General features: G+C 30.8%; 4 protein-coding genes across 5 annotated transcripts; all 4 read right to left on the minus strand.

The window, feature by feature from the left end:
• Positions 1-24,284: 24,284 nt before the first annotated feature.
• Positions 24,285-26,774, minus strand: LOC116021075 (toll/interleukin-1 receptor-like protein). 2 transcript variants are annotated; one of them, XM_031261685.1, is made up of 2 exons: positions 26,194-26,774; positions 24,285-24,662 (listed from the first exon to the last, which is right to left on the minus strand). In XM_031261685.1, the coding sequence occupies exons 1-2, from the start codon at positions 26,679-26,681 to the stop codon at positions 24,437-24,439; spliced, it is 714 nt and encodes a 237-aa protein (XP_031117545.1). In that variant the 5' UTR covers positions 26,682-26,774; the 3' UTR covers positions 24,285-24,436. The 2 variants fall into 2 exon arrangements, with proteins under 2 accessions (XP_031117545.1, XP_031117544.1); XM_031261684.1 differs by lacking the exon at positions 24,285-24,662 and adding an exon at positions 24,770-25,597.
• A 12,979-nt stretch (positions 26,775-39,753) lies between these two features.
• LOC116020366 (TMV resistance protein N-like) lies at positions 39,754-40,809 on the minus strand. Its single transcript, XM_031260844.1, has one exon. The coding sequence runs from the start codon at positions 40,807-40,809 to the stop codon at positions 39,754-39,756; it is 1,056 nt and encodes a 351-aa protein (XP_031116704.1).
• A 748-nt stretch (positions 40,810-41,557) lies between these two features.
• Positions 41,558-42,037, minus strand: LOC116020367 (disease resistance protein RML1A-like). Its single transcript, XM_031260845.1, has one exon. It carries the CDS (start codon positions 42,035-42,037, stop codon positions 41,558-41,560), a length of 480 nt encoding a protein of 159 aa, XP_031116705.1.
• A 2,326-nt stretch (positions 42,038-44,363) lies between these two features.
• Positions 44,364-46,878, minus strand: LOC116020368 (TMV resistance protein N-like). Its single transcript, XM_031260846.1, has 3 exons — positions 46,394-46,878; positions 44,735-44,822; positions 44,364-44,504 (listed from the first exon to the last, which is right to left on the minus strand). The coding sequence occupies exons 1-3, from the start codon at positions 46,876-46,878 to the stop codon at positions 44,364-44,366; spliced, it is 714 nt and encodes a 237-aa protein (XP_031116706.1).
• Between the last annotated feature and the right edge of the window lie 25,211 nt (positions 46,879-72,089).

Below are 72,089 nucleotides of genomic sequence, written 5' to 3' on the forward strand. Positions count from 1 at the left end.
CCATATGAGTGTTTGATTAATTAGCTGTTTGTAACAGCTTATTGCTCTAAAATGCTAAAATTTTAAAAATTGCTCAAATTAGCAGTTTTTTTGATTAGCTTTTTGATAGTCATTTGGAAGTAATCAGCTATCAACTAACATCAGTTAATTTACCAAACACTTTTCTACAATCAGCTAATATTATCAAGTAGTCAAATCCACGAACATAATTAGCCAATAGCTATTTACTAAACACCGTCATATTTTACACAATGAAAAATTCATATACTTCCTCCGTCCCATTTTATGTGTCTGGTTCGGTTAACGAGACTTGACTGAAGTTATTTTTAATTCAATTTTTCATAATATTAAGTTTAGTATTAATATACAAAATTTATATAGTTAGAAACTACAATAAAAGTATTATTAAACACAAAAAATCAAATTTAAAAATAAGTAAAAAAATAATAAAAAAAAATAAACAAAGAAGAAAAAATTGATTTGACCAATAAATAGTAAGTATGACAGATAACATGGGAGACAGCGAGTATTATTTTTCCCAGCCATATAAGTGCTCATGCTTTGGTACTTTGGTTCACGCCTCATTAAATTTTACACCTGAAACCTCGCCATTAACATTCAAAATAATAGTTATTTGCTATTGTATACACTTCCAAATTTATAAATTAGATAATTGATAAAATATATTATTGACTAATAAAATTGTGATACATTCATGAATCCGAACCCGAATAACTTAACTTGTCTCTAAACACTTTGGCATGTTTGGTAAAATGGTTGTTAGCTAATTATGTTAAAGAATATGATTACTTGATAACATTAGTTGATTGTAAAAAAGTGTTTGATAAATTAGTTGTTAGCTGATATTTGATATAATTTCTTTTTGCAAAAAGCTAATTGAAAAAGTTGTTTTGAGCAATTTTTTGAATTTTAACATTTTGAAGTTATAAAAAGTTGATTAATCAAATATTTATATTAATTGTTTTAACTAAGTCAAACAACTAATAGTGGTCAAATAAGCCAAAATTGGTTGATAGGCTAAGTATTTTAATTTTTACCAAACAGGGCTTTGCCTTTGTGAATGTTTGGATTAAGCATGATGATTTACAAATGTTGTCTACTCTTTTTTACATTTATTATGATTCTCAAATATAATTATATAACCAATAATTTGTTAAAGAAAAAAATAAATGAAATACTTATTTTTAAGAGTAAAAATGTCTATTTTTAACAAAAAAATGTGAAAAATAATCACTTTTAAAATAATTGAGAGGCTAATGTAGATACTTGATAATTTAGAGGGAAAAAAAATACTATATATATATAATTCAAGAAAAAAAAGAAGGACAGGGGTCAAATAAGCCCTCAAACATACCCAAAAGTGCAATTAGGCCGTCGAAGATTCAAAAAAGTTCAACTAAACACACGAACTTATCATTTTGAGTCATTTAAACCCATACGACCGGTTGTTCACCTGGAACAACCGGTCATATGTGTTTAAATGACTCAAAATGATAAGTTTGTGTGTTTAATTGAATTTTTTGAATATTCGAGGGCCTGATTGCACTTTGGGATAATGTTTGAGGGCTTATTTGACCCTTTTCCCAAAAAAAAAAATATCAATTTCCCTTCCATCTATCTCATTAGTTTAAAACTAAATTTCTAATAAATAATAATAAAAAAATATTCCAAAGACCTTGTGGTCTGGTGGTATCCGGTGTCTCGATTAACACTCCCACATGGATTATGGGAGTGGGTTCGAGCCTCAGTGGAGGTAATTGTTAATTCTTTGTGCTTTAGTAGGTACAGTGGGGGTGTTAAGTTGTCAAGTGTACTAAAAGTCAAGCATTTTGCCAGTTTACAGTGGGGCTGGTGTTTTCTTAATAATTTCCCACGTATGACCAAGTTTCCGGTCCGATTTGGAACTGGCTATTTCCGTTCTGAAAATGGTTGAACTAGAGCTTATGGTTTAAATTGTCGGTTCAAATCGGGATTTAAAAAAAAAGCTATGTTTTATTTTAAAATTGTCTATATTCAAAAATTAATTTTTCATCTATAATTTTTGAAAAATAATTATATCAAATATTTAAAGTTTAGTGTAAATCTAAAAATAAATAAAAATAATTTTAGATTTGCACTTAATTTTATCAAGATCGAGTTGGCTATGTATCTTATTGAAATTTCAATAAGAATCAAAGCTCACATAGTTCTTTTATCATTTTTTTGTTGTCTTTTTTAAAGAGTTTGCATCATCGAAAAAGAAATCGTTGATGATCCCCAATCGGCTGTGCAAACTTTGTTACGAAATATTACTACAAAAATATATTTTGTTATGTGTAAACCTACTGCTCTCGCATGAGAGAAAACCTTTATGCTATACAATTCAATAAGTCTTAGAAAGACTCTTGTATAAATAGTGGTGCAAACTCACTTCCCAAACCAATGTGGGACAAAAGCTACTTTAAAGCTTTTCCCTTCATTTTTTTTAACTCAAATGGATCAACTTTGAGAACCAATTCCTCATTCACCCTTTATCCGTTTTGAGCGTACAATATATCAATATCTTCCTCTAACTACAAAAAACCCGAATCCACTTTGACCCGAACCAAATCGGAAGTGTACCCCACATATATTTGTACCACAAATTAACTACTTAAAATACCATTTTATGCTATTTTCCAACACCACATGCACTAATTTCCTGTTATATTGCCACTGTAAAAGCAGGAGTTCTAAAAATTAGTTTTGCAATAATAGATAATATAAGAACATTTTTTCATGGTCTTTCCACCACTGCAAAACGTCAAGATCACCATCATTACCAAAAATACAAAATCAGTATTTAAATAAATTTTTGTCTCAGATAATGCTAGAGACGACGATGAACCTGTCCTGCTTGTCCAATGACTTTTACCCGCTCTAGCTAATAGGTTAAAGCCTCGACTTCGTTTAGATTATTACAAGCTTTGCAAACTACTATGAGAAAACATACTAATATTCATGGAAGAAGCATAATAAGCCTGTAAATACTTTTCACACAAACTATGAAATAAATTTGTTATTTCATTATGTAACAGAATTACTATTAACATAATCCGAGTCCATAGGATCAACTAATTTTAAACATTCATAATAATTTTGTAAAAGTATATTTAAATCTACTAATTTGCATCGAGGATCAAAACACATTACAATTAAATAAATTAAAGGAATAGTTTTACAATATTCTATGAATTTTTTATTTAATATATCAAATAGCATTAGGCAATATCGAATCATCATGAAATTCATGAAGTTTACCAACAATATTTACAACATAAATTAAAAATAAATTTGTTGTTGGATAGTATACACCACACAAAGTCAAAGTAGCATTATTAAATTTTTTAATAATTCACAAATTTTGGTACATGCTTCCCAATGTGCGGAAATAAATGAATTTCTTTATTATTCGAAAAAAGAACATAACAACTCTTTGTATTGAATAGTACTACATAGCAAATTAAGTGTAGACTTCTAACAGGGCCGGTCCAAAGAGTTTTGAGGCCCTGGGCGAAATTAAAAAAAATGGGCCCCTATATAACAAACTAAAATTTAAACTTAATAATACTAAAAAATAATAATATCAAAAAACATGAAATACAATTAGAAAATTTTCAACATTTTTAAATACAAAGTAATTATGACAAAAATTTTCTACGTGCTTTACTCGATGCAAAATCATCGATAATTGCATCAAGATTAACATTCTCTAGCATATCCTTCTCAATACACAAAATCGCCAAACCGTTCAATCTTTCTTGTGACATTGAAGATCTCAAGTAGGTTTTCAATAACTTCAATTTTGGAAAACTTCTCTCTGTTGATGCTACAGTCACAGGTATCGTCAATAATATTCGATAAGCAATAGAAACCATTGGGTAGCAATTTGCAACTTTGACAAACTCAAGAATCTCAATCGCTGACATTAATGTGTCTGGCAAAGTCATCTGTAACACTTTTAATTCAGAGAAAAGATCATCAGAATCAACATCAGACATATCATTATGAGAAAAAGTAATTGCAAAATTATTGCAACATTCCCTTAGTTTATTATTATCCAATGACTTCAATATTTTTGAATTATATAAAAATCCAAAAATATTTTCAAATATCTTTAGTTGCTCAAATCTATTATTCAATGATGTAATTGCCATATCAACAACAATTAAAAAATAATTGACTCTAAAGGACTCCTCAGGTGATTGAATTTCCTCTTCATTATCATTTTCATCAAATTGCTTTTTCTTAATAATACGCCTTCTAGTTGGAACTGTATAATCTATCTTTATAGCGCATGCAATGCTTTTGGCAATATTCATACTAGATGCAAACCCTTCATTTCTATATTACTCAAAATATTTCATTACACCTTCTAATTGGTTCATGGTAGTTTCAATGCACATAGATTTTGATTGCAACTTTTTAATTACCATATTAATAGCAAATAAAATATCATACCAAATAACAATTCCAAGTAAAAATTCAAAACTCTGAATGGGAATTAACCAAGCTATCCGCTTCACTTTTTGATTTGGCATCATCACAAGATTTAGATAATTCTAACAAAGCCAACCTTATTTGAGAAGCTCGAAATCTAATAGCTTTGACACTTTTTATTCTACTCTCCCAACGAGTATTTGATAAATATTTCACAGTCAAGTTTGGAACATTATCAAGTAAAACTTTCCACCTTTTAGTAGAACTTGAAAATAAAGCATATATACGTTGCATAACTCCAAAAAATGAAACTGCTTTAACACAAGAATGTGCCATATCATTCTTGTGTTAAAGCAGTTTGTTTTATAAAATGTTGCCTAAACAAGTTTTCTTAATCTTACTATTAGTGATATGGCACATTCTTGTTTCAACCAGTACTCTAATTGGTTTAAGACTTTACTAAAAACCAGTTGAAAAATATGGTTACTAAAAATTTAAGGCTACCTAATGTCCTAAACCAATTAAACTAGTTGAAACTGGAAAAATAACAAAAGAACAATAATGAAGAGACAAAATGCCCTTACTAAAAATAGGAAAAGTCATTAGAAGGACTAAAAGTGTCCAAAAAAAACAGTCTGGAATGTTAAATGACAAAACAATAGTGTGAGACTAAATTTAGAATTACTACCAAAGACAAGGGACCTCTGGTAGAATTAACTCTTTTTTGTTAGAAGTAACAACTAAACAATTTATTCATGATTTGTATTACATCTTTTCTTTTGTTATTTTTTCTGCTTTCAACATTTTTAATTGATTTATTTCAACATTTTTAATTGATTTATTTCAACATTTTTAATTGATTTAGGACTTTACTAAAAACCGGTTGAAAAATATGGTTACTAAAAATCAGAGGTTACATAAAATCCTAAACCAATTATATTGGTTGAAACCGAAAAAATAACAAAAGAAAAATATTAAAAGACAAAAGTACCCTTACTAAAAATAGGAAAAGTCATGAGATGGACTAAAAGTGTCCAAAAACTAATAATCTAGGATGTTAAATGGCAAAAACGATAGTTTGAGACTAAATTTAGAATTATCACCAAAGACAATGGATCTTTGGTAGAATTAACTCTTTAAAAATATATATTTTTCAAAAATATTACACTTTTCTTTATAATTAACAAACAAATTATTTATGATTAATATTACATTTTTAGCATAAATATTACATTTTTATCATGATTCTCACAAATAACGATCTGTGAGACGGTAGACATACTCACCCCATTAACTTAGTCTTTTTTTAGTTCCCCGTAGACTCATCCCATTAACTTAAGTCTTTTCTTACTTTCCCGTAGGAGTAAATGCAAGGATTCACGTCATATGTTATGATGTTGCGTCCTTTCATACATTATTCCGTGTATCATTAAGTTTATCATGCAACTCCAACCGAGTTAATCAGATGACTAGTTGAGTAACTAAGTATAAATTTCAAGTTTTACTCTTAGGGCATGTTTGGTTGGCTGGAACTTTTTTTCCAAGGAAAACATTTTCCTAGAAACCATGGGAAGTGAAGTTTTCTTAGGTTTGGTTCATTGGAAGTTATTTTCCAAAGGAAGTGCAATTCCTCATTTTCATGGAAAACAAAATCTTAGGTGAGGGGTGGGATTTCTTTTTCCATTGCAATTGGGAAGAAAAAGCCAAATGGTATGACAAATTTACCCCTTTACTTCTCTCTTAATACATACATATAAATAATAATAATAAGGGCATATATGTCTTTTTGCATATTATTCCTTACCATTCTAAACCCAACCAAACAGTGGAACCAATATTCCCAGTAACTTCTTTTCCACAAACCAAACAATAGAATTTATCTTCCTAGTAACTACTTTTCCATGGAATTCCACTTCCACTTCCCTTTAAATATTTTCCGCGAACCAAACGGGCCCTTAGTGAATGCGGTCTATTATATTGACTCTATTGATTTAAATTGATCAATAATTATAGACAATCTAAATTAATATCTAAAAAAGTATACAATCTTAATTTATTTACTTCATTGTAATCCTTTACTCCTTAACTTGTTAAACCACAATACAAACTTGTTAAACCGCAATAAAAACTTCATCCAGAACTCACATTGTAGACCTTTCAATAAATCAAAGCTTTATCGTACCATATATGCATCTTCATTACGAGTCTTCTTTGTCAAACATCATTGGCCGCGGTGCAAATAACTCGGAAAGTTTTCAACATTATTATATGCCAAAATGAAACAAAATTTCTTACACTTTCTAACGTAACATAGTCGAAAACTACTTGTTTATAAATACAGGGTTCAGCCCAAATTAAAAAGCGTGACACGAAGTTAGATGAAATATGGTTCTTGATCAAGCTTCTCACACAGACTTTTAAGTTATGGATTTAAGATTTAGTGATTAAAAAATTCAAAATAAATTTTAACTTTATAAGTACAGTTGCTTTCAAAAAAAAAACTTTATAAGAACAGTTAATTAAAATTGTTCCAAAGCAAGATCTTAACATTCAAACTCTTAACTTTAATAGGTCACTATAATAAGTTAATTTTTTTTTAAAAATAATTCTTTTATATAACATAATTTATCTCTATTTGTAAAAATAAATTACTTTTGAAAAGAAAAACCTCACTACAAATCTATAATAAATGATATAGTTGGCACTGTCACCCCAACAAAACCCATTGTGAAGTTAATTTCGTAAACAAAAATTGTCAATCACAAATTAATTAAATATTTTTTAACAAGACAACTAGTGCAACACATAAATAGACATACATAATGTATTATTTTTCTCAATTAAGTTTTCTATTGAGATTTTTAACAAGACGTCTGTATGATATAATAATGTCTAATGAGAAGTGTTGTAAATAAATAAATGTATATAGATATTACTAGAGAATTTTATTATGTTTATATCTCTTCATCATTTATAGATTTATAAATTTATGAGATTTTGTATGTCATGTATATATTGAGTTGAATGATGAATAATAAAGATTAGTGATTCTCTTTCTATCACTTGTTTACTCGGTTGAAAAAATAGCATAAAATGACAATTTAAGTGGCTATTTTGTGGTACAAATATTAGTGGGTCGGCTTCCGATTTGGGCCGGATCAAAGTGGATTGTTGTTATTCATAGTTAGACGAAGATATTGATATATTGTACGCTCAAAATGGATAAAGGGTGAATGAGAAATTGATTATGAAAGTAGACCCATTTGAGTTCGAAAAATGAAGGAAAAAGCTTTAAAGTAGCTTTTGTCCCACATTGGTTTAGAAAGTAGGTTTGCACCACTATTTATACAAGAGCCTTTCTAAGGCTTATTGAATTGTATAGCATAAATATTCTCTCCCCCAGGTTTGATGCTTAACTTGTGTACGTCGGCGCCCTACCAGTTTCACCCTTGTGCTTGTTATTTTTTATTTTTCCAGAAATATTATTTTTGTTGAAATAATTCCTAACATCAAGCTTAAAACTTTATTCATATATTTTTTTTCCCCTTTGTTGTTCTAACTTCCTTGAAGAAATGGATAACCCCGCACTTCCAGTGGGAACAACAATGGTGGGAACGACAACAATGGTGCTCATTCCCAGGCACCACCGATTAATGTTGGTTTACAAGACGGTGGAAGCACCGAGCGGTACATCCCCACAATGCGGGTACCTATGGTACCGAGTGATTCGGCTGAAAGGTAGAAGTTCACGGAGCTGGTTCGAACTTCAAGAGGTGGCAACAAAAGATGTTGTTCTACCTAGCAACTCTCGCTTGGCACGGTTCTTGACCGAGAGCGTTCCTGAGTTGAAGGAACATGATCCACAATCCGTGATGGCAGTTTTGGAAGGATACAGACTTTCTTTGCCGAAATATATCCTGAACAGATTGTGTGACGCGCTATATGATGTATATCGTAAAATTGGCACAGTGAGAGCTCTGTTGAAGCCTTGGATCATAAGTATAAAAGCGAGGATGCCAGCGCAAAGAAATTTATTGTTGGTCGATTTTTTGACTTTAAAATGGTTGATTCCAAGATCGTGCAAATTCAGGTTGAAGATTTGTAGTTAATCTTTGACGAGATCTATGACGTGGGCATGGTAGTAAGTGAAGCCTTCCAAGCGGCATCTATGATCCACTTGTTGCCTCTAGGATTGAAAGACTTCAAGAACAAGGTTGACCCGCAAAGGTACGGTGACCCTGTATGGTGACTCTCGACCAAAATGGCACACACATGAGAATAAAACAAGGTTGGGAAGTTACTGTGTGGGACATACTATCGTTTACACAAACGGCAGTTGGTTCAAAGAAATCGCGTTCTACGATACAACCAATAGAGTATGTAAATATATCTTCACGAGGAAAGGTTCAAAGGGTAACACCTAGCCATCCTTTGTAGGGATCGACCGTTGAACACATTGTTTTCGATTTCAAAACAACCTCGAAAATCAATTTACATTCATGTGGGGGTTTGTTAGAAAAATAGCACAAAATGACATTTTAAATGGTTATTTTGTGATATTAATATTAGTGGGATCCACTTCTGATTTAAGTCGGGTCAAAGTGGATTTGGGTTTTTCGTAGTTAAACGAAGAGATTTATATATGTACGCTCAAAACGGATAATGGGTGAATGAGAAATTGATGCTCAAAGTAGACCCATTTGAGTTGGAAAAATGATGGGAAAAGAGCTTTTGTCCTACATTGATTTGGGAAGTGGGTTTGCACCACTATTTATACAAGAGCCTTTCTAAGGCTTATTAAATTGTATAGCATAGAGGCTCTCTCTTGTGTGCTTGACTTGTCATGTGTATGCCAGCGCTTGCGGGCTAAGTTATGCCAAATTTTTGTATCTTTTTCAAACATAGAGCCACTTGGCTCGACTCTTGGTAGTGGGCTGCTACCATTCGGTCAACTCGGGTTTGGTTGAATTGTTATCCACTCGCACCATTCAACAACTCGGGTAACCAGTCTAGTAAGTTAATGACTCGGGGCTGATGATTCGTTTGCTCGGCTTGCCATTAAGTCAACTCGGGTTTGGTAGAGTGTTTAACCTCTCAGGCACCTCGTCTCGTCTCGTTGTACGACTCGGGGAGCGATCGTTTTGAGTTTTAATTTATTAGTTAATTACAGAACTAATTTTGAATTAATTCCAATTTTGAATTACAAAATTAATTCTCAGGTAATGGTCAGCTATTACAGGGTTATATGACTGATTTTATTATCACATTAATGCCATGATTTAAATGTTATTTAATCGTTCAACTCCTATATAAGTTGATGGTTGAGCAGCAGATTGTATAACAACAAAAATCTTATTTTCCTCTCGAAACTCTGCTCCGGCCTCCACCTTTCCTTACCTATTGTGTTCATATCCTCGTTCTAGTTCACCAAGTTTCATAGTTTGAGTGCTCAAACTTGAAACCGTAGCTTGTTTTATCTTGAGAAATGTAGGCTACAACGCTACTAGCACCAAAGGGAGGTAGCAAATAAGGTTTTAAGGACATTGTAGTGATTGCACAACTCAAGCTAATTACCACCAACCAGATTCATCTTTCACCCTTTTGCTTGTTATTTTTCCAGAAATATTATTTTTGCAGTAATATTTCCTAACATACTCTTCTAATATCTACATACTATACAATTATGTTGATTGTATTCCTAGAACGAGAACAATACAACTATGGTTCATGCAAGGAAACACTTTAATTTACAACAGTTTGAAAGTTTGAAACTATTTGGTTGCTGCTCAAATTAAGAGTCAAGTTTAACATCTTGCCATCGAACTATTGCACTGATTGCTTCGCAAATATAAGAAAATAAAATTGTGTATTCACTACTAACTAACTATAACTTTTGGTTTAGCGGTAAGTACTTAATCCTATAATTGGTATTATAATCGGGGCTACAACTTTTGGCGTAGCGAATGGAATATGGCATAGTGCCGTGGGCTAGATCTTTCAGCACAAGAATCAATTAATTTGCTTGTTTTTTTTAAAAATATTTTTTAATTAATTTTACACTTAATAGTAAATATAGTTAAACTTCTACAAGTTAGAGTTTTTTGAAAAAAAAAATGCAGCGTGAATTTTTACACCATACCATCCATATTTTATTTAATACTATTAATATAAAAAATTGTCTAAAAGTATATATCTTTCTAAAGTTAAAATTTTTACATTCTAAAAATTCTGTAAATTTTCAAAGTATTTGTTATTAATCGTCACCTCCAACAGAAATTATGTTGGGGTGGTGTGAGTTTCTTTCAACCATTCAACTTAAAGTTAATCGCCACTAAAGAGTTGTATTTAAAAAGGGACAGGAAAGAAAAAGGGTCATAATGGATTGGTTCAACATAATAATTAAAGCTAAAAAGAAAGCATATCATGAACTGCTTTTAGTCATAAAGATCATACTCTAGTTCTTACGCCTCAATTTCCTCTATTTGAATGGCTACCATTCTTTGATGAACTCTTTTTCGGTCAATATTATATTATTACCCCATCAAATGCATTTGAAGTTTGAACCAGGACAACATCAAAATCATTTGAAGTTTGAACCAGGACAACATTAGCGAGTTGATCGGGCAAAGTAATTTGATAACTACAATATTGAATTTTTTCCAACGAGTATGGTGTCACTTGCAGAATTAGTCCATTGTAAGTGTACAAATGATACACATTTGGACCACCTTTAATTGGCTTAATTATTAGTCAAAAACATAGGTTATTTTATTAGGTGGTTTTGTCCGTTCGCTGGAACAGTTCTTCCGCCAGCGAGCAGTCCAGTGGATGGGATTTATTCAAATCAGAATTCAGTCATCATGATCCTCATTTTACTCAGATCTAATCTTATGGCTGATCCTTATTTTGAGTGGTTTTCAGCTGCAAATCTTGAGGAAAGTTTGGTTATTATTTTGGCTATAAATATAGCTCAATCACATGGGATTCTTGACAAGCTTAATTACTATTCTAAATCCCACTTCCATTACTCTTTCGAATCAGACTTTATAAGAGGATTTCATACTAGTTTCTCACAAGTTCTTCACGTGTTCTTATTCTGGTTGCTTGAAGACAGCCGTGTTGATGAACCTTGGTGATTTGCACAGTGTCAGCTCAAGATGAGGAAGGCTTAGCTAGGAGTATTTTTTGTAACCATTAGTGTAGGATGGTTGTTGTGAGACTCCTTGTAACCCTTGTGATCATCTAGTGAATTGGGCTGACGTGAAGTGCCCCGCAGACGTAGGAGTGGAGCTCCGAACTGTGTGATCAATTCTGGTGTCTGGTTCCGTTTTTATTGCTTTATTGTTTTATGTTTTTATTTATCTGTTGTTTTTATAGTTTAATTCTTTCAGATAAATAATTCTTTTATAATAATGTTGGAATCTTATTAGTAAATTGTACATTCAAGACTCACAATACAATTTCATCCATGATTTTCAAATTTTGTAATTTTGGCACACGACTATTATTTTTGTTGTAAAAATGGTCCTTTTTCAGTCAACTAGTAGCCGGGAAAAACTCCTGCGAATTTTCCGACACTTTTTCGCCGGAAAAAAAACTAGCATATTTTCCGTCAATTTTTCACCGAAAAAAAAATCTTTTTCAAGTAGAATTAAAATGGACAATTCTAATAAACTAATTAAAGTTAAAACTAATTCATTTCTAAAAACATATGTAGCCAATTTAATTATTTTAATTTTGGTAAACTAGTTAAACTTAAAACTAATTCATTTCTAAAAACATATGTAGCCAATTTAATCTTAGTAAAATTAAGTACAAATTCAAAATTCTACTTAAAGTAAAAATAATTTAAATTTAAACTATTTGCGGTTCAATACGATCGAATTCCGTCTTGTGTACCGAGAGCAGAACTGGATTGCTGATACACTTGCTAAACAAGCACTCTCCCAACCTTTGGGTTTTCTCATTCTTGAAGAAGCTCCGCATGAGCTGCAGGACATAGTTCGGGAAGATCAATTGGGAGCCAAATTTAATCGGCGGATCCCTATTAGGGTCAACGACCAAGCTACTTCTTAGTTTTCCGGGTGTTCTCCTCTCTTTTCATCCAAAAAAAAATAACATTTGAAATATTAAACAAAATAAAAGGCTTAGAATTTTTTTTCCCTCATACCAAGTTAAGATTAGGGACATATTGCTAAATGATTTATGGCAACAAGACTACACTACATAAGCATCATACCGTAACCCAATTCTAATTTTTCAAACAACATGGTAGAAGCATCATCATAGCCAACTTAAATTCTTAAGTTAATAGATACTTAAGAATTTAAGAAACACGAAAATAGACAGAAAGAAAAGTAAGATAAGGTCAGCGACATACCTGTTATTACCATTCAAAGATAAAGGGCCAAAGCTATATTGAATGGGTCACAGTTGTGCGAGACTGTCTCACTAATATTTATTCGTGACACAGGTTGGGTCGGGTTGAAACAACATGTAAATGTAAAATGTCATATTTATATGGTCAAATATAATCCTAATTAGAAATACTATATATTTTTGTTACTTATAAGAGAAAAAGTATTACATTTTTCATAATAAGTAAGGTTGACAAGTGCTCCTTACTTATAAGCAAGCCCGTTCCTATCATTTTATAGGCCCGGGGCATAGCATAAAAAATGGGCCCTACATGAGATTAATATATATATATACACACACACACACACACATAGGGTCATACTTGTATAAGACCGTGTCACGGATCCTTATTCGTGAGACGGGTCGGTCGGGTCGAAGCAACATATAAATGTCATACTTATATGCTAAAATATAATACTAATCAGGAATACAATTTTTGTTACTTATATGAGAAAAAGTATTACATTTTTCAGAATAAGTAATGTTGACAAGTGTCCCTTACTTATAAGGAAAAATATAATACTTTTAAGGAAAAATATAATACTTTTAAATCGAAATGTAAAAGAATTGTATTTTCCCTTAAAAATATTACATTTACCCTTATTAAGTAACAAAAAATTTATTCCTGATTAGTATTACATTTGAGCATATAAGTATAACATTTGTGCGTATAAGTATTACATTTTCATTTTGACCCGACTCGTCTCACACAAGTTTTTGCCATATGTGTGTGTGTGTGTGTGTGTGACTACAGGGAATAAAACTAATGTTTGAAATAAGATTTATAAGTTTTTAACAATTTTGCATACACAATAATAATTATGAAAACAACTTTAGATGCTTTCATTAGTTACGAATGAATTTTTCTTTGTTGGCTTAAAAATACAAAATATTCAATAATTGCATATATATGTGTCTTAGTAAATAAAGAATTATAGTTTATAAAAACGAATAGACAATTTAAAACGAAATAAACTTATAAACAATCACATTGTTCTTATAATAAATAATAAAGTAGTTATTAATAAAAAAATATAATACACAACTTACAAATAAGAGTAGATCGAGCATGGAATCTTAATTTCCGGAAGAAATAAATTAAAATATTTTAAAACGTGATAAATGATATACATAACAAAATATGAAACATGATTAATTGGATAAAATAGTTCGAATAGAAAACACATTATAAATCATGCATATTCTCTATTGATATCATATACATAAATCATTATAAAGTTCACAAAATAACACATGTTCTAACTTCTAAATATTAGTAAATTTCTCAAACTTTTTAAAGTATAAAAGGTATAAAAATTGAAATTTATGCTACAATGGGAGTTCGACCCCTTGACCTCTAATCTTAGAACTATAAGTACAATCAACTAAGCTAAATCAAATTTGTTTGATTTAAATGTACATTAAATACTTATACTAAATTCTACAGTATATATATAAAAGTGGTGTACTTGGGTGGTGGGCCCTGGGCGTATAAAAATTGAAATTTATGCTACTATAGGAGTTTGACCCCTTGTCCTCTAATCTTAGAATTATAAGTCAAACCAATTAAGGTAAATCAAATTTGTTTTATTTAAAAATTTGATTTAAATGTACATTAAATACTTATACAAATTCTACAGTATATATATAAAGGGTAGTGTACTAAGGTGGTGGGCCCCTTTCAAGTGTGGGCCCTGGTTGAGGGCCCAGCTCGCCCTTGCCCAGGGTCGGGCCTGCTTATAAGGTTAAATATAATACTTTTGAGGAAAAATGTAATACTTTTAAATTGAAATGTAAAAGTATTGTATTTTTCCTTAAAAGTATTGCATTTATCCTTTTAGGTAACAAAAATTTTATTCCTGCTGATTAGTATTATATTTGAGCATATAAGTATGACATTTGTGCGTATAAGTATTACATTTTCATCTTGACCCAACCCGACCCGTCTCACGATGAGATGGTCTCACACAAATTTTTGCCATACTGAATTACTTATTACTGATACATGTGTAGTACATCAGATTTGAGTTCTTGACTCAAATGCAACAACATTTAAAATGTTGTCAAACCATTGAACCACTTTCTAGCCAAGCGCTGATGGACATAACTCATAATAAGTATACAATCACACATATTAACACAACACAATATTATCCTCAAATATCAAAATCAAATACTTAAAAATAACTAAATAATAAAATGGAAGAAATAAATATATAGGTATTGGAGGTAGGGAAGAACCAACTCCACCCGTTTAAATTCCAGTGCTTAACTTGACCAAAAAAAAAAAAAAACAAAACATAAAATAAGTTAGAAATTGAAATTAAGAAAGAAATACAATTAAGATTTAAGAAGATTATAAATTTTACATTTTTCAAATCTCTCAATTTTATCTATATTTTCTTCAATTGAGATGGGTTGATTGGCCAACCCCATTCAATTTTGTGCACACACAAGAACCTTAATAATTATTGGAGTTAGAGAACTCCTAAAGGCATATAGTAGTACCCTCCTACTGGTATTGAATACTAATTCAGATGCAACTATAGAGATGGGAACAAGAAGAGCCATCCCTTGCCATTTTAATTAGACAATATAGGAAACCATAAAGCATTTAGCTTCCACCACCTCAAAATGTCAAACTTATTTTCCTCCTCTACAATAATCTCAAACTTATTTTCCTCCTCTACAATAATCTCAGTCAAATAGATTTTCAGCTCAGTTTTTTTTTTTCTTTCATTTTTTGCCCAAGTCAACACTCTCTAATCTTTACTTCTTTAATTGAGTTTTTAACAAAGGTTGAGTACAGTATCCCAATTGAAACAGAATCAAACAGTAGAATAGAGGGAATAAATTGGCCAAACTATATATGCAACTGGATCAGACAATGTTGTTTCTCCTTTTATTGAATTACAATAGAATTGAATTTCAATTCATGCCAACAAAACACCAAATGCTTGTATTTTATTGGAAATTTATTTAGAGAATGATGATTGATTTGATGTACTTAAATGTGGCTATTAGATATTTAAATTGTATTTTAGTATTATAAAGTCGTAGGCAAAGTATTATGTGGACCATGATCCATACCGTGTTGTGTGGATCATAAAAAAGTACATTTTTATATACTTAATGTGGCAAATTCCGTAAGTCCCATAAATACGTAGAGTACGAGGTCAAATCGTAGACCGGTCAGATAGTGGTATGTTTGTTGGTTTAAGAGTTTAGACTCGGTGGATGACGTGAGGTTGGAGGTTTATAGGGCTAATTAGAAATCTCCAATGGTCCCCTCTGCTACATTTAGTGCGCTATTTATAGGGGAGTTGAATGGAACATATACCAGAAGCTCAACATGTGTGACGCATGCTCTTCATGCAGAAGGGCAGGTCGAAGGCCTTGTAGATTTCGCCATGTGCCCGAAGATTCTTGAAGCTCTAATACTTTTACTACTGTCGGGTCGGGGAGGTCGGGTTATTTGCCTCCTTCCTGACCTAATTTAGGTCAGAAAAGGATATGAGTTTAAGGAATTAAGGCAGCTATCTTATCCCTAGTCAGCACTTTATTGGAGGTCGGTCCAAGTTGTTCCAGGTCGGCTGGTGGTCGGGAATGATTGCCAGTGACCAGCCCGTATGCCAAGCAGGCATATGATACGATCAGGTACGGCTATGGGCGTATTATATATTCCCTATCAATACTAAAAGTACATTATTTGTGTACTAAATCTATATTATACCAAACTAGTATTTTCGCACGTGCGTTGCACAGAATGAATTTTTTTAATACTTTAAGAATATTTGGATCGATATACAATTATATAAATTATAACATCGAATATTATATAGTGCAATTGATGAAATTGGTTGGATTGATTATGTTTTTTGATGTTTTCTTTGCTTGAATTAAATTTTTTTAATATTTATTTATATAATAAAATTAAAGATAAAATTATTTTTAAAAATCTAATATTGAACATGTACATTTATTTGATTATAAGATTAGTGCAAAAGTATCACTCAATTAATTGAATAATATATGACTTGTTTGTTTACAATTATATTAAAAGATCAATATTTAATACTCTGTATAACTTAAGTAATTATATTATTACAAAAATAAATATAGAAAAATGAGAAATAATTTAACTTTAATTATTACAGTATAAAAATAAATTGAACGACCAATATTTAGCTTAATTACCATAATAATTATTAGGCAATTATTATTAGTCAATTACACTAAATTAATTATTTTTCGTTAACATGAATATCAATTCGAATATACAAAAAATATTATTATTATATATTAAATATGTTCGACATTTTGCAGTGTTCATGTAACTTATGTATTTATGTATTTTATACATATAGATTAGAATATATTTTTCCTAATTTTTAAATGTCATCTCAAAATATATTCTAATCTATACGTATAAAATATATGAAAATATATCATAATATTATAATATAATGGAGGTTACAAAATAATAATATGGATGTTACAAAATAATATTATAATATTATAATTATAATATAGCAATATAAAATAATATATTTTACACATAGAGATTAGAATATATTTTTTCTAATTTTTAAACGATAATTAATAGGTATGAATTGTAGATAATGCAATATCTTAAACATAACAAAATATGATCTGATTTGATTAAGAATAATATATATGTTTACGAATATATAGTATAAATTATGAATATATCACCAATCACAATTAATATTAACAATATTACCATATTACCATATTACGATAAATATATATCGATAATTAATCAATTATAGGTGAATTAAATTGGGGTATGAAATATTGAAATTGGTATGTTCTTAGCAATTGACTGATTTTATGAATAAATATATATGGATAATTAATAAAATAATAAATGCATAAAATAAATGATTTTATTAATGGGTGGGAAAATTTGGGAGGAGGATATTATTTTTATATACACACTTTTAACTCTATATTTATTAGTATAATTTGTGTATATACTTTAGGAAAATATTCATAATTAAAAAGATGATATAATTTAAAAAGTAAATTATTAATTGGATTGCCTAATATAATTTCCTTACTAATTGATTACCATGCTACTATAATTCATATATTTTAAGTCTTTTTATTACTAAACTAAATACATATCCTTAATAATTAAGATAATCCTTAGTCACATTCGTAGTACTAAAAGTATTGCTTTAATTTTTTATGAATAAGAAATAATATTATCAAACCAAAATAATTAAAAAATAATGTGTCTATTGTACAAAAATTTTTATAATTGACTTAATAATTAAGTATTAGTTTTTATTGCCTAATACATATTGACAATTATTAACATTATTTACGATATTTATCGTGTCCCTTGTAATATGAAAATTATTAGGTAGAATTTTTATAATTAAGATATTACACATAAATTATATTTTCTTTAATAATTAATACAATTATCTAATGTAAATATACATTTATTAATAAGTATTTGTAGTAATTGTTATTAGGTATTAATAAAAATGATAAAAAAGTTAAGAAGAAGAAGAAAATGAGGAGGAAAGCATATATATATATATATATATAGAAATGTATTCAGGTGGAACTAATATATTATAGAGAATTATGAGGATAATTTTGGTTCATTGAATCTTAATAATGAATGGTTTAGATTGATGGTAATTAATAGATTAGCCATTGGTTTTTTTTACCGCGTGGGTATAGATTATTAGGGGCTGGGGGTATATGTGTAACTTTAGGTATATTTGTATTTTTGGTGTGTTTTGAAGCCCGACTATTACTCTTCCCTTCCGTAATCGCCGGCTTCACATCCCCACTGTCTCTCTATCCTTTTTCAGTTAAACCCTTGGAGCTTTAGGTTTCATCTGTTTTCTTCCCTTGGAGCTTGTACTTACCATTCATGGCAGACCGCGGCATCCCCTGCAAAGTAAACATACTGGAGGCATGCTAGACGCTCCGAAACCAGATCAGTCACTTTTTTTTTCCTTTGTTCTTCCTCTTTTTTTCATCTGTTTTCTTCACTTGGAGCTCGTCCTTACCGTTCATGGCAGACCGCGACATCCCCCTTGTGAAGTAAACGTACCGGGGGCACGTCCGAGGCTCCGAGACCAGGCCAGTCGCGTTTTTTCCTTTGTTCTTTCTATTTTTTTTTTTTTGTGTTTTTGTTTAATGTTTAGATTTTTTTCCTTATGTTAACTGTGTTGTTTGCTATTGTGAAACTTTGGTTGTGGTTACATGTTGGTTCTTGATATCTGCTTCGCCGAATTGTTCAATTTTAGTCTATAATTTTGTTAGAGTTTACCGTTTTCGCAGTCAATGTGTTCGTTGCTAAACTGTTACTACAGCAATGTACTTCTTCATCTTCTTTGCAACATCTCTTTTTAGGTCTTCAACATTGAATTAAACCTTGAAAACTTAAACATTGGAAACATTGAAATACTTCAAAAAAACAATCTTAAAAAAGAAAAGCAGTGTTTGAAGCTAAAAATGAGAGGTGTCTGTTTACATTTGGCTGTGATACGATCCCACATCGGCTCCACAAGAGATTGTGGAGTGGTACTTAAGTTGGGGCCAAACCTCCACTCATGAGCTAGCTTTTGTGGTGGAGTTAGGGTCTTGGCTTGAGTACCGTATCAAGCTGATATCACCTTTATGTACCCCGTTGTTATTCATTGTGTGCCCTAGTATATTTTTGTGTGTGTCCATTTTATGTCTTGTTACATGTAGTTAATATGAGTCAATTTTTTCTTTCTTTGTTGATTAGGGGGTTAGGTGTTCTGTTTTCGTAGCTTATTCCGCTAAGAATTAATAAAAAATCTAGGGTATGATAATGAATAGATTCATATATAAATTTTAACCATTTATGAAAAATAAAAGATTATTTTCTGTTCTCTTTTTTAGACAAATTTTTTTTTATCAATGTAAAGTTTTGTTTCATTTATTTCAGAAGGTGTTGCAAATTGGGATTGCGGTTTAACGAAGGGCGACAGTTCGTAGCTTAATCGGTTAAGGTTACGTTATATCAAGGAGATTTTCACCGTTGACATTAATGGACACTGTACCAGTAATGTGGCTCGTGCGTTGCGGTTTCTTTCCGGCAACTAGTTTAATCGTTGTTGTTATTTAGTTCTTCAGTTATGGTGTCGTTGTTGGATTTTTCAATTATTAATGTCTGGCCACACTGTTCTTCCTTATCTAACTACTTTATTCTTAGTGTAACAGTTTTATTCATAGACCATTAATATGTTTTAGGAATTTTTGGATCATATTCCCGTACGGTTTGATACAGTTGTGTGTTTATACGGTTTGTTTGTGTGCCCATATGGTTTGTTTGTGTGCCCAACTCTATATTGTGCGTGTCTTTTACATAGGCCATGTTCTCTAATTTTTTTAATTGTGGCAGTCCAAAACTAAAAATTCTCGCAAATGCATAAATATACCAACATTAATTCAGCTTATTACCATTACAATTGTGTCCTACGAAAGGTTGGATCATATCACTATACGAGTTGTTGCAGTTATGTGCCCATACGTATTGGTTGTGTGCCCAATATCGTCAGCTGTGAGCATTTTATCGTACGCCATGTACTTTAATTTTACTTAAAATTAATCTGACATTTTACCATTGATTCAGTTATTACCATTGTTAATATGTGTTAGCATATCCTAAGACACACTCTCCTATACTTTAATCATTGGGCACACGTTTTAATTAAATGTGGCACACATTATATCAGTAAATTGCACACAACATTCTTAATCTGCATTACATGTTCCAAACATTCATAGTTTCGGGAATTAATGTATATTTATTTATGACTAACGTATTATTTTTCCATGTACATACGAAATATTATTAATTTTTTAATCCTTCTTATAAAAAATGATATTAATTCTTGCCATTAGAAACAAAAAAAAAAAAAACATATAATTAAGCATTTTTTCATACACGTTATAGTCTATTATCATATATGTATGGACCACTAACAGTACACCCGTGTTCGTATGCATGAAATTATATATAATCTAACCTTTTAAATTTTTACAGTAGTCATTGTCTATTTATATAATAATAAACGCCAGGCACACACCTTGAAAATTCTAGGCACACAACCTAAAACGCATAGGCTCACAACGGTCTACATAAACTGTTCTAAACCATCACCACTATTCATTCTATCAATGCATATGTTTTAACATCCACCATTGTTTTTCTCCTACCTCATTCGCAAACTTATTCATTTATCAAACATATATTGAGGATTGAAGTTCCGTAAACGTAGTTTGTTTTCGTCTCTATGTTTTCTTCGAACATCATTTGCCCATCTTCATCCATTGCACTATGTTCTTCTTCATCTTCAATGCCTCCATTTTTAAAGATTCTTGCCGTCCCAAACAGTCTGCTTAATGATGTCTATCTACCTTATTTATTCATGATGTACAACTCCTTGTTTGTTAACTATAATCATACCTTAATTACGGAGTACATTTTATAGCATTTGACTTATTTGCCCTTAATATCCAAAAGTAACGTGACTTCATTGTCTACTCCTAATTAATCTCAACCTTTTAATATAATACTATGGATGGTTATGATGACTCCTCATAGTCCTCTATTTATTAGTGTCCTCATGTGAATAAGCCTATGTATATATATATATATGTATATATATATATATAGAAATGGTGAGAATTATAAATTTGTTAATTTTTCAAAAGGAATGTATAATTAATTACTTAACATTTTTAATTAGTAATTCTAAATGAAATTTGTAATCCTACGTATAAATTATAATTTGTTCCGATTATTATTATTAATATTATTAATATTATTATTATTATTATTATAAAGATAAACATGTATAACTTTCATAGTAACACGTGCTTCATGCCTTTTTTCACCCATCTGGAGACCTTTTTTTACATTTTTTTTCGTTCTTTTAATATAAAATAATATATTTTATACATATAGATTAGAATATATTTTTCCTAATTTTTAAATGTCATTTCAAAATATATTCTAATCTATACGTATAAAATATATGAAAATATATTACAATATTATAATATAATGGAGGTTTCAAAATAATAGTATGGATGTTACAAAATAATATTATAATATTATAATTATAATTATAATATAGTAATTATAATATAGTAATATAAAATAATATATTTTTTACATATAGTATATATTATAATACATGCATGATTTGATTTGATTAAGAATAATATATATGTTTACGAATATATAGTATAGATTATGAATATATCACCAATCACCAATTAATATTAACAATATTACCATATTACCATAAATATATATGGATAATTAATCAATTATAGGTGAATGAAATTGGGGTATGAAATTGGTATGTTCTTAAGAATTGATTGATTTTATGAATAAATATATATGGATAATTAATAAAATAATAAATGAATAAAATAAATGATTTTACTAAAATGCCACTAAGTTTGGGCGGGAAAATTTGGGAGGAGGATATTGTTTTTATATATAGTATAGATTTTTTTTTTTTTTGAAAATATATAGTATAGATAATGTACTTTAAGTACTCAAATAATATAATTTCCCTAAATATAAGGTATATTTTAAATATATACATACTAAAAGTATATTATTTGTGTAATGAATGTATATTATTTAATATATATATATATATGTGTGCATGCCAAGCCTGTAGGCCAGAAAGCCTAGCTTAGTACAAAAATAATGTATTTTTTATTTTTGGTCCACACAGCTGTGTGGACCATGGTCCATGCAATAATGATTGCATCCGGCAAATTATACTGTGCACCACGGTGCACATAGCAATGTGCACCACGTACCTAAACGACGTCGTTTTGAGCATTGTAAACTAATCGTCCGTTTTTTTTTTGGAAATCACGTTTCTCGTTTCGGTCGGTTTCTGTATTTATGTTAATATTATGTGTATTCCAGGCAATCATTCTGTGTATTCTAGGCAACCGTTCTGTGTATTATAGGCAACCGTTATGTGTATTAATGTTAGTAACACATGTCGTGATGTATTTGTGCATTCGAATGTTTAGGAGGATGAGTTCTGTGTATTTTGTGTAAATATTATGTGTATTCATGTTATTAACACAAGTTGTGATGTTTTTGTGCATTCAAATGTTAGGAGGATGAGTTCTGTGTATTTTGCGTCAGTATTCTGTGTATTATGGGCAAACATTCTGTGTATTCTAGGCAAACGTTCTGTGTATTCTAAATAATGATTATGTGTATTATAGATAATGAATTCTCTGGAGTCATTCGCGTCCACTAACATCTGTGTATTTTGTGTCAATATTCTGTGTATTCTGGGCAAACATTCTGTGTATTCTAGGCAAACGTTCTGTGTATTATAGATAATGATTATGTGTATTATAGATAATGAATTCCCTGAGTCATACGCGTCCGCGTCTACCAACACCGAAACGACGTCGTTTTACGTACGTGGTGCACATTGCTATGTGCACCGTGGTGCAGGGTATAACGATTGATTCTCATCCAATCATTATTGCATGGACCATGGTCCACACAGTGGTCCACATAGCTGTGTGGACCATAAATAAAAAGTATATTTTTAATATATTAAAAGTACATTATTTTTGTACATAAAGTATATTATTTTAGAGTACATTATTTAAGTACAGAAGGTACATTATTTTATATATACTATCAAATAATCTACCTTCAGCATAAAAATAATGTACTTTTAGTATAATAAAAATGTACTTTATATTTTTGGTCCACACAGCTGTTCCATGCAATAATTTGCCATTCCCCTCCTTATAAACCATTCACCTAATTGGATTTATTTGGTTTTAATTTGTAAATACAATTGATTTATTAGTAAATAATAAATATTAAAATATGGATGAAATCTCATTAAATAAACAAATTAGATAAATTTTGATGAGGCTCCGATGTAAAATTCTTTTGGTATAAAATTTGGTGTAATAAATGGATTAGAGATGAAAAAAAAATTTGATGTAAGAATATACTAGGGATATTATTTTTGGTGTAAAATTTAGTGTTTTGAATTGGAGATAATCTTATTTGCACCAAAAGTTTAAGATAAGTCATTTGTATCTCTAAAATACACTCTTATTTTAAAAGTGAGTCATATGGTCAGTCAGTCAGATCATCATATCATCATTTCACTAATAATTTCTCTTCATCACTATAATTCTAATTCACTCTCAAAATATAATATAATATAATACTAAATTAACATTTAACTTTATTTTAAAAAATAATGGACTCCACAAGGTTGATAATGTCAAATTTGTCATCCTTGCAATACACATGTATTAAAAAGAAAAAAAATTCTCAAAAGATAGTTGAGTGGGATGAAGTATGATTCTTAGCTTGTATGAAAAGACCACTAGTTTGATTATTGCAAATACCATTTTAATTGAACACACCATTACATAGTATCTACGAGTTTTCCTCATCATCCTAGTGTTGTTGCTAAGCCCAAACATGATGCTACTCTAGCTACCAGTTGTAGTTGAGGTTGATCAAATTGCAGGAAACGCCTTGTGGATGGAAAGAAGCACAGTTGTCCATCACTGTTCCTGTGCATTTCAAATAAAAGAAGTGTATGCAAAGGATGGAATCTACTGCGTTTGCCAGGCTCTCTTGGGGATTCCATTCGAACAATTTCTCTACCCATATCATGTTTTTCGTTAATAAGCATCCATCTGACAAAGTTTCAATTCCACTTCCAGGAAAAAAAAATTACAAGATTTCAATATCTTAACAATATTGTTTTCGTCATCTCAATAAAAAAAAAAACAAAAAAAAAAACAAGCAATATCAAGAAAGATGTACAGAATATCATCGTCTAGTGCATCATAACTTATTTTTAAGAATTTATTGAACTTCAACAAGAGGTATTTTTTTTAATTTCTCAGCATCGTCCCTCCATTCTTGCACTGATTTTCCCTGCAAATGAGATCCTGTGACTTCAAGGGCTAATGGAAGCCCTTTAGTATAACTTGCTATCATTTTGGATAGTTCACTATACTCCTCTAATGGTACAGGGACACCAAAAGCATGCCAACTCAAGAGTTGTAAAGATTCGTCAAAGCTTAACATGTTGACCTCGTACTTTTCGTGTGCTTTAAGGTTACTCAACAAATGAACATCTCTAGTTGTTATGATAATTATGCTGCCTGAACCAAACCAATCTCGTTGTCATGCTAATGAGTTTAGTTGATTTCTGTGGTCTATGTCATCAAGAACAATAAGAACCTTTTTTGATGGCAGTATTCTTTTAATTAAAGGTATTCCTTTATCAGCATGGTCTATTTCATGTATTTTTCTCTTGAGCAAACAAGTTTCTCTTGTAAACGAGCTAAATCATCATGTCGTTCCCCAGAAACTTCCGATCTAATGTTTGCAATAAAACAACTACTTTCAAACCTTAGAAAATTCCTGTTGTATATAGCTTTAGCAAGGGTTGTTTTCCCAACACCACCCATGCCAAAAATTCCAATCATCTTCACACCATCATTTATTTGACTTTGCAATAAATTCTCTATATCTTTTACACGAGAATCAATTCCGACCGGATACTTTGCAACATTCATGGATGTATGGTTCAATTCCCTTAGTACAAATTCAGTAATTCTTTTGATGAACCCTGACTCATACCTGATTACATTTAAATTTATTAAATAAATATCAATCACTCAATCTAAAATCGAAAAGTTAAGGAAAAAAAAACAAGATTAAGAAACCAAATTGAAAACATGAGGTAGATTCTTCCTGGTTTAACCATCTACAAGACTACAAATATGAATTCATGAGGTATATATAGATAGATGCTAGCTAGAAGGCAAAAGTCATGTTTGGTAACATAGTTAGTTGTTTGACTTGGTTAAACAATCAATACGATGAGTGTTTAATTAATTAGCTTTTTGTGATAGCTTATTTTTTTCAAAATACTTCATTTTTTTGAGAAAGTTATTTTGCATATAATCAGTTATCAGTTATCAGCTAATTTACCAAACACTTTTCTACAATAAGTTAATGTTATCGACTAATCAAACCTACCAACTCAATCAGCTAACAATTATTTACCAAACCGTCCAAATTTTAATTAGCAAAAGTACTATATATATATATTTATATATAATAGTATTGCCTATATAATTAACATTGCAGATTGTGACAAATATATATAACATACTATATATCACATAAAAAATTAAATTAAATTAAATTCAATTAAAACAATCTAAAATTACCCGTCTTTCGTGATTTCTAAATCCCATTCAGACAAATCAGCAACGGTAGTTAGTGCAGCTTTCCACCCATTAACTGTTTCTTCTCCAAATTGCTCTATATGTTGATTCAGTGCGATACCAAATTCGCCTGTCTGTTTGCGAACCTCTGAAGGAGTAACATGATAGAATATGGGAAGAATCTTTTGTCCCAATTTCTGTTTACACTCCACCATTTTCACCAGTTCGTCAAGGCACCCTCTGGATTGGGCATAATTTTTGGAGAATACAACAATGGATATCTCAGACCCCTCAATAATGGCCTGCTTCAACTCATCAGAAATTTCGTTGCCTTTCCGGATCTCTTCTTCATCTCGAAAGGTTGCAACCCCAGCTTCCCATAAGCTTGTGTAGAGATGATCGCTGAATGATCTCCGCGTCTCGCCCATAAAGCTCAAGAAGACAGCATACTTCGAATGAGAACGCGATGATGATGATGAAGAAGAAGCCATAGTAGCTTGAATTGAAATTGAGATCACAACACTATCGTTGCTTCTGTTAGTTTTTAATTTGCTTATGCTAGCAGCCTTGCCTAGCTAGATACTTTCAACTTTCAATAGATTAAAAGAGCTTGGAAAATGCCTATAGTACTATAGTAGACGACTAAAAGGCTAAAAGTAAAGATTCGTTGAGCGTACTAAAAGTCTTTTTTTTTTTTGAACAAAAGTGTACTAAAAGACTAAAAAGTAAAGATTTGTGAATCTTAATAATTTCCCACTAGTTGTACCTAGATAATAATTTCACCGTTCTTATACAATGGACCATGATCCACACATCGCTATGTAAATCATGATCGTCGAATGAATCTGTAGTATAATTAAAATAATATTATAGTGTTACTACAATAAAATTAGTGTATGTGAAAAATGAAACTAAAAACCAGAGCATATTATTGTCAAATGAAACTGTAGTATAATTAAAATTATACTTTAGTATGTCCTTGGTGTGTGAGATTTTTTCCCTCCTGATTGTATTTCGTCTTTTTTCAGTGATTTAATATAAGTTGGTTCGTTTGATTTTCAAAAAAAAAAAAAAGTATACTTTAGTATTGATATAATTAAACTAGTGTGCATGTAAAATTGAATTAAAATCCATAGCTATACGATAACATATATTGTCAAATGACGTGAAGTGCAATTAAAATAATACTTTAACATTACTATAATTAAACTAGTCTGTGTAAAAAGTGAAATAAAAAAAATAGAGCTCAAGCAATACGGTATATTATCAAATGAATCTATAGTAAAATTAAAATGATACTTTAGTATTGTTATAATGAAATTAGGGTGGACTCTACAAGGTTGATGATTTCAAATTCTGTCATCCTTGCAATACACATGGATTAAAAAAAAAAAAAAAAAGTCCCAAAATATAGTTGAGTGGAATGAAGGAGCATGATTCTTGTACGAGATGATCACTAGTTTGATTATTATAAACACCAATATTGTTGAACTCGTCCTACAAAATTCAATACACCATTAAATAGTATCTGCGAGTTTTTTTCGTCGCCCTAAAATTGATGGTCGTTGCTAAGCCCAAACATGATGCTACTCTACCGGTTGTAGTTGAGGTAAAGAGGTTGATGAAATTGCAGGGAAGGCCTTGTAGATGGAAAGAAGCGCAGTTGTCCATCACTTTTCCTGTGCATTTCAAATACAAAAAGTGTATGCAAGGACAGAATTCTGCAAACACTTCCACTACTTCCCCCCACCATTACTGCCATCCACCTCAAAATCAACTCTTCCATACTTTTTTGTAAAAAACTCTTCCATACTTCTTCTCCACACTACATTCATCCAAGTCTCCAACCCAAGCTGAGGCACCACTGGTTTCTATTTTTCTAGTCAAAGTTCTTAAAATGCTATGTGTACACTACCATATATTTGATTGACTTGGTCTTCTTAATAATTTCTCACTACACCAATAATTCTACGTAATTGGACCATCCGTATAAGGCCTTCACCAATAGTTAGAATTTTGATGTAGTTTTTGAGGAGATTTTGTAAGTGTGATTAGGAAAGAGAAAATGAGGTAAAAGAAAAAAAAAATAATAAATAAATGAAATACAAAACAAAAGCTAAGCAAAAAAAATTATTACGCGCCTAGCCGGGCGAGGGAGTTGCGCCTCACGCATGTGAGGCGCAATTTCCATTAATGCTGGTGGGGTTCACAATATCTGCAAAGTCTCCATACTTGCGTGAGGAAAATTTTCCTTCTCTTTCATCTTAATCCCTCTTCCACCTCATCCTCTTCTCCTTAAATTTTGTGTAAAATCCCCTTAATGGGGATAGCCTTAAAAGTATAAAACGTTCTGATATTTTCCATCAATCATGATACAGGATCATTCACGTGACATGTTATAACTTTTGTCTTTTTCCTAGATCCCACCTGCATCACTATTCTCTAACATCAACCATATTAAGTGTTCATGATTTATCCTTAAGCAAAAATGTCTTTATATCCTCATCCCAGCTAATAGATATAAATATCACAATAATTTAATTTTAAAAATGATTATCGTTCGTGTTGTTTATTGATGAATGTCTTAAACCAATGCACATTTTAGAACCTTTTGCTTGTTACTCATTATATTATGGAGTCATTTTGGTTTATTGCTTGTGTTAGATGATTTGATATAGAAATAATGTTTTGAAGCATTCTATGAAGTATTTGATCAAGTTTTTGGTGTCGCCTTAACACGAGAGCATTGTTGAAAGATCAAAGTAATGATGTTGAGAGCATTGAATATTTTGGGATGGATCATGGCGTGACCTGCAGCCGAGGAGAGCACCAAAGTGACTACCGAAGTGATCGAAGACCTAGTTGTACCTAGACAATAATTTAACCATTTTGTTATATACTGGACCATGGTCTACATATCGCTATGTAGATAATGATCGTCGAATGAATATATAAAATTAGTGTATGTGAAAAATGAAACTAAAAAATAGAGAACATTATTATTGTCAAATGAAACTGTAGTATAATTAAAATGATATTTTAGTATTGCTATAATGAAATTAGTGTGCGTGAAAAATATTACTATAATGAAACTAGTGTGCGTGAAAATATTGCTATATATATATAACAACAACGACAACAATAATAATTAGGGCTGTCAATTGTACCCGTACACGACGGGGAATCCGATTCCCCGACCCTACAGGGACGGAGATGGGGACAAAAATAGGGGATCGGGGATGGGGCAATTTTGAATTCCCCTCCAGGGACGGGGAGTAGTCTCCCCGCCCCGCCCCTGAAATATAATTGTAAAATATTGAATACTACTTTAAGGGAGCACAAAGAACCAGTATCGCATCCACTAAGGCTCAGACCCACTCCCATTCTATATGAGAGTGCAACTGGGTGCCACTTGACCATAAGATCTTTGTCATGTGTTATATATTTAAATGTCCTTTATTGTTTAATTTTTAATTTTTTTTTAACTTATAAACGGGGTGAGAATTCCCTATCTCGAATAATTCCCGTGGGGATGGGGGTGGGGACGGGGACGGGGAATGGGAAAGAAAGTAGGGGGCGGGAATGGGGGTATGTCCCTCGCCCCCACCCCGCCCCGTTGACATCCCTAATAATAATAAATGGCATTTCTCAATTTTTCACTTTCAAAATTATGATCTACAATAAATGGTGGACCATGATGGATGATATAGGGGGTGTTTGGCAAACGGCTAATAGCTGGTTGGTTTAGTTAGTAGTTGATGGCTGATTGCGTTAACTGGTTGTATTAGCTGGTTATAAAAAACTGTTTGGTAAATTAGTTGTTTACTAGTAAGTAGCCGATTGAATGTAAAATGATATTTAATGGTATGACTGTATGAGTGTATTGTATTATTTCAACCTTTAAATATAACAAGAAGATAAAATCTTATTAATAAATAATTATAAAATTTGGATATTATCTATATTTTTTAAGGACATAAGTTAATTATTTTTGTTTATTTAACTCTTATTAAATTATATTCTAAAACAATTTTTATTACGTATTTATTTTCTACTATTATTATTATTATTAAAAATGACAAACTCATCACCTGTTTATTATTATAATTATTATTATTATTATTATTATTATTATTATTATTATTATATTATTATTATTATTATTATTATTATAAAATAACAAACACCACCCATTTAAAAGTAAATCTCATTGATTTCAAAAGATAAAATAGTCAATATACGCATCGATCCCAACCAGCTGATACAAAAAGCTACATTCATTAGCTTTTCAATTTTCAACTTATTGGCCCAATCAGCCAAGACTAATAAGCCATTTGCCAAACATTTCAAAATAGCTTATTGATTGATCGAACAGCTAAACTTGATTAAATAAGCTAAAATTTGACTTATAAGTCAATAACCAAACACCCCATAATAGATACATAATTTATTAATTGAATTATGTTTGGAATTTTACACCATGAAAAATTCATGTATTATTTTCCCTAACCATATTAAGTGCTCATGTTTTGGTACTTTGATTCATGCCTCATTAAATTTTACACTTGAAACCTCGCCATCAACATACAAAATAGGGTCACACTTGTGTGAGACCGTCTCACGGATCCTTATTCGTGAGACGGGTCGGGTCGGGTCTGCACCATGTAAATGTCATACTTATATGTACAAATCTCACACTTATATGCTCAAATATAACACTAATCAAAAATACAATTTTTGTTACTTATAAGAGAAAAAGTAATACATTTTTCATAATAAGTAATGTTGACAAGTACTTATCACTTATAAGGGCAAATATAATACTTTTGAGGAAAAATGTAATACTTTTAAATCGAAATGTAAAAGTATTGTATTTCCCTTAAAAGTATTACATTACTCTAATAAGTAACAAAAATTTTATTCCTGATTAGTATTACATTTGAGCATATAAGTATGACATTTATGCATATAAGTGTTACATTTGCATCTTGACCCGACCCGTCTCATAGTGAGACAGTCTCACACAAGTTTTTGCCTACAAAAGGAATAATAGTTAATTGCTATTGTATACACTGTATTTTCAAATTTATACCTTAGATAATTGATAAAATATATTATTGACTAATAAAATTGTGATACATAAACTTCTTCAATTCATTAATCCGAACCTGAATACTTTAACTTATCCCTAAACACTTTGCCTTTTCGGATGTTTGGATTAAACATGATTATTTACAAATGGTGTCTACTCTTCTTTTTTTTTTTTTTCACTTTTATTATGATTCTCAAATACAAGCAATAATTTGTTTTTTTTTTAATACAAGCAATAATTTGTTAAAAAAGAAAAATAAATGAAATGCAAAAACTTGTGTGAGACCGTCTCACCATGAGACGGGTCGAGTCAATATGCAAATATAACACTTATATGCACAAATTTCATACTTATATGCTCAAATGTAATACTAATCAGGAATAAAATTTTTGTTACTTATAAGGGTAAATGTAATACTTTTAAGCAAAAATACAATACATTTACATTTCGATTTAAAAGTATTACATTTTTCCTCAATAGTATTATATTTGCCCTTATAAGTAAGGGACACTTGTCAACATTACTTATTATGAAAAATGTATTATTTTTTCTCTTATAAGTAACAAAAATTGTATTCTTGAATAGTGTTATATTTGAGCATATAAGTATGACATTTGCACATATAAGTATGACATTTGCATGATGCTTAGACCCGACCCGACCCGTCTCACGAATAAGGATCTATTTTAAGAGTAAAAATGTCTATTTAACAGAAAATATGATAAATTGTCACTTTTAAAATAATTGAACGAACTATTATGGGTATTGAATAATTTAGAGAAAAAAAAAGTATTATATGCATATAATTCCAAGAAGAAAAAAATATCAATTTCCCTTCCATCTATCTCATTAGTTTAAAACTAAATTTCTAATAAATAATAATAATAAAATATATAACTGGAATTGTTACCAACGGACAAAATTCACTATTCTCAGCATTTTGCCAGTTTACGGTGGGGCTGGTGTTAAGTTGTCAAGTGTACTAAAAGCCTAAAAGTAAAGATTTGTGAATCTTTCTCCATTGACTTGGTCTTTCTTAATAATTTCCCTCTACATTGTACGACTCTTTGAGATTTTTTACGAGATATCTGTGTAATATAATAATGTCTAATGAGAAGTGTTGTAAATAAATAAATGTAAGGTCACACTTGTGTGAGATCGTCTCACGGATCTTTATTCGTGAGACAGGTCGGGTCGGGTCTAAGCATCATGCAAATGTCATACTTATATGTGCAAATGTCATACTTATATGCTCAAATATAACACTATTCAAGAATACAATTTTTGTTACTTATAAGAGAAAAAGTAATACATTTTTCATAATAAGTAATATTGACAAGTATCCCTTACTTATAAGGGCAAATATAATACTTTTGAGGAAAAATATAATACTTTTAAATCGAAATGTAAAAGTATTGTATTTTCTCTTAAAAGTACTACATTTACCCTTATAAGTAACAAAAATTGTATTCCTAATTAGTATTACATTTGAGTATATAAGTATGACATTTGTGCATATAAGTGTTACATTTGCATCTTGATCCGACCCGACCCAACCCGTCTCATGGTGAGACGGTCTCACACAAGTTTTTGCCATAAATGTAAGCATTACTAGAGAATTTTTATTATGTTTATATCTCTTCATCATTTGTAGACTTATAAATTTATGAGATTTTGTATATTATGTATATATTGAGTTGAAGGATGAATAATAAAGATTAGTGGTTCTCTTTTTTATCACTTGTCTACTCTTCTAATATATATCTACATACAATTATATTGCTTGTAGGTATTCCCTGAACAAGAACAATACAACGATTAATGCGAGGAAACACTTCAATTTATAACAGTTGAAAGTTTGAAATGATTAGGTTGTCACTCGTAGAGTCGAGTTCAGCATTTTGGCATTGGTCTATGGCACTGATTGTTACGCAAATACAAGGAAATAAAGTTGTGTATTTATTACTAGCTAACAATAACTTTTGACTTAGTGGTAAACACTTGATCCTATAATTAATATTAGAGGTCAATAGTGAAACAAGACACATAGTGCCCTGGGCTAGATCTTTCAGCACAAGAATCAATTAATTTGCTTGTTTCTTTAATATTTTTATTTATTAATTTTACGTACACATAATAGTAAATATAGTTTTTTTTTTTTTGAAGGTATAGTAAATATAGTTAAACTTCTACAAGTTTGAGATTTTGAAAAAAAAAAAAATGCAGCGTGAATTTTTACCCCATACCATGCATATTTTATTTATTTATTATTTTATTAATACTAACATTAATATAAAAATAAAAACCTAAAGTATACATCTTTCTAAAGTTAAAATTTTTATTACTAAAAATTCTGTAAATTTTCGAATTAAAGTGTTTGTTACTAATCGTCAGTCGTCACCTCCAACAGAAACCTCTACGATGTGGGGTTACGTTGGTACGCGAAACTACTAAAGCTAAAGGTGTAGACATTTTAAAGTCAAGGTAGGACCGTAGGAAAGTTGCTCTCAAAGATTGCCAAATTCCAAAGAAATTTCTTAGTTAATAATAACCTCAACATTAAAATTGTTAAGTATTTGTAGGGTAAGATCATAAACTGTTGAGCATTGGCTTATAAGATCGAGTTTAATATCTTCTATCGAAAACTTAAGTACAAGAATTTAAAGTTGTATTTTTTGCTTTTGACTATAGTTTTTGCTATAGTAGCAAACATAAATTTTAAATTTTAGTTTAGAAATATAAGATGAATATAAAATGTATTTTAGAAAAACTTAATTACAATATGAAATTTAGTGAAATTTCTTAATAATTTAACTAAAACTTTTTAAATTTTGACTTAACTTCAATCTAATAAGTTAATGTAAATCTTTTCACAATTAAAAATTTTCAACACCAACTCAATTAATCAAATGCAATAATGAGAAAGTATTCGGAGCATCCAACCCCTACGTCTGAGGGGCATTCCATGTAATGAATGTCTGATTCTTCATTGGTCTCAAGGAAGCGTTATACCGAATCACATTGAAGAACATGAAGGACTCGAGTGTATTGCTAAGATTTAGCTAATCTTGAAGAGCTCCTCCTTTGAAGAACCGGCTCCTGATCTCTTGATCATTAGAATTGAGCCCCCCTCCCCCCCTCAATTGCAGCAGACTTGCGTCAATTCCATGAGAATATTCAGCCCATGATCAACAACAAGTGTTAATTTTTTTTAATTTTTTTTTTGGTAAATTTACAGGGTTTTTCTCTCCATCCGTTTAACGGTCCGGAGTCCACCCATGTTCGCTCCGGGAGGCACGGGAGCTGGCCCAGGGGGAATCGTCGCTTGTGGGAATTGAACTCGGGTTCTCCCGAAATTCCTCCCCACAAAGTGTTAATGATTGACTTGATGTAGAAATTTTATCAGCTCAAAAAGAATTATCAAGTCATCCATTTAGCTTCTAAAATCTCTCTCAAACTATATTTGATTTTCTCTGTAAATTCTTGATTTAACCTCATAGAGTGAGAAGGTGATGCTTAAATAGTCGATCACCGTAAATATCTCAGTTGAATAATTGTCCTAAACTTCTACTCAAACAATCTTTTAAATGGTTTAATCTTCAACCTTTATGTCTGACATATGAACTAAATATATAATAAAAAAATTTATCCGTGCAAACATGAGAAATTTACTACTTTAAGCTAAAAAGAAAACACGAACTTTTTTTTTAGTCCAAAATCCAAAATCCAAAATCCAAAATCTTAACGGTTTGAGCCTCCAACCATCCAAACTAATCCAATCCGTCCATTGCACTTCCCTAATTGGGATGGCGTGAGTGTCTTTCAACCATTCAACTTAAAAGTTAATCGCCATTAAAGAGTTATTTAAAAAGGGACAGGAAAGAAAGAGGGCCATAATGGATTGGTTCAACATAATAATTAAAGCTAAAAAGAAAACATATCATGAACTGTTTTTAGTCCTAAAGATCATACTCCGGTTCTTACGCTTTAGTTTCCGGCAAATTATGCTGTGGACTCGGGTCTATGTTAACAAATTTATAATTCTATATTCACAAATTTAGAACTCTATGCTCACAATTTTAGAACTCTATATTCACAATTTTAGATCTCAATATACAAAATTACATTACTTAATATTCACAATTTTTGAACCTTATATTCACAATTTTGTTATATAGATTCAAAATTATGTTATAATGTTGAACATAGAGTTTTGATACTGTTAAACATAAAGTTATGAAATTATGAACATAAAGTTATAAAATTGTGAACATCAAGTTATAAAACTGTGAATGTAAAGCTATGAAATTGTGAACATGAAGTTATGAAACTGTGAACATTAAATTATAAAATTGTGAATTTAGAGTTATGAAATTATGAACACGGAATTATAAAATTGTGAACATGGATGACTCCACTTGCCATGAGATAACAACTCTCAATTTCCTCTATTTGAATGGCTACCATTCTTTGATGAACTCTTTTTCGGTGAATATTATATTATTACCCCATCAAAAGCATTTGAAGTTTGAAGCAGGACAACATTAGGCGAGTTGATCGGGCAAAGTAATTTAATTACTACAATGTTTTAGGTTTCACTCTTTAAGAAGGTTAGGGGTTCGAGGGAACCTCAATCGGGGTCTAGTTTATATTTTTTTAATTCAATCTTAATTAAATTTATGTTAAACCCGACAAATGAATTGAATTAAAAACCCCATCGTATAATGATTACCCATAATTGGATATGTTGGATTTGTGAAAAATAAATTAGAAATTATAGGCTAAAGTGTCATCCCGCACCATGAACTATATTGGATTATTCATGCCGCACCTTGAACTTTCATAACGTCCATTTCGATATACAAACCATTAATTTTTTTTCATCTAGCATTTTTTAAAGGTTACCTACAAGTTATAGGTAATCTATGCTGACTTGGACCTTTTCTTTTTGTTTTCTTCTTCTTCTTTTTTTTTTTTTTAACTTTTTTTTATTTTTTCGACTAAACCTTTTCCAGCCCAACAACCGGTACCGGAACCGTAAAATTAAAAAAAAAATCTTATATTTAGGCATTTAACTACTGACAATAGCTATATATATATATATATATATATATATATAAATTATATTTAGCTACTACCAATAGGCAGTAGCCAAAATAATAATAATAAATTTATAATATGGTTTTTATAATAACAAAACATATTATATATAATTATATATACTAAAAAAAATCCGGTTGAATCAGAACCGGAACCATAAAGAACGAAGCGTAGTCACCCCTAGGTAGGTCGTCGGTGGGCTCGCCGCACGCTGCCGCGAGGGAAGGGAGGAGCAGTGGATTGTGGAGGGACAGTGGTGATTTGGTCTAGTGAGCACTGGTCCGGCTGAAGGCACGGGGGAGGGGCAGCGTGAGGCGTTGATTTTTGGGGTTTACTTAAAAATTTTGAGTTGACTTAAAAAGAAGATCCACATAAGCTAATTACCTGTACCATGTCATCATAGTAACATGGTAACCTGTGAAAAATGCTAGATGAAAAAAAATTAATGATTTGTGTATCGAAATGGACGTTATGAAAGTTCAAGGTGCGGCATGAATAATCCAATATAGTTCACGGTGCGAAATGCCACTTTAGCCGAAATTATAATATTTGAAACTAGATACCAATTACAACTACAAGTCTACAAGCAGTGAAGCACACAAGCATAAATGAGAAATTTAGATGCAACTTACATTCTTACAAGTTACAATTACAAGTCCCCAACTTATAAATTACAAAATGCAATTTACATATATTAAATTGTTATTATTGTGCAATTTATTTTGATAATATGATTTTATGAGTTCGTATACATATTCTATCATATTAGCATAATCTATAGTTTAGATTATACGGATTATAAATTATTCTTTATAAGTGGACCATCGATTTTAGTCAGTCTTAGTATATATAGATTTTTTTTTTTGTTGAAGAATTTGGATCCGGACTACTATCACCAAATATGAATTTACCGAACTTATCTCGAACGGGGGCAGTTATTTAATATGGGTTATTGATGTTGAGATTTATCTCACATCTAAACAACTTGACGAAACGATCGTTAAAAATTCCATGAGCAATGCAGCCTTGAAAGCTAAAAACCCTATTTTTTTTTCTCGTCACCATCTGAACCATGACCTGAAATATGAATACCTTCTTGAAAAGGACCCCTATGCCTTATAAAATTCTATGAAGGGTATTTTTGACTAGTAAATTCACTGGTCCTTTCTAAGGCACGATTTGACTGTCTTAACTTGAGCTTTCAAAATTTTAAATCAGTGACTAATTCTGAATCAGCTATACACAAAATTGTGTCCCAACTTAAGTTGTGCATGAATGATGTTTCTGCCACGGACTTACACTAGTACAAAATGAGTTAGTGGCGTCTTTACTAAATGACAATACCCTTCTTTACTGGCCTGAAAATGGCCTACTTTACGCATCTTGGATCATTATACCGTGGACCAGGGTCCACAATGCATTGTGCACCCTAGTCCACGATATAAATTACCACGCGTCTTCAGTTAGCCGACGCGCAAAGATGGACAGTAGGCGTCTTGACTAATATCGCAACTAATAAAAACCATCAAATTTACTACTAAATACTCATACACAAATAATAAAAAATTTATTATCTACTGATACATACAACCATATAATATAGTATAAATATTTCAGAAATTCAATCTCAACTTCATCATATATGTTATAATCTACAAATTTAATACTTATATATACACAATATGTACTTGACAAAATCAAATATTCAATACTTACACAACTAATATAATATAATTACTAATTCAAAACTTCACAAATAAATTCTTAACCATAATTAATCCACAATCATAATATAATATAGTTAATTCACAACCATATTATAAAATAAATAATTCTTAAATTCAATTCACAATTTAATACATTAATTTATAAATAAAAAGTATATATTATAAATAAAAAGAAGACATACATGTTTGTCAGCGTCGTCCTTCTTAACTTTCTCGGAGATATCCTTCTGCAATAGCCCATCGCAACTTCAAGTGCTTTTAGGAATCAAAGACACTCCTGAGATTCGTTTATAATTCTGAACCCTAGCTAGTTTAGAACTACTTCCTCTTATTTCCATAGCAAATATTAGTCTAAGATAGCTAAGATCTACACTAGAGAACACATTGCAAGTTTTATTTTGTGGATTTGGAGTGTATTCCACCAACTTTGTTCAACATTTAATAGTAAAGTTCTCATTTCCTCTGCTTCATCTCTTCTTTACATTTATTGCACATTTATGATTTCTTTGCTTGATATTGCTATGTTTACCTTTCAAATGAGTAAATAGTCATTTATTTGGGTTATATTAGGTGTTTATTGCTTTTATTGATGCTAGCTATGTAACTATTGCATAAAAGGGGTTCAACACACACCTAGAGTTCTTGAGTTTGAATTAGATTTAATTTCTATCTTTAATTTCAATAGTTATTGCGCAGTGATTATTGTTTACCTTTGGAAAGTCTTTCATCACAATGAGACTTGGATGGAAGACTTGAGCCTTCCCAATCTCAAACTCAATTTCCCTTCTATGGAAATAGGGGTAGATTGAGGCTTATAAAGCTTTTGTTCGTAAATAATTTGGGTTGATACACCATAGATCGAAATGGGGCAACCCTTGTTCTAATCATTGTGGAAACTTGAATTTTTTTGTGCTTGCCTCAAAAACCTAAGTATATTGTTCTTCCCCCAGAGTAATACACATAATTTAACCAATCTTTCCCATTTGATTTACATCCTAGATTTAATCTTGTTTTCTCTTTAATTCAAAATACAAAAAATATTCTTGTTTTAACTCCAAACCAAACTTGATTTACTTAGATCCTTATGAATTCTAATACCTTGGTGCCTAGAGTTAGGTAACCCCTCTTTATGCGCCATAAACTCCAATCTCAATACACACCAATTTTCTTCTCACCCTACACACTACATCACAGCCTATGAGGTGTTGGTTTAACTTGCTGAAATCCCCTTTTGGATGGAAAGAAATGCACTTCCCCATTTTCGTTTCTGTGTACGTCAAATATACTAAGTATCTCTGTAGGATTGAATTGTGCATACACCTCTAATACTTCTCCAATTATTGTTGGCACCTCAAAGTGAATTCTTTTGAACTCATTAAACCTAAACCTAATATATTCACCTCCCTCTTCAATCCAAGCACAAGTGGTTCTGCTTCTGATAGAGACACGAACTCCATAAGCGCGACTGCAAATTCTAGGGGCAGTGGTTCTTAAGGATTTATGCCCCAAAAGTGTTGGAACAATGTACATTAAAAAAAAAGACATTATATAGAAATATTTTAGACATTATAAAATCTTCAAAGTTTAATGAAACTAATTAAATACTAGTACAACCAAATGGATAAACTAGAATATATATTTGAATTAAGCAGAAAGGAAATGTTTTACCTTCTTTCCCTGAAGAACATCAATGACATCCTTTGGATCCACCAATCTTCTACGTTTACCAAGCTCTTTTGGGGATTCCTTTCGAACAATTTCTCTACCCATATCACGAACTAAATCATGCATTTCAAATTTTTCATCTTTATTTATTGTTAACAAACATCTATCTGCCAAAGTTTTGATTCCACTTCCAGGAAAAAAATCACAAGCTTCCAATATTGTAATTTTGTTTTTGTCATCCCCAATGAAAAAACAAGCAATATCAAGAAAGATGTACTGAGTATCATCATCAAGTGCATCATAACTTATTTTAAGAATTTCTTGAACATCGCCATGAGGTATCTTTTTTAATTTCTCAACATCGTCTCTCCATTCTTGCACTGATTTTCCCTGTAAATGAGAACCTATGACTTCAAGGGCTAATGGAAGCCCTTTAGTATAACTTGCTATCGTTTTGGATAGTTCACTATACTCCTCTAATGGTACAGGGACACCAAAAGCATGCCAACTCAAGAGTTGCAAAGATTCATCAAAGCTTAACATGTTGACCTCGTACTTTTCATGTGCTCTAAGGTTACTCAACAAATGAACATCTCTAGTTGTTATGATAATTATGCTGCCTGAACCAAACCAATCTCGTTGCCCTGCTAATGAGTTTAGTTGATTTCTATGGTCTATGTCATCAAGAACAATAAGGACCTTTTTTGATGGCAGTATTCTTTTAATTAAAGTTATTCCTCTATCAACATTATCTATTTCATGTATTTTTCTCTTGAGCGTTTCGCAAACAAGTTTTTCTTGTAAACGAGCTAATCGTCCCCCAGAAGCTTCAGATCTAACGTTTGCGATAAAACTACTACCTTCAAACCTTAGATAATTCATGTTGTATATAGTCTTAGCAAGGTTTGTTTTCCCAACACCACCCGTGCCAAAAATTCCAATCATCTTCACACCATCATTTGTTTGACATTGCAATAAATTCTCTATATCTTTCACACGAGAATCAATTCCAACCGGATACTTTGCAAGATCCATGTACGTATGATTCAATTCCCTTAGTACACATTCAGTAATTCTTTTGATTAACCTTGACTCATACCTGATTACATTTAAATTTATTAAATAAATATCAACCACTCAATCTTAAATCGAAAAGTTAAGAAAAAAAAAAAAAGATTAAGAAACCAAATTGAACACATGAGGTAGATTCTTTCCTGGTTTAACCATCTACAAATATGAATTCATGAGGTATATATAGATAGATGCTAGCTAGAAGGCAAATTTTAATTAGACTTTATTACCGAAATGGTTCCTCGACTATTGTGAAATTATCAATTTTGTCCTCGACAATTTTTCATGTCCAATTAAATCCCTCAACTTTGAGAAATTTAACCAACTTGGTCCTCCGTTTATTTTATCGTTAAACATCTGTTAAATCGGGACCAAATTGATAATTTTGCTATAGTCAAGGGACCATTTCAGTGAAAAATTAATTACCAATTTGGTCTTTTGACTATAACAAAATTACCAATTTGGTCCTGATTTAACGATGTTTAACGACAAAATAAACGGATGACCAAATTGATTAAATTTTTCAAAGTTGAGGGACTTAATTCGGCACAAAAAATTGTCGAGTATCAAATTGGTAATTTCACAATAGTCGAGGGACCATTTTGATAATAAACTCGAGCAAAAGTACTATATATGATTTAACAGTGCAGATTGTGACAAATATATACATCACACAAAAAAAAAAATTAAATTCAATTAAAACAATCTAAAATTACCCGTCTTCCATGATATGCCATCCGTTCAAATCAGCAACGGTAGTGAGTGCAGCTTTCCACACATTAACTGTTTCTTCTCCAAATTGCTCTATATATTGATCCAGTGCGATACCAAACTCGCCTGTGTGTTTGCGAACCTCTGAAGGAGTAACATGATAGAATATGGGAAGAATCTTTTGTCCCAATTTCTGTTTACACTCCACCATTTTCACCAGCTCGTCAAGGCAACATATGGATTGGGCATAATTTTTGGAGAATACAACAATGGATATCTCAGACCCCTCAATGGCCTGCTTCGACTCATCAGAAATGTCGTTGCCTTCCCGGATCCCTTCTTTATCTCGAAAGGTTAGAACCCCAGCTTCCTGCAAGCTTGTGTAGAGATGATCGCTGAATGACGTCCGTGTCTCGCCCGTAAAGCTCAAGAAGACAGAAAACTCCGAATAAGAACGCGATGATGATGAAGAAGAAGCCATAGTAGCTTGAATTGAAATTGAGATCACAACACTATCTTTGCTTCTGTTATTTTTTGCTTATGCTAGCAGCCTTGCCTAGCTAGATACTTTTGTTCAAAGAAAAAAAAAGAAGAAAGAGCTTGGAAAATGCGTATAGTAAAAGTCTAAAAGTAATGATTCGTTGAGTGTACTAAAAGCCTAAAAGGTACAGATTTGCGAATCTTAATAATTTCCCACTAGCTACTTGTACCTAGTGATGGGTAAATATGCACATGTATTAGTCGGTCCGTAAATCACCTGTCCGTCGGTCACCCAACCTGTCCGTCAACGGTCACCCGGTCCGTCGGCCGCATGATCGGAAGCAACACACCTTGTGGATTGGAGGCTCACGAGCGCAACAGTTGCTTGATGTGACGACCGACAACTTTTCGGGAATAAGGGATCCGTGTTTTCATCACCTCGAGTAACTCAACCACTTCGAGCAAACCGATGCGCATTTTGCGGAGTGACAGCCCATATGCCCTCCACTTGTATGAGACACCATGTGCATAGTGAATCCACTTTGTATAAATAGGGGTCATTCCCCTCACTGGGGGGAGGACTCATCAGTACTACACTAATACACTTGCGATTTGCCGATTGTCTTTCTCCTGCTTACTCTTTATCACTGTTCGTCACCCGTAGAGCGATATAGCTTCGAACCGCTCAGTCGTTGACCGGTAGACCGACCGTCTGACCGGCCGAGCGACATTCTTCACTACACGTAACACACGTATCCGTAGCGTAATCGTAGACCCCGTTTACATTTACGCTATCACCTAGATAATAATTTCACCCTACCTGATCCACACATCGCTATGTAAATCATGATTTTTGAATGAATTTGTAATAAAATTGAAATGATCTTTTAGTGTTACTGTAATCAGTTTAGAGCACGAGTAATATTGTATATATTTTATCAAATGAAACTATAGTAGAATATAATTAAACTAAAAAAATGAAACTAAAAAATAGAGCACAAGTAATATTTTATCAAATGAAATTATAGTAGAATATAATTAAAATGATATTTTAGTATTGCTATAATAAAACTAGAGTGGACTCCACAGGGTTGATGATGTCAAATTCTGTCATCCTTGCAATACAGATGGATTAAAAAAGAAAAAAAAAAAAGTCGCAAAGGATAGTTGAGTGGGGTGAAGCATGATTCTTGTAGCAAAAGACTACTAGTTTGATTATTGCAAATTAAACACTCTTTCGATTGAAACCGTCATACAGAATTTAACACACAATCAGATAGTATCTACGAGTTTTTCTTATCACCGATGGTTGTTTCTAAGCAGGGACGGAGCTACATAGTACTTGCAGGGGGCCGTGCCCCCCCCCTCCCTAATTTCTGCATAGTATATAGTATTATAATGCATAATTTCTGCCCCTGCCCTCCTCCCTCTTCAAAATATTTGTTCCTTTCTCGTCTTGAGCCTCCAAATAAATTTGTATTACTCCGTATTATATATATTTTTGGTGTTGGGCTCCTACATTTATTATATTATATGCATTGAAAGAATCTAAAGGCTGGTTTTGGAGGCAACATATGCATGTGGACTACACTTTCCTTTGCAGCTTTCTAGGTCACTTTCTTTGTCATTTCCACTTAACTCTACTATCAGCACATCAACTCTCTATCTTTATTAATTCCATTTGGCAGCAGAGTAGAAGAGGATAAGATAGAATTACTCCGTATTTTTCTTCTTCTTTCTTTCGTTCAGCAGAGAAGCAAAGAAAACTATTCTTTTTCTTCATTCTTGATTTTTGTTTGGAGCTCATTTTTACTTTGTTCTTGCCATGGGTTTGCCTAAATTCTTAGATGTTATCTTTATCAAATATTTTGAAGGTCAGTTTATATTTTTATTCTATGTATCTTTTGAATATTTTCGTACTATTTTTGTAATATATTCGTACTATTTTTGTGATATATTCAATTATAGATGAATAGATGATTTATGTGATATGCAAGATATACATTCAAAATTTTTGTAGATTTATAATGTAATGATGTATTTTGGTATATATTAAATGAATAATAATAATGTATTTAATTGTTCATCCTTAAATTGTGATCGGTCCCCTCAACATATAATCCTGGCTCCGTTCCTGTTTCTAAGCCCAAACATGATGCACTCTACCAGTTGCAGTTGAGGTTGATGAAATTGCAGGGAAGGCCTTGTGGATGGAAAGAAGCGCAGTTGTCCATTTCTGTTTCTGTGCATTTCAAATACAAAAAGTGTATGCAAATTAAAGGATGGAATTCTGCATACACCTCCAACACTTAAGTCCCACCTCAAAATCAACTCTCATCTTCCATATACTTCTTCTTCTCCACATTGCATTCATCTCCAACCCATGCTGAGGCACCACTGCTTTTGCTTCTGGTAGCGATACCAACTCCAAAACAAAAGTCCAACGAAATCATATAAACGAATCCATGCTGGAACAATGCAACTGACAAATGTATCACTCCAAGTGAAATTTTGATATATACTGTCACCTTCACAACATGCGTGCATTGTGGGATTCTATATAACAATTAGCGGATAACTGATACCTTATTGAGTTAGATGATTAAGTTAGCTGGTTTGACATAGTATTAGCTAATTGTAAAATGTATTTGGTAAAATTAGCTGTTAGTTAATTACATATAAAATAAACATAGCAAACAGACATGTTCCTGATATCACTAGCAATCATTCGACATTGCTTAATGATTAAACCAGCATATGAAAGATCCAATGAAAATGAATTATAACTAACACAGAAATTTAAACAATCAGACTTAATGATAAAATTATTGCCTCCACGATAGCTTCCTTGATAGCCGACGTCTTTGCAAAATATAGATCCTGACCACAGTTGAACCTATCAAGCCGGGCGCAGCCACAAATCTGCCACCCCAATTGCGCAAAATCGGCCCGTAACGTTGCACTTGAGAACGCCCACTGGCGGAGGAAACCACACACGTACTGCTAATGGGATGCTATGTGCTTGAATGTCATAATTGAATCGCATCATGCTTTTTTTTTTTGAAGGTCGCATCATGTTGATTTGCCTGAAGTAAACAAGATTAACTTGTGAGTATTTGATGTTGATGACCCTTCATAAATTCATAAAATGATTTTGGAGATCCTGAATGGTCAAACCGACCTTCTTTACATCTATTTAGCATTTAATCTCCCTTAAGATGGTTTAGTACTCTTATGATTTCATTCAATGTGTATGTTTTCCCTATTTGAACATATATGATTGTATATACTTTTTGAGTAATTTATGCTGCGATATCCTTTCAAATTTTAAACACCCAAGTTATTTTAAATTATGGCATGAGTTATTGGGTCATATTAGGCGCATATCATGAGTTTAAAAATACTAGATGTACTCTCAAAATCAGTACTCCCAATTGTGTTTAAATTTGATTGGAGGATGAAAAAAAGGGAATGAATAAACAACATGGCCCCTTATTAAGTTAATCAATCAAAGCATGCCACTCGGAAAAAAATGGTGTGTTTGTTTCAAACAAGGAAATCGGAATGAGAATTGGTTTTGGTGAAAATATTTTGCATATTTGGTATTAAGGTGGAATTGAAATGATTACCATCGACGTTTGGTTATGTACGACCTATAATTGGAATAAATGTTTTTAAAATACAAAAACAAAAATAAAAACAATTGATCATAATATAATGACATCCAAAGCACCAATATGAACAAAAAATCAAAACAAAAATCTGAATGATGTAGCGAGGAAGCAACAGGTCGAGAGGTAACAGATGAGGAGGGATAATATGGAATGATACCCGTTTTTAATTAGGGAATATGATTTTTAATTAAAGGGGTAATAAAATTCCACAATTGTGTTTTAAAAAATTATCAATCAAATAATAACTATGATTTTGATTCTCATCCCTGGTGTGCAATCCCCCAAAAAAAAAAAACACACCCTAAATATGTATATTTAGTCGCTCATGATTCCATTTTTTGAGGCAAAGTACTCTTAACAATATTTTTATCAACCGATATAATAATCAATCCATAATTATTTTTTTGAAAGGAATCAATCCATAATTATAATTTCTAAAAGGACTTAATATTTATGAGAAATAAATTGAAATGCACGGTGCAGATTCTTATTGGTTGTTTTAACAAAAATATTAATCCATCATTCCATCCTTAAGGATGCATGTATAGACGCTAGAACGCAATTTTTAATTAGCAAAACTAACATAATTAATATTATTGACAATATGAGTTAGTGAGCCAAATTGTGACAAATATATCATACTATCACACACACACACACACAAAATTGAAAAGAGGATTTACCGGTTTGTCATGGTTTGCAAATTCCATCCAGACAAATCAGCAACATTAGTGAGTGCAACTTTCCACTCATCAACTTTTTGATCACTAAATCGTTGTAGATGTTGAGCCAATGCCTTACCAAATTCGCCTGTTTGTTTACGAACATCTAAAGGATCAACGTTGTAGAATATAGGCAAAACCATCTGTTGAAAATTTTTCTTACAGTCTAGAATCTTCACCAATTCATCAAGGCACCATCTGGATTGGGCATAAGTTTTGGAAAATACAATGATGGATATCTTGGACCCCTTGATGGCCTTCAATAGCTCATCAGAGATGTTCTCACCTTTTCGGATTTCTTCATCGTCTCGAAAGGTGTTAACTCCAGCCTGACGCAAATCTTCATAAAGATGATCAGTAAAAGATTTTCTTGTCTCTCCTCTAAAACTTAAGAAAACATCAAACACCCAAGCAGTAGTAGATGAAGATGATGAAGAAGAAGCCATATTTGAAATTGAGAACACTATATATCTTCTATCTTGATTTGCTAGTTTCTAAAGATTTAAAGAGCTTAATAAATGCGTGTGTAGACAGATGATACCGTAATGGAAATTTCGACAATCCAACGTATATGGCTATATGTGCACTTCCATATATTTGATTGAGTTGGTCTTCTTAATAAATTCCCACTACACTGTACCAAGCCAATAATTCTACGTAACGGTAGCATCCACATAATGGCTCTGTTTGGCAGAGCTTATTTAGGAGCTTATAGCTTATTTTAAGCTACTAATAAGCTATAAGCTCTGTTTGGTAATGTTCCTAAAATAAGCTAGTAGCTTAAAATAAGAGCTTATTTTTGAACGCTACCTAAGATAGCGTTTCAAAATAAACTAGTAGCTTCCTAACTTTTTTTTTCAAAATAAGCTAGGAAGCTAGTAGCTTCCTAAAATAAGAGCTTATTTTTGAACGCTACCTAAGAGCTTCCTAACATCTCTTTAGATTTCAGCTTCGAGCTTATAGCTTTTTAGTTTTCAGCTACTTTTCAGCTTTCAGCTACCTTTTCAGTTAGGTTTGCCAAACATAGCCAATATGTTATGATATTGTATCCTTTTCCTAAGCCCCACCTATACTTTAAATATAAATTTCACTAGTAAATTACTCGTGCGATGCACGGATAATATTTTTATATTAAATATTTAAATAATAAAATTAAATGTTAAATTATAAACAATCAAACAAACAAATAGATAAATATATAAAAATGAAACAACAAAAATATATATTATGATTCAATTAGTTCATATCAAAACAAACAAATAGATAAATATGATTCAATTAGTTCATATCAAAACAAACAAATAGATAAATATGATTCAATTAGTTCATATCAAAACAAACAAATAGATAAATACTAGTTTTATACGCGCATTGCGCGAATGGGTTAATGCCTAATGTTTATATTTAAATAAATATTTGAAAGTATATCAATGCAAGATTATATAGGAGAAGTTTATACATGCGTAATTGAATGTCGAATTTTTTTATTTAAATATCTAACTCAAAGTATATGAATCCAAGATAATAGAGAAAATTCATTATAATTATTACTAAAATAAATGTTTGCAACCTTGTAAAATCGATAGTCTAAATATTTGGTCTAAAAATGATAGTCTAAATAAATACTACTTTTAATTTGAATTTTTTTAAGTGTTCTTAATTCTCTTTTGAGTAACATTGTCATTGTCTTCAACTTTACTATTTGTTCTCTTCCTTTTTGTTGGTAGTGTGTTATTTGCAATTCGGTTATTGTTGGTAGCATAGATAACAGCGTCATGCAATGAGATTATGATATAGGAGCTATGGACTTTCCTTTAGTTGCTCTGCTTGGGGTTCATTTGGTTCAACCATTATTGTTGAATGAGTTATTGTAGTTAAAGAAATCCCTAGTTTAAGAAAAAAGATTAAATAAATTAATAAAAATTTGAAAATTTAAAATATTATGTATTCCAAAGATATTAAAAGGTAGTTTCTCGCTTCAATTTGCTGGGTAATGGGTTATTTGAGTACTTTCATTGTCAACAAATCCCCCAAGTAGTTAATATGATTGGTTTCAAACTATTCTTTTTAATTTTTTTCATGGTATTAAAGAAATGCATATGTATCATTTTTTTTTGTATAACTACTAATTTATTTAATTCAATAAGAGTAAAATAGAGTGATTCCGCTTCAATTTGTTGGGTTATTTGAGTAATCTCTTTGTCAACCAATCCCCAAGTAGTTAATATAATTAGCTTCAAATTATTTTGAAAAAAATTTTCATAGTATTAATAAAATACTTGGTAAATAAATATATAACATTATTTTGTACTATAACTTTGATATTTAATTACAAGATATTGTAAAAATAAGATAATGGACAATGTAATGAATATCAATTGATAAATTTGAATGTAAAGAATCTTTGCATGAGAGAAAATAAAGACAATATAACTAATGAAATTATTTCTCTTATTTAATTTAATTTTTTGATAATGAATAATTTTTTCAAATAAAGGTATTGTAGACACATAATTCTAAATTAAAGAAATACATATGTATCATTTTTCGTTGTAGCTATTAATTTATTTAATTTCATAAGAGTAAAATAGAGTGAAACTTAATTATGTCAAATTTGATTGAGATGAGGTTCGAACCTAAGACCTTTCTTATAGAAATTAATGTGTAAGTTAAAAGTTAACGGAATATTAACGGAGAAGAGAATATTTAACGGAAAACTTAACGGATAATCATAAAAGTAAGGTTAAATTAGGTAATTTCGATTAATAATATTAATCGGAATTATCTTAACCATCTATTTGATTAAATAATTCATCTGAATCATCCATTTGATTAAATAATTTGACCGCCATTTTTTCTACGCATTTTAGGTTTAACTCTCTTTGGCTCTTATTAGTAGATAAAATATATAAAAATGAAACAACTGGGGCCGAGAACTTCATGAGGGCATGAGCAATGATATGAGCAAAAATCACACTTAATGAACAGAAAAAATTAGTAATTATATTACTACACAGTTGAGATTATGGTAAACAACTAACAGTGTACTCTTTTATATAACAAATATAAATTCAAAAACTAAAAATAATAAAGAAAGATAGAAGAATTGAGAATCCAAATCAAAGCCTAAAATGAAACAACAAAAATATATATTATGATTTAATTATTAGTTTACTTAACATAATAATTATTAGTTAATTATACTAATATCTACAATTAATTCCTTAATTACCATAGTAAGTACACGAAAGAATATGAATGATAATTTATTTTATTTTCATAATATTATACCTTATACCNCTTAAAATAAGAGCTTATTTTTGAACGCTACCTAAGATAGCGTTTCAAAATAAACTAGTAGCTTCCTAACTTTTTTTTTCAAAATAAGCTAGGAAGCTAGTAGCTTCCTAAAATAAGAGCTTATTTTTGAACGCTACCTAAGAGCTTCCTAACATCTCTTTAGATTTCAGCTTCGAGCTTATAGCTTTTTAGTTTTCAGCTACTTTTCAGCTTTCAGCTACCTTTTCAGTTAGGTTTGCCAAACATAGCCAATATGTTATGATATTGTATCCTTTTCCTAAGCCCCACCTATACTTTAAATATAAATTTCACTAGTAAATTACTCGTGCGATGCACGGATAATATTTTTATATTAAATATTTAAATAATAAAATTAAATGTTAAATTATAAACAATCAAACAAACAAATAGATAAATATATAAAAATGAAACAACAAAAATATATATTATGATTCAATTAGTTCATATCAAAACAAACAAATAGATAAATACTAGTTTTATACGCGCATTGCGCGAATGGGTTAATGCCTAATGTTTATATTTAAATAAATATTTGAAAGTATATCAATGCAAGATTATATAGGAGAAGTTTATACATGCGTAATTGAATGTCGAATTTTTTTATTTAAATATCTAACTCAAAGTATATGAATCCAAGATAATAGAGAAAATTCATTATAATTATTACTAAAATAAATGTTTGCAACCTTGTAAAATCGATAGTCTAAATATTTGGTCTAAAAATGATAGTCTAAATAAATACTACTTTTAATTTGAATTTTTTTAAGTGTTCTTAATTCTCTTTTGAGTAACATTGTCATTGTCTTCAACTTTACTATTTGTTCTCTTCCTTTTTGTTGGTAGTGTGTTATTTGCAATTCGGTTATTGTTGGTAGCATAGATAACAGCGTCATGCAATGAGATTATGATATAGGAGCTATGGACTTTCCTTTAGTTGCTCTGCTTGGGGTTCATTTGGTTCAACCATTATTGTTGAATGAGTTATTGTAGTTAAAGAAATCCCTAGTTTAAGAAAAAAGATTAAATAAATTAATAAAAATTTGAAAATTTAAAATATTATGTATTCCAAAGATATTAAAAGGTAGTTTCTCGCTTCAATTTGCTGGGTAATGGGTTATTTGAGTACTTTCATTGTCAACAAATCCCCCAAGTAGTTAATATGATTGGTTTCAAACTATTCTTTTTAATTTTTTTCATGGTATTAAAGAAATGCATATGTATCATTTTTTTTTGTATAACTACTAATTTATTTAATTCAATAAGAGTAAAATAGAGTGATTCCGCTTCAATTTGTTGGGTTATTTGAGTAATCTCTTTGTCAACCAATCCCCAAGTAGTTAATATAATTAGCTTCAAATTATTTTGAAAAAAATTTTCATAGTATTAATAAAATACTTGGTAAATAAATATATAACATTATTTTGTACTATAACTTTGATATTTAATTACAAGATATTGTAAAAATAAGATAATGGACAATGTAATGAATATCAATTGATAAATTTGAATGTAAAGAATCTTTGCATGAGAGAAAATAAAGACAATATAACTAATGAAATTATTTCTCTTATTTAATTTAATTTTTTGATAATGAATAATTTTTTCAAATAAAGGTATTGTAGACACATAATTCTAAATTAAAGAAATACATATGTATCATTTTTCGTTGTAGCTATTAATTTATTTAATTTCATAAGAGTAAAATAGAGTGAAACTTAATTATGTCAAATTTGATTGAGATGAGGTTCGAACCTAAGACCTTTCTTATAGAAATTAATGTGTAAGTTAAAAGTTAACGGAATATTAACGGAGAAGAGAATATTTAACGGAAAACTTAACGGATAATCATAAAAGTAAGGTTAAATTAGGTAATTTCGATTAATAATATTAATCGGAATTATCTTAACCATCTATTTGATTAAATAATTCATCTGAATCATCCATTTGATTAAATAATTTGACCGCCATTTTTTCTACGCATTTTAGGTTTAACTCTCTTTGGCTCTTATTAGTAGATAAAATATATAAAAATGAAACAACTGGGGCCGAGAACTTCATGAGGGCATGAGCAATGATATGAGCAAAAATCACACTTAATGAACAGAAAAAATTAGTAATTATATTACTACACAGTTGAGATTATGGTAAACAACTAACAGTGTACTCTTTTATATAACAAATATAAATTCAAAAACTAAAAATAATAAAGAAAGATAGAAGAATTGAGAATCCAAATCAAAGCCTAAAATGAAACAACAAAAATATATATTATGATTTAATTATTAGTTTACTTAACATAATAATTATTAGTTAATTATACTAATATCTACAATTAATTCCTTAATTACCATAGTAAGTACACGAAAGAATATGAATGATAATTTATTTTATTTTCATAATATTATACCTTATACCTTTTATATATATATATATATATATATATATATATATATATATATATATATATATATATATACACACACATACATACATACATACACACATACATATATACACACACATACACATACATACATACATACATACATACATACATACATACATACACATGTATGTATGTATGTATGTATGTGTATGTATATATGTATGTGTGTGCGTGTATATATATATATATATATATATATATATATATATATATATATATATATATATATATATATATATATATATATATATTAAAATTAATTATATTAAAAAATCCAATGACCCATATTTAATTTTAATTATACTAATATATGTGTAGTTATTATTTAATTACTATAATAATTATTAGTTAATTATATTAATATTCGTGCTATTAATTCCTTAATTACCATAATAATTATTAGGATATTATTATTTATTCGTACAGTCAAATCAACCGTGCCCTTATTGCCATGTAGTACTGTAGACATTTATTTTATTGAGTAAAACAAAAGTTGGGGCCATTATGTGCATATTTTTTTATTATGTTGCTAAAATAATAATATATAGTTGGAAGATGTGAAATTGGTAAGGTTATATAATTCTGAAATGCATGAATTATATAATGGTATTGAAATTGATTACTTAAAAACTATATTAGAAAAAGTATAAAAACAGGCTAATCAATGGAAAGAAAATGGTATACTAATCAATGGAACAAGTATAAAAAAAGGCTATAAAAACAGGCTAATCAATGGAAAGAAAACATGCTAATATTATGTGTATACTAATTTGTAGTATGGAACATGAAGAGTTTAATTACAATTAATTACAATTAATTCATTATTATTCCTTAATTCTTATATATATATATATATATATGTATATATATATATAATACAAAAGTATAAAGCAACTCAATAAAGTGTGAGAAAATGACGTAATTAGTAATATCTATATAGTAAATTATCTAATTATTGACTTAATTATCATATATAAAAACCTAATAAAAGGTGTAAAATTGTGTAATAATATTTTATGTATACACTAATCAGGTCTGGTTTATTATTAGATTAATTTAATTAATTCCTCATTTCTTAATATTATAGTATACTAATTACATATACTAATATGTACGTTTTTTTTTATTAAGTGGCTAAAATAGTGAGATAAATCGGAAGATGTGGAATTGATAAGGTTATATAATTCTTTAAATGCATGATTTATATAGTAGTATTGAAATTGATTAGATAAAAAGAATATTAGGAAAATATAAAAATCAACCAAATAAAAAGTGAAAAATTGGTTTAATGAGTAATATATGTATAGCAATTTATGCAATTATTGAATTAATTACCATATATAATATCTGTATATTAATTTGTCTAATTATTGATTTAATTAACAAAATAATTATTAGTCAATCATATTAAAATCTATTCAATCAATTTCATAATTAGAAAAATAATAATTCCTTAATTAAAATTAATTAATTAATTGTATGGATTTTTTTTAAAATTTATTTGCCATACCAGATTCGTTTATATTAAAATCTATTCAATTAATTACTTAATTAGCAACAATTCCTTAATTATATTTAAATCTATTCAATTAATTTCTTAATTTTAGAAATAGTAATATCTATATAGTAATATGTATCATTATTAGTTTAATTAGAATAATAATTATAATTATTTGTGTACTATGAAGTCTGAACCATAATTAGCTTTATTACAATTAATTTGTTAATTTCTTAATTATAATTGTCATTAGATTAATTCCTTTATGTGTGTGTGTAGTAATATATGTATAGTAATATGTATAATTATTAACTTAATTAGAATAATAATTATAATTAATAGTGTACTATGAAGTATGAAGTATGGATCATTATTTGCTTTATTACAATTAATTCTTTAATTCAATAATTAGAATAATTATTATTATTATAATTACAGGTAATTACAATTAATTTAACAATTGTATGATTATTTTAAATTTATTTGCCAGGATGCAATCATTTTAAAATATATTCAATTAATTCTTTAATAAGCAAAATAATTATTCCTTAATTATATTTAAATCTATTCAATTAATTCGTTAAATTAGGAAAATAGTAATATAGGTATAGTAATATGCATAATTATTAGCTTAATTAGAATAATAAATATAATTATTAGGGTAGTAATCTTAAGTCTGACAATTATTAATAAATGAATTATACATTTTTTGTTTTTGTTTTTGTTTTTGTTTTTGTTTTTTTTTTTTTGTTTTAATCTCATTTTTCACTACCTTTTAGTCGGAGAAATTTTTATTTGTAATTTAAATTCACAACTGAGAATATTATGTTGTGATTCATCAAAACCGCTGAAATAGTTGTGTTTTCAATAACAATATTGTGTTGTTTTTCGTACTATTGAAGAATAGTTATGGATTTATGCGATCAGTACGTGTTGAGAAGATGAAGATTACTTTGAAGTCTAAAGTCATTTGCAAATGTAAAAGATGAAGATTGCATTGGAAAAGATGAATATTACTTGGAATGATTTGTGCGATCAGTGCTGAGATGATGAAGATTGCTTTGAAGTTTAAAGCCATTTGCAAATGTAAAAGATGAAGATTGCATTGGAAAAGATGAATATTACTTGGAATAATTTGTGCGCGCATCAGTGCTGAAATGATGAAGATTGCTTTGAAGTTCAATGTCATCTACAAATGGAGAATATGAAGATTGCACGGGAGAAAATGAATACTCTTAGAGGGATTTGTGCGATCCGTGCTGAAAAGATTAAGATTGTTTAGAAGTTCAAGGCCATCTGCAAATTTAGAAGATGAAGATTGATTTGGAGAAGGAAAATATTGCTTAGGAGGTGACTCATGAGAAATTAGAAAGGAGGAATTAAGATCCTAAACATAGTTACATAGGTGTATTTATAGGTGTAAATACTTGTAAAATGGCATTTTTGTCCAACTGTTAATATTACAAAAATAGCCCTAAGTTTTGGGGGGAAAACTTGGTTAGGCACTTCTATTATTATTATTATTGTTATTGTTATATATATATATATATATATATATATATATATATATATATATATATATATATATATATAGATTAATTAATTAATTAAGAATTACTCCGTAATAATTTGCAATTTCACGTTTTTTAATAATATAATCAATCCTGTTATTATCCGATTATATTATTATTATTAAGAATTAAGAATTAAGAATTTATAATTTGCCTTTATTAATAATGATCAATCCTATTATTATTTTAAATCAATTTACCGTTTTTCACCGATTAAGAATTATTTCCTTTTTTATAATGTAATAATAATCAATCCTGTTATTATTTTAAATCAATTTACTGTATTAATAATAATAATCACTCTTGTTATTATCCGATTATATTATTATTATTATTATTATTTTTATTATTATTATTAAGAGTTAAGAATTAATAATTTGCAATTTGCCTTTATTAATAATAATTAATCTTGTTATTATTTTATCCTGCCCACCAAAGAAGGCAAGCCCAAATACTTGCCCGTAGTGTCACCCTGACTGACACCCAAAATGCAAACCACCGCATTTCGTTCTGGCTGCGCGACATTGGAACTAAAACAGACCATGGACTTATCAAAATTTATTCGTTGACCCGAGGTTAAAGAATATAAATCAAGAATAGACCTCATATGAGTACTTTCCACATCATTTGCACGGAGGAATAAAAAACAGTCGTCAGCGAATAGAAGGTGAGAAATAGGTGGTGCTCCTCAAGCAATACTCACCCCATGCAGTAGTCCCTTCCGCATTCTATCCTCGATCAAAGAGCTCAGCCCTTCTACAACCAGAAGAAATAGATAAGGGGATAGAGATTTCTTTGGCGAATTCCTCTTTCTAGGAATATATGACCCAATTGACGATTCTCATGAAGCACATGATACTTCACAGTATTAACTGATTCCAACAAAATATCCACCCACCTCTGGGCAAACCCTATCTTCAGCAATACCGCACGTAAGAACCTCCACTCCACACGATCGTATGTCTTACTCATGTCAACTTTCAAAGTAGCGACACCCACCTTCCCTTGAGTTTTACGCTTCAGAAAATGGTGAGCCTCATATGCTAACATTATATTATTCGTTATTAAACGACCCGACACAAAAGCACTCTGCGCTGCAGAAATAAGACCATCAAGGATAGGTTTCATACGGTTTGCACACACTTTCGCAGCAATCTTGTATAGCACGTTACAAAGCGCAGTTGGGCGAAGATCCTTCATGTTTTGGGTACGGCCTTCTTTGGAACCAAGACAATAAAAGTGTCGTTCGATTTAACCAGTAGGCGACCAGCATCAACAAACTGTTTGCAAAACATAGTCACATCTCCCCCTACCACATCCCAGAACTGCGGATAAAATCCCGGACCAAACCCATCAGGCCCCGGTGACTTATCAAGATGCATTTGAAAAACAACTGCTCGAACCTCCTCCATACTGACTGGCCTGATAAGCATCTCATTGTCCACAAGCTTCACATAAGAATTAATGCAAGAGAGTACCTCATCCATTTCCCCACTGTCAGCTTTAAACAAAGTGGAAAAATAATCAACCATGATACCACCTATTTCGTCTGAGTCCTCAATCCAAGCACTTGCCTCATTTTGCAATTTACAAATCTTATTTCTCCTCCTCCTAGATTTAATAGAATTATTGAAGTACTTCGAATTTAAGTCACTATCCCTCCACCAGTGCTCTTTTGCCCTTTGTTTCCAATAAGTGTGTTGCTGTTCCAACAAGGTAATTAGCTCCCTCTCAGCACGATTATAATCAGATAAACCACCAGCATCCCTACAAGCATGTAGGGTATCTATTTTCCTTTTGCACTCATCAATACGTCGCTGAAATTCCTTGTAATTTTGACCCCATCTCCAAATGTCCCGACTGCAAACCTCAACTCTATCCATAACACTCAAACCAACTGTTTCCGACCAATTGTGCTGAACAATTTCTCGACAAGCCTCTTCCCGTAGCCACATGTTGTCAAAACAGAAACGCTTACATCGTGAGGGTTGTAATACTGCCACTGGCGTTAACACTAAAGGCAAATGGTCATTGTACGGACACGACACAAAAGTAGCCGTGGCTCCGTCAAACAATTTTAGCCAAGTGTCTGTAACTAGAATCCTATCTAGTCTCTCCTCTACCATTGTAGCCGTTCCTCGAAAGCGTTCCCAAGTGAATTGGTAGCCCGAAAAAGAAAAGTCCACCAGTCCACAATCTGCAACAGCCTCTTTTATGCAAGTGGTCGGAGGGATATTTTGAGGGAGTTGCAGGTGTTTGGGACTATTAGAGGCACTAGGAGGTGGTGCTCAAATTGAAAAGGGGTGGATGAGGGGAGGAGATGCTTTAGAATCTGGGCGGTGGTTTGGTTACTGGAATGGAGTTTTGATTGTTCATTGAAGGGTAGTGAATGGATTATAGTATAGGCTGTGTGGTCTTGGTGGAAAGGTTGGCAGATGATTGAGGCAATGTTGCGTTTATGATCTTGGAATTTGGTGAGTGATACAGTAATATATATGGCAGTCTTGTTAGCTGTTGAATATGGAAATTAAATGGTGATTGGAAATTAGGAAGGCAGTTGCTGCTGTGATGATTTGCCGTGTGATTTTATGGCTAAATCTAATTGAGATTGGGCTGAATGGAGGAGGAAAAACGGCATATTGTGTTTTGGCAATCATTATTGTGTGGACCATACTATCAAATAATGCACATTCAATATAAAAATAATGTACATTCAGTATAAAAATAATGTACATTATATTTAGGAGATGTACATTATTTGTGTACTGAATGTACATTATTTTTATAGCATAAAAATAATGTACGTACAAAAATAATGTACATTTAGTACATTAAAAATGTACATTTTATCATGGTCCACACAGCTGTGTGGACCATGGTCCATACAATAATTTGCCGTGTTTTGGGATTAAATTGAAATGATGGGCTAAATGGGAAATGATGGGCCGTATGGTTCATGAAGTTAATTGGATGATTTTCATGGTGAATTAAGGTGGCTAAATTGATATTTGGGCTTTGGATTTAAAGTTGCTGGAAATTAGTTTGGATGAAATGGTTAGGCCTAATTGTGTGGACTTGAATTAAGTGCAGTAGTGGTATATAGATGATTGGGCCGTATGGTTCATGTATTAAATGGAGGAGTGGATTTATGATGAATTGAGGTGGCCGAATGCTAAGGTGGAGGTGGGCTGATTTATTATTTGAATGGGGCTTAGGCCTTTTCGTTCAAGTAAGCCTTTTGGGCTCATTTGTATTGTACCCAGTTGGGCCTTTTTCATGTTAGGCTAGATATTAGCCCAGTTAGGAAGTTTAGGGCTTGGGCTCTTTTGCTTTGTAGGCCTTTGGCCCTATTGATCATTTTTGAGCCTTAGGTCACTTTTGGGCCTAAGGCGTCTGTAAGGTTTCAGCTTCAGATTTTATTCAATATACACATTTTTCAGAAAAAAAAAAAAAAAAAAAAACAACCTCTTGAAAGCCCGAAAGTAGCCAATTTGGATGAGGTCCTCTATCTCGCTTCTCATGCTAGTGTAATAAGTCATTGAAGTCTCCCATCACCACCCATGAAATAGAGCTTAAACCCGCAAGGTTACAAAGGAAATTCCATGAGCCGCGTCTACGGGCCCTCTCAAGGAAACCATAGAATCCTGTAAAACCGCCAAACTGGACTACCTACATCAACTGTCACAGTAGCATCGGTGTGATTATGTGAATAACTTGTTACCTCTACATCCATACTATCAGTCCATAAGAATGCCAAACCACCCCTATGACCCTGAGCATCAACCACAAGCATATTAGGAAAACCTAACTGCTTGCGAATCGGTTCCATTTTACCTCGAACAAGATAAGTCTCAATCAGAAAAACCAAACTCGCCCTCTTAGTGCAGATCAAGTCCGCAAGAACATGAACTGTCGTCGGGTTGCCAAGCCCCGGGCAATTCCAGGTTAAGAGACTCATAATTCTTGGCGGGCATGCATCGCAATACCCGCCTCCAAGCCGTTTTTTGACACCACATTCTCACAATCCATCACCATACTCTCATCATTCAACTCATCAGACTCAACATCTGTTCGTTTACATTTCTGCTCACCAACAATACCGGAACCCCATCGACAGACGAACCAGGAACCGGTACCAGCACATAATTAAACATAGATTGTTGCATCGGTTCCTTATAATTAGAATTAAACACAGGTTAAGATCTAATTATTATTCTTTCTTCTCTTGCTTTTCTTTTTACTTGAGCAGTGTGAATAATCTTTCACAATACTATTAAGATCTTAGAGTTTTGTAACAAACCAATGGATCGCTTAAATCTAAGAATCACTTGTTTGGAATGAGATTCAAACATGTGATATTTTAATTTGTTTGGAATAATAACAATGATGCAATCAAATTACAATTACTACTTTTAGTAGACAATTTTGAATTAATATTTATAAAAGCCAAATGACTAACTAAAATTTTTACAATTAATAATTAGAGATTTTTTATTTATTTATTTTTGACAAGAATACTTCGAGATTAGAATTTCTCACTTTCTTGTATGTCAAGTATGATTACATATAAGTTCCTGATCGGAAGTTAAAAAAAAAAAAATTTAAAAAAAAGGATCAGAATTTGTCACTTTGTTGTATGTCAAGTACCATAACAATTTTCTTCCACCTACTCTAGTAATATGTACAAGATTAATGTCTTATTTCACAAAATAAAACATTCCACATAAAATTATAAATCACCTCTAATAGATATTAGGCTTTGGATTTGGGTTATGTGATGTTTCATGCATAGTTATTATGACACCCCGTTAAGTCGCAACGCTCTTGGATCGCCTTGTCGCCTAAGAAATGTTGAAATCCGAGGGTCTTAAACAGAATCGAACACCGAACCGAATCGAACTCTAATGTTAAACCGAATGGTTTAATTTTTTTAAAACCGAAAAACCAAAACTGAAAAAAATCGAATCGAAGACCGAAACGCCCACCCCTAATCCCGACTATTTCGAGACCAAGCGACCTTCTACTGAGAGCTAAGCGGCCGACTACCAGAGACCGAGTGATCGACTACTAGGGGCTATGTGGCCGACTACTAGGGACCGAGTGGCCGACTACCGAGGGTTATGTGGCCGACTATCTTTCCTCCTCATTGTTTGACTGTGCAATTTTTTCATGTATTTACTTTATTTAAAGAGTAGGCGAGATAACTTTTTAGATCAAACTAATTTTGTTACGATACTATAAGAGTTAATTGTAAATAGTAGCTAACTATATAGGTTTATTCTCTTAGCTATCGATAGAACTTCTTGAGCCGCCTTGAATTCCAAATGCATTCAATTGATTACGGGCTTGTGTTTTCAATTCCATTATTCCTGTTCATCGTGGTCATCGTCTTTCCAATTGGGAGTTTATGGAGGGGTTTTTTCCTAGGGTCAGTAGGGGTGTGATCCTTGGCTAGGAGCTAGGGTGACTGTAGCTATTGGTTGGGGCCAGTGGTCGGGCTGCCCTCTTTGGATGAGGCTTTCAATATCCTTTTGCAAGGTGGTACATTCTTCGATGGTGTGCCCCGAGCTCCTATGGTAACAATAATATTTAGGCCTCCTAGTGGCTACTGGCTAGTTGGACACGCTGCGGTTAGTTACCTAGCTATAAGGGAGGTGTTGGCAATAGGTCCGTTGTTGATGTGGGGCGAGGTGATCGTATCACGTACACTAGTCGGGACCCAAGTACAAGGATCGCTCTGTAATGGAGGTGGGTTGGTCCTCTGTCAGTACTTGGTCTGTTTTCCATTTTGGATGATTAGTCGCTTGGACATGTTCCCGTTTCCTCTCGGAGTCTTTTTGCCTCCCCTTGTTCTTTTACTGTAAGGCTTCCTCCGTTTCTGCATATTAATATCCCGTTATATGGCTTGTGCATAGGGTTTTGAGGGTTTCCCTTTGCAGACTAGCAGTGAATAAGTCCCCTAATTGCAAAGCCTCCATGAACAATGTTAGGGTCGTTTGGTCATCTAGGTCCTCTACTATATGTACCTCTTTCCACCATTGTTTCAGGAATCCTTCAACGTTTTTCTCTCTCCTTATTACACAAAAGCTAAAATCATATAGTGTTTCTTAGCCTTTTATGCTTCCCATGAAGTGTGTCACGACCTGTTTAGCTAAGGTCTCAAGGCAGTTGATCGATCAAGGTGGCAACGACAAGAACCAGTGTTGCGCTATCCCCTAAGTGTCGAAAAGAAAGCACAACAATACATGGTGTCCTCTACTCCAATCACCATCATATTAGCTTGGAAACCTACCAAGTGATCACTTGGGTCATTTGTCCCATCATGTGTAGGCATTGATGGGCATTTAAAGTCCCTGGGTGCACGGTATTGTTGGATTTCTTTGGAGAGAATTGGCTGGTGGACAATATAGATCTAACGATCGACTGGTCCTATCCACCCTTAATCATACACTAGAGGTCCTTTACTTCTTTAGCTAGCTTCGCAGCTTCTCGGTATCGATTCTCTTGACCATGTCCAGGGGTCTCACCACTACTTTCAAACATTCCCTCCCGAGAACCTTCCTTATTATACTCCTCTACTTGTAGTCCCCGCGATCGGAAGCTAGTTTGCCAGAGCGGTATCTCAGGTTTAGGGAACGAAAGTAACTAAACTGTACAGTCAGTTTGGGTATGTCATTGTGTGGTCACCACGATCTAGGATTTTGGGATTTGTATCTCAAGTTTGGGGAACGAAAGTAACTTTTCTTTTCGATCCCCACGGACGACGCGAATGTTGGTTTTATGACTTTTGAGAAGTCAACAACTGGGCAACACAACGAGTATATGAGAAAATATTTAGAAGATAAGTTTTTATTGGGATAAGAGCATAGCTTTACAAGAAATAGAAAGAGTCCTAATTATATTTGGAGTGATGGCCCTATACAAGATAGGTCCAATCCTTGATCCTATCAAAACTCCTTTAATTTGTTATCTCGTATTGGGCCTCCCTTCTAGGCTTACTTTATCTAGTTATTTTCTTGGACTAGTCCATTTAGTCTGTCTATTATACTATCCATCACATTTTATGCATAAGTTTTAGGTAACGATGTTTAACTCAAGTTATTAACGGTTGGCTTTTTATTTTTAATAGTGTTAGTATGCAAAATTTATATATTTAGAAAATATATGAAACTTAGTGTTAAATATAAAAATCATAATAAATTTTGAAGAAGAAAAACGAAGAAAATGGACAAAGGAAATATATATAATGTTGTGTACTAGTGTATAATTATATCTAATAATATAATGTGAATGGTTACTTCATTCACAAATTTTAATTTAGATCATAAATCTTTCTTAAGAGTGACTAAACACTTTCTCCAATAAAGTGTAAATGTTAGCTAGAAATAATTAGAGCTGGTCAAAGTATTGCTGCTGGGTAGGCCCTTGCCTTCTCCCTGGTGGGCGACTCAATGCTTGACTCTACCAACTTTTCCTTGATCCTCAAGTACTGCTTAAACCCCAACGTTTCCTTGACCCTCAAGTAAAAAATATAGTTAAACATATGACCATATGAGCGTTATAAATAGCTATCTTTAAAGTTACAAGTCTCTACATCAAAATCCAATTATCTCAACCTTTTATTCCTTCTATTTCCACACAAATATTTTTTCCTTTTTATTTCTTTTTTACTTGAGAGTAGAAGTATAATCTTTCGCAATATTATTAAGGTGGTTGAGCTTTGAGACAGTAAAATGGCAACAGTTGGACCTAGCATTGCTGAAATATGTGTAATGAAAAAGCTTCATAAGCAGAAGATGGAAGAATCAGAAATGATGCAACAAAAGAAGAACGTTGTATGTGGTGGTTATGGTGATGATAATGAAGAGAAGACAACAATCTCTTGTTGCAGCTGGATTCCTTCAAGACTCATCAAGAGACCAGAGAAGAGAACATAACCGTGGGATCGCAAAGCACCTATTTAGCTATAGGCTATGTTTCACAAACCTAGCTGAAAATGTAACTAAAAAAAGGTGAAAAGCTATAATCTAAAATCGAAGAGTTATTATGTTTAAAATTATTTGGTAAAATTAACCTTTTGATAAGTTGATAAATGTAAAACGACTAAAATGTCATCTTCAATTTAAATAGGTTTGTTTACATATTTAAATATAAAATAATGAAACTAATATATTTTAATAATATATGAAGTAAGAACATATGTTTGAAAATATATAAAGTAAAACAAAATATTTATACTTCATAAAATTAGTTCATACAAAAATTAATGTTCAAACACACAAATGTCAAATTGAAATTACAACCAAGCATATTGAAGAGAAAATGCCAAAAGGATTTTAATTAGGAGGAGTAAAAAGATGTCATTTATTTAAAATAATAAGGATAAAAGATGGAAAAAGTTTTTTTTTTTTTTTTTTTTTGGAAAAGATGGAAAAAGTTAAAAAGCTATTTAAAGTAGCTTTTCAAAATAAGCTCTTATTTTAGGAACATTACCAAACAAATCTTATAACTTATTAGTACCTTAAAATATACTATCAGCTCCTAAATAAGCTCTGCCAAATAGAGTCATAGTACGCATACAGAATATATATTTTATGTGAACAAATAACACGTGACATATTCTAGTTATGAGGAATTTTTCTTTAACAAGTCGTTTGGCTGCAAGGAGAGAATTAGAAGGAAATGGATTGCAATTCAATAGGAAAGGAATAATATGAGAATAAAGTAGAATTTAAATTCTAGTGTTTTGTTTGTAGGAATAAAATTACGAGTTAATTTCATTTTTGGTCCTAAATTTATAGGTGATAATCCACTTTAAGTCATTTTTTTTTTATCAGAACATCCACATTGATCCTATTATTATTGTGACATGATCAATTTTGGTCCTTTATCAACAAAACAGTTTAAATATCATTAAATACAAGGACATTTCGGTCTTTAATTATGGATGTGTTAAAAAAAACATAAACAATATAGCGGTTCAACCTACTTTGTATAACAAAGATTGAAATGTCTATGTATTTAACGATATTTCAACGATTTTATTGATGGTAGACTAAAAATGGTCATTGTCAAAATAATAATAGGATCAAATGAGGATGTTCTAATAAAAAATGATTAAAAGTGGATTGTCACCTATATATTTAGGACAAAAAATGTAATTGACTCTAAAATTACTAAAAATTTCAATTCCAATATTTGGTTTTGTCAAGTATCTTTTTTCTTCCCAAAACCCGTGGAATAGAAATTACAATAAAAAATATAAGATTCTAATTCTGTCTCGCAAACTAAACAAATGAATTTGCTTGCTTTTTTGAATTGACAAAAACTTTTGTGAGACTGTCTCACGGATTTTTGTCTGTGAGACGGTTTGGTCAAAATTAAATGTAATATTAAATCATGAAAAAAATATTTATTACTTATATGAAAAAATATAATGTTTTTGAAGAAAAAATGTACTTTTACAGTTTGATGTAAGAATATTTCTTATTTCATAAAAAATATTATATTTCCTTTCAAAAAAAATATTATATTTTTTCCTTATAAGTAATGATTACGTATAAGGAAAAAAATACAATACTTTTAATGAAAAAAGTAATATTTTTAAATCAAAATGTAAAAGGATTACATTTGTCCTTAAAAGTATTACGCTTTCTCTCATAAATAATAAACATTTTATTCCTAATTAGTATTACATTTTCTAGTATAAATATTATATTTGCATATTGACCCAATTTGACTCGACTCGTCCTATCTCACAAATAAAAATCAGACTTTCTTACACAAGTGTGATACTTCAAAATTAGGTGGACTTTGAAATTTTAGTTCCTTCTAATCAAAGGGGCTGTAATAGTTTGCTTTAAAAAATACAAATAAATAAAGCGGAATTATTAGCGCCAAACTAAAAATTTTCTTTGACATCAAATGAAACCGCTAAACACCATGCGTAATCGAACGCGTAAGCGTATCCGTCAAGTAAAATTTCAGCCTATAAATACCCACCCCACCTCTACATTTCCAAACACAAAAACAAAGAAGAAAGTAGCACATATTTGTTCCCTCCAATTGAAGAAGCGTCACGAAAGCCATGTCGACCCCCAGCGCCGCTCTTGCAGAAGCCTATGTGATGAGGAAGCTTCATAAACAGAAGATGAAGAAGACCACGGAAAACTCTGCCACTGCTCAAAATCGCTCTGCCGGAAACCCTTCTTCCGCCGGTTGTTTTCCTCTGATATTTAAGAAGGTCCATCCGTCAGCCGCTCCACCGTCGTCGGCTTCTTCTCGCTTTCCGCCGGAGACAGCCATGTCCGATATCAAGAGCTAGCTATTTATGAGATGGCAAGACATCCACAATTATAACCATTACAAGTTTGAATCTTTGCCCCTTCTTAGTTTGAGTCATCCAAATGTCTGGGTTTTTGCCAAATTCCTTAAATCTTTAGATTTGTTGAAGGATGACTGTGAAATATGCCTGGAGGCCATAGCAGAGAGGGTGTTTGATTAATTTTAGTGGCTTGCCTATTTAGCCCTATGAAATACCTCTTCTACTGTCCCAATTATACATAGTATGTTTGTATTCTCTAGTCTCTACAGCTCTTTCAATTCTATTTTAATTAAAAATTTGTAATTGTTGGAAGTAAATATTTATTATATTATATTATACTCTGTATTTAAAATATTTCAATGAGAATTATATATTGAAGGTTCTGTTGGAACTTCCTTTGTGTATATGCCATATGTTTTTCAATAATATTTTAATAATGAATAATATCTATCAACCTTAAATATTGAAAGATAAGTTGCTCATAACAACTAGTGAAAGACTTCCACTACTTAGTTTTGGTAATCTATATCTATATATATATTAAAATTTTAAATTATATATATTAAAACAGAAGTACTAACTTTCCCGCTCATTTTAGTCAAAAAGCAAAATCAGTCAACATAATATTAAAAAATTTAACAAAATTAAATCCAATATTTTATTTCTATTTAAACAAAATAAAATATATAAATAGAAGATTTGAGGAATACGCAATTCAACTTCCATTTAGCTTCCATTTAATATTACGCAATTCAATTGCCTTAAAATTAAATTTAAGGAATACAGCAAGTTGTAAATAATGTCCTTCCTTATCATTCCTTATTTATGTACATATATTAACAAAATATGAATGGAAAGTAATGGAATATTTTATTCCATTCCATTCCTTATCATTCCTTATTTATGTAAATATATTAACAAAATAGTCACACAGAAAGTAATAATTATTAACCAAAATTATAGTTATTATACCATGCAATTCAATTATGGTTCAAAAAAAATTAATCTTGCGTATTTTTTTATTTTATATCCGTAAACAATCAAATTATTATATGTTGTATATTATAGTATTCAAAAAAATATTACTATATTATGTTGATGTACGTAATTAAATTTCTCTTATTATAATATTAAAAAAAATTCCTCTCACGATATATATATATATATATATATATATATATATATATATATATATATATATATATATATATAAACAGAAGTGTTATTTTTCCCGCCATCATAAAACATACTTCTGTTTTGAAATTTGAAATTACAATCATTTTTACCTAATTAAATAATAACAAAATATTTATTATACGATGAATCATGGTCTACTTTAAGATACACTAAACTAATATTATGTATAATCTTTTTCAACTTAAGCTCAATTTTTTTTTATACAAATAAAATTAATATATAAAAAATATATCATTCAAAAGTTCTCATTACAAACTTTTAAAGAGAATATATATATATATATATATATATATATATATATATATTGCTAAAAAGAAAAAATAATAACTATTATACATATATACATATTGAATCATTGTTGCATGTCAAAAGTTCGCGGAAAAAAAAATTGTTGCATGTTAATTTGTTTATTTCATCTAACTTCTAAAAATAACTACGATATTATTACTACTANCTAAAAAGAAAAAATAATAACTATTATACATATATACATATTGAATCATTGTTGCATGTCAAAAGTTCGCGGAAAAAAAAATTGTTGCATGTTAATTTGTTTATTTCATCTAACTTCTAAAAATAACTACGATATTATTACTACTATATATAAATTCCTCTCTACATAAATGATGTTGATTTTCAATGTTTAAAAAATGTGAAAGGTAAATATATCATTATCATGATTTTAGCATTCTGCTAATGACAAATATAAGTATTATTGCTTTAATTTAAAAATTTTGTAGTACAAATGCTTTACACAAATTTTATAAAATACCATAAATTATAAAAAATTTCAAATCTAAAATAATACTTATTATTTAAATATTATGAGCCTAAAACAAATTAATTTAGGTTAATAACATAACTGAAGAAAAAATAACATAAAAATGAACTAATTGAACGAACTTACATTTGCGGAGTTTGAAAAAAATATAATGTTAATGGATAAATGTCTCACATTTAAATATAATGTTTCTTTTTTTTTGAAAACAAAATGATGCATTTCATTAAATCAAACGGGCAATACAAGGCGGAATAGAAGAAATCCAAATAAGCGGACCAGTTTGAGAACGGGCAGCTCTAGCTAACGCATGAGCAACTTTGTTCACTGATTTAGAAATAAACTGAATAGACACTACTTCAAAGTGTCGTTGTAATTTTTGACAATCATTAATAACGCAACCTGCAAACGAGTAATCCACAATTGAACACTCCAATATCTTGCAAACCATCTGACAATCAGTGAAGACTTTAACTCTCATATAACTCATATCCTTAGCCCATGATAAGGCCTCTTTTATAGCAATCGCTTCTGCAAGGTGGACATCATTCATACATCGGGACAAACCATTCTTCGCTGCCATAAAACCCCCATCAACATCCTCTTGAGATCTATCAATTTAAAATAAAGAAGAATAAGAGATAATAGAACTAAAAGAAATAAACTTTCAATAACTTAGTTAAAAACGTATCATAGATCTACCAATATTGAACCACAAAGTCTATTATTGACCTATTATTTAAATGATGATCTAGAGAGATTTTGATTGTGCTACATTTATGGGTTGGAAAATATTTAGAAGCAAAACTAAATGGTCCCCAAACATCTATTTACTATTTATGATAATTGATAACAAACAAAAGTTTAAGGCCAAAACTTGTGTGAAACCGTCTCATGGGTCTCAATCCGTGAAACGGGTCGGATCTTTAATTAACAAAGTCAAAGACCTAATACATTAATCAAAAGATCCGACATGTCTTACGGATTGAGACCCATGAGATGGCGTCACACAAGTGTTACTGAAAGTTTAAAATATCACCAAAGTAGATTATGAAACAAAACTCAAATATCAATGTAAAATTTTAAAATAAGAATATCTTTTCATGCAAGAAAAAAAAATTATATAATATTTATCAATATCTGTATAATAAAAAAATTATAAATTTCTCTTTTTATCCATTTATGTAGACATATACTATATTTATAGTATTTTGTATAATATGAAAATATATACACATTTTTTTTATAGAATTGTGATTACTGGCATAACACGTTAATTACTACAATAGTTACTTATTAAAAAAATTATTTTAAAATATGTCTAAACTCATACTCTTTCTTTTTTTTTTTAGTACAACTCATACACTTAATTAAAAATTCAAAAATATTTAAAAATTTGTCTAAATATGTAATATAGTTAGGGACTACATTAATTCATATAAATTTAAAAATTAAATTCTTTTAATTTGTAAATGTAATTTTCTTAATTATAATTAATAAAATATAAAATATAATTAAAAATAAAATTATAAAATTAACAGTGTGTTCATAAATATTTATATTTTAAAAAATACATACACACCTATATTAATCATACAAAATTAAAATACTATTTTTTAATTTCTAAATTTAATTATTTTAATTATAATATATCAATATAAATTATAATTACAAAAATTATATTATAGAACATGCATATATACATATTAATAAATATTATTTGTATATACAATATATTACACAATCATATAAGAAAATGCGTCCGATTAGAGTTTAAAATCACATATATAAAATTTAAAATTTACATTTTTTTTTAAATTTCTAAGTATAATTTTCTTAGTTATTATTCATATTGTTAGAATTATAATATACGAAGTATATGAAATATGATTAGGAATAATTCAATTTAATTATGTAAATTTATCTAAATATGTACATGATTAGAGATTATATTAATCATACAAAATTAAAATTAAAATTTTAATTTTGTATGCTATGATAATAGATACTTGACCAAATATATGAAAATTTAACTATATTATTATATTGTACATTTTAATATATTTTTATTTTTTAACTTTTTTTATTTAAATTCATAATAACAAAAAATTTTCCATGCATTGCCCGGATAAAACACTAGTAATCAAATAAAAATCTTGTTTGTGGGTCTAGTATGTATGTTTCAACCATTTTCGTACAGGAATCAAACCCTGGGTGCAAAAAGTCCTAAGCGCCCAACATACCAGGAGAAACCAACTTCAAATTTCCCTCCGGGGATGGCTTTCGTGCCTTTCTTTTCTTTCTTCTTTGTCATTGCTTTTTCTATTGGAGAGGAGGATCCTGGGTCAATATATTTCGGTTTTGTGACCTAGAGGAGTGTTGTGCAGTGATGGATATGGCGCTTTGCCGGCTTTGGCCATAAAGGGGCGTAGAGTTGTAGATCTGGTGGCAGGGGTGATTTTGTGGCAATGGGAAGTATATTCATAGATCGATGGTGTTGGTGATGTTATTCATAGTCAATTTTTCGAAAACCAAAGTCACTCTCCCTTTTGTATATATTGCTTTCAAAAAGGGTCGAGCTTTTTTAAAAAATGCGGTGGCATTTTCGTAATTAATTTAACATCAAAGTGCAAGTAAAATGTATACTGAACATCAACTAAGTGCACCTAATGTTATAACTAGTTGCATCTAATCGTATAATTACTTGCACCTAGGTGAACAAATGTTAACCACGTAAATTACTTGCACTTGTAAGTGATTTTACTTGCAAATGTGCACCAATTACTTGCACTTATAACACATTTACTTGCACCAAAGTTCGAGTTATTTACGAAAATGCTACCGGATTGTTTTTTTAAAATTATATCTGATTCGTTGATCTGGACACGTGAACGGCTATGAATCGTTCTTAGTTCTTTCCTAGGCGCCTGTTCTCATTAGAGCGCGCCCCTATATATATTTAGGATCAGATCACTTGTTTAGGTAAGATTATTAGATAATAAATTTTTTAAAAACGAAAGTGGCTCTCCCTAATTTTGTAAGAGTCCACAGAAAACGAAATACGAAAGTGTTGAGTCAGACATGGGGGATTCTATTCAACATTTCAATTAACGTAACATTGCATAGCCCACCATGAACGATGCTTCCAATGAATCTTACTCGTATTCTTCTTCCTTAGCTCCATAGCCAGAGAGCCTACGGGAGTTGTGAACTCTATAAATACCGATAAACAATTCTTCATTTTCACCACAAAATTAAAGATAGATCAAGAAAAGTATAATCCTATCATCATCGTCCTCAGCTCTGTTCTATTTCATCTTAATTAGCAGATTCGTTAGTTTTATTCAGTTCGTTGAATTGAAGAAGCTAAGCCATGTCGTCGGTCAGTGCAGCACTCGCCGAAGTCTATGTCGCCAAAAAGATTTACGAGGAAAGTATGAACACAACAACGGGAAACAAAACAGATCGAAGAGACCAAAGAAAGAACACGACGGAGACGGCGACTTCCTCTTATTCTTACGGCGGTTGCTTCCCCCTGTTTTTCAAAAAGGTCCATCCAAACGCTGCTGCCTCGCCGGATTCCGCCGTTACTCCTGCTGGTTACAACAACTAGTTCGAATTCGATTGATTTATTGTTTAATTCTTTCATTTTAACAACGTAACAATAAATAGGTGTTATACCCATATTCTTTCATATCTTAATTTTTTATTGACTAAAGTGTCATCTAGCACCATGAACTATATCCAATTATTAATGCCGCACCCTAAACATTCATATGGTATATATCGAGCTGCAAACCAAAATAAAAAATTCACCTAGAACTTTTAGCAGGTTTCCAGGTCTTCCTGCTAACATGGCGCGGATTTTCAAGTGATGTGTCATTTCTTTAGCGTTTCTATAAATTTAGAAAATTGAAAAAAATACTACACAATAAATTAGCCAAAAAATATAAATTTTGAAAAAAAAAATTGAAGCATTGGAATTGCAAAAATGAAGAGTATACATTATGAAAATAAAGAGAATAAAATTATGGTTATTTTAATATAATAATTTTTTTTTAAAATTTTAAATATATAAACGCTTACATGGACAACATAAGGTTAAGAGAAATGCCACATCAGACGCCATGTCAGCAAGAAGACCTGGAAACCTGCTAAAAGTTTTAGGTGAATTTTTTATTTTGGTTTGCAGCTCGATATATACCATATGAAAGTTCAGGGTGCGGCATGAATAATTGGATATAGTTCATGGTGCTAGATAACACTTTAGCCTTTTTTATTTGTCCACCGGGAAGGAACTTTGAACTTAAAATATTTTTTTTAAATTTAATTTTATAAAATGTTGTTTTGAGGTTTTAAAATTAATTTTTAATGATAATGTTCCAAATTGACTAGTTTGTATTTTCTTTATTATTGTTTCATTGGACAAAATTCAAGATTTAATGAATATGATGATGATAACAATAACCATAACAATACCAATAATAATGTCACTGGACTGCAAAAACTCCTATCACACTCC

This window comes from Ipomoea triloba, chromosome 5 (genome assembly GCF_003576645.1).
Source record: "Ipomoea triloba cultivar NCNSP0323 chromosome 5, ASM357664v1".
NCBI classification, from domain to species: Eukaryota; Viridiplantae; Streptophyta; class Magnoliopsida; order Solanales; family Convolvulaceae; genus Ipomoea; species Ipomoea triloba.

Bases quoted from the DNA above. Each gene is read 5' to 3' on its own strand.
- LOC116020367 (XM_031260845.1), bottom strand. From the start codon at position 42,037: ATGGCTTCTTCTTCATCATCATCGCGTTCTTATTCGGAGTTTTCTGTC.
- LOC116020368 (XM_031260846.1), bottom strand. From the start codon at position 46,878: ATGGCTTCTTCTTCATCATCTTCATCTACTACTGCTTGGGTGTTTGAT. The intron at 44,823-46,393 runs GTAAATCCTCTT...TTTCTGTGTTAG, and splicing joins TTGCAAACCATGACAAACCG to TTATAATTCATTTTCATTGG. The intron at 44,505-44,734 runs GTTTGCTATGTT...GCATTGTTCCAG, and splicing joins GTGATATCAGGAACATGTCT to CATGGATTCGTTTATATGAT.
- LOC116020366 (XM_031260844.1), bottom strand. From the start codon at position 40,809: ATGGATCTTGCAAAGTATCCGGTTGGAATTGATTCTCGTGTGAAAGAT.
- LOC116021075 (XM_031261684.1), bottom strand. From the start codon at position 26,681: ATGGCTTCTTCTTCATCATCATCATCGCGTTCTCATTCGAAGTATGCT. The intron at 25,598-26,193 runs GTAATTTTAGAT...AAATGTAATCAG, and splicing joins TTAGAAATCACGAAAGACGG to GTATGAGTCAGGGTTCATCA.